General features: G+C 35.4%; 10 protein-coding genes and 1 non-coding gene across 18 annotated transcripts; 7 read left to right on the top strand and 4 right to left on the bottom strand.

Annotated features, from left to right (window-relative positions):
• Positions 1–2,474: 2,474 nt before the first annotated feature.
• Positions 2,475–2,670, top strand: LOC116014569. Its single transcript, XR_004097436.1, has one exon. It is a non-coding gene; the product is annotated as a U2 spliceosomal RNA (small nuclear RNA).
• A 10,684-nt stretch (positions 2,671–13,354) lies between these two features.
• Positions 13,355–22,056, top strand: LOC116013213 (pentatricopeptide repeat-containing protein At5g67570, chloroplastic). Its single transcript, XM_031252861.1, has 16 exons — positions 13,355–13,607; positions 14,836–14,917; positions 15,041–15,073; positions 15,186–15,307; positions 15,589–15,750; positions 15,861–15,951; positions 17,949–18,376; positions 18,459–18,650; positions 18,891–18,972; positions 19,067–19,255; positions 19,358–19,471; positions 19,745–19,838; positions 19,917–20,077; positions 20,246–20,662; positions 21,101–21,558; positions 21,622–22,056. Exons 1-16 carry the CDS (start codon positions 13,570–13,572, stop codon positions 21,872–21,874), a joined length of 2,916 nt encoding a protein of 971 aa, XP_031108721.1. The 5' UTR covers positions 13,355–13,569; the 3' UTR covers positions 21,875–22,056.
• A 927-nt stretch (positions 22,057–22,983) lies between these two features.
• LOC116013815 (50S ribosomal protein L7/L12) lies at positions 22,984–23,885 on the top strand. The gene has a single exon (XM_031253749.1). The coding sequence runs from the start codon at positions 23,116–23,118 to the stop codon at positions 23,620–23,622; it is 507 nt and encodes a 168-aa protein (XP_031109609.1). The 5' UTR covers positions 22,984–23,115; the 3' UTR covers positions 23,623–23,885.
• A 543-nt stretch (positions 23,886–24,428) lies between these two features.
• LOC116011977 (telomere repeat-binding factor 1-like) lies at positions 24,429–26,927 on the bottom strand. 3 transcript variants are annotated; one of them, XM_031251426.1, is made up of 6 exons: positions 26,722–26,927; positions 26,054–26,256; positions 25,678–25,895; positions 25,441–25,525; positions 25,254–25,337; positions 24,429–25,046 (listed from the first exon to the last, which is right to left on the bottom strand). In XM_031251426.1, the coding sequence occupies exons 2-6, from the start codon at positions 26,201–26,203 to the stop codon at positions 24,693–24,695; spliced, it is 891 nt and encodes a 296-aa protein (XP_031107286.1). In that variant the 5' UTR covers positions 26,204–26,256; positions 26,722–26,927; the 3' UTR covers positions 24,429–24,692. The 3 variants fall into 3 exon arrangements, with proteins under 3 accessions (XP_031107286.1, XP_031107287.1, XP_031107288.1); XM_031251427.1 differs by lacking the exon at positions 26,722–26,927 and adding an exon at positions 26,337–26,628; XM_031251428.1 differs by lacking the exon at positions 26,722–26,927 and having other exon boundaries at positions 25,678–25,927; positions 26,054–26,188.
• A 5,609-nt stretch (positions 26,928–32,536) lies between these two features.
• On the top strand, positions 32,537–34,730 carry LOC116011960 (NADH dehydrogenase [ubiquinone] iron-sulfur protein 4, mitochondrial-like). Its single transcript, XM_031251405.1, has 5 exons — positions 32,537–32,780; positions 33,461–33,549; positions 33,704–33,833; positions 34,343–34,372; positions 34,458–34,730. The coding sequence occupies exons 1-5, from the start codon at positions 32,613–32,615 to the stop codon at positions 34,512–34,514; spliced, it is 474 nt and encodes a 157-aa protein (XP_031107265.1). The 5' UTR covers positions 32,537–32,612; the 3' UTR covers positions 34,515–34,730.
• On the bottom strand, positions 34,723–41,265 carry LOC116011958 (probable amino-acid acetyltransferase NAGS1, chloroplastic). 2 transcript variants are annotated; one of them, XM_031251402.1, is made up of 11 exons: positions 40,784–40,899; positions 40,524–40,700; positions 39,085–39,172; positions 37,950–38,155; positions 37,616–37,767; positions 37,087–37,507; positions 36,628–36,725; positions 35,912–36,023; positions 35,489–35,648; positions 35,137–35,209; positions 34,723–35,072 (listed from the first exon to the last, which is right to left on the bottom strand). In XM_031251402.1, the coding sequence occupies exons 2-11, from the start codon at positions 40,524–40,526 to the stop codon at positions 34,922–34,924; spliced, it is 1,464 nt and encodes a 487-aa protein (XP_031107262.1). In that variant the 5' UTR covers positions 40,527–40,700; positions 40,784–40,899; the 3' UTR covers positions 34,723–34,921. The 2 variants fall into 2 exon arrangements, with proteins under 2 accessions (XP_031107262.1, XP_031107261.1); XM_031251401.1 differs by having other exon boundaries at positions 40,524–41,265.
• Positions 41,266–41,424: 159 nt separating this feature from the next.
• Positions 41,425–45,184, bottom strand: LOC116011959. Of its 2 annotated transcripts, none has more exons than XM_031251403.1 (10): positions 45,018–45,184; positions 44,561–44,777; positions 44,025–44,182; positions 43,798–43,943; positions 43,489–43,551; positions 43,304–43,396; positions 43,000–43,161; positions 42,780–42,886; positions 42,504–42,610; positions 41,425–41,920 (listed from the first exon to the last, which is right to left on the bottom strand). In XM_031251403.1, exons 1-10 carry the CDS (start codon positions 45,124–45,126, stop codon positions 41,661–41,663), a joined length of 1,422 nt encoding a protein of 473 aa, XP_031107263.1. In that variant the 5' UTR covers positions 45,127–45,184; the 3' UTR covers positions 41,425–41,660. The 2 variants fall into 2 exon arrangements, with proteins under 2 accessions (XP_031107263.1, XP_031107264.1); XM_031251404.1 differs by having other exon boundaries at positions 42,516–42,610.
• A 3,027-nt stretch (positions 45,185–48,211) lies between these two features.
• Positions 48,212–50,098, top strand: LOC116014323 (cyclin-D1-1-like). 2 transcript variants are annotated; one of them, XM_031254357.1, is made up of 5 exons: positions 48,212–48,734; positions 48,809–48,895; positions 49,008–49,308; positions 49,482–49,576; positions 49,683–50,098. In XM_031254357.1, exons 1-5 carry the CDS (start codon positions 48,477–48,479, stop codon positions 49,884–49,886), a joined length of 945 nt encoding a protein of 314 aa, XP_031110217.1. In that variant the 5' UTR covers positions 48,212–48,476; the 3' UTR covers positions 49,887–50,098. The 2 variants fall into 2 exon arrangements, with proteins under 2 accessions (XP_031110217.1, XP_031110216.1); XM_031254356.1 differs by having other exon boundaries at positions 49,005–49,308.
• Positions 50,099–53,437: 3,339 nt separating this feature from the next.
• On the top strand, positions 53,438–57,627 carry LOC116013568 (heptahelical transmembrane protein 4-like). Of its 2 annotated transcripts, XM_031253395.1 has the most exons (5): positions 53,438–53,535; positions 53,784–53,820; positions 53,964–54,233; positions 55,842–56,112; positions 56,648–57,627. In XM_031253395.1, exons 3-5 carry the CDS (start codon positions 53,974–53,976, stop codon positions 57,299–57,301), a joined length of 1,185 nt encoding a protein of 394 aa, XP_031109255.1. In that variant the 5' UTR covers positions 53,438–53,535; positions 53,784–53,820; positions 53,964–53,973; the 3' UTR covers positions 57,302–57,627. The 2 variants fall into 2 exon arrangements, with proteins under 2 accessions (XP_031109255.1, XP_031109254.1); XM_031253394.1 differs by lacking the exon at positions 53,438–53,535 and having other exon boundaries at positions 53,549–53,820.
• Positions 57,628–58,567: 940 nt separating this feature from the next.
• Positions 58,568–60,423, top strand: LOC116013459 (glycosyltransferase 6-like). Its single transcript, XM_031253231.1, has one exon. The coding sequence runs from the start codon at positions 58,923–58,925 to the stop codon at positions 60,279–60,281; it is 1,359 nt and encodes a 452-aa protein (XP_031109091.1). The 5' UTR covers positions 58,568–58,922; the 3' UTR covers positions 60,282–60,423.
• A 1,042-nt stretch (positions 60,424–61,465) lies between these two features.
• On the bottom strand, positions 61,466–64,132 carry LOC116013458 (ruvB-like 2). 2 transcript variants are annotated; one of them, XM_031253230.1, is made up of 3 exons: positions 63,309–64,132; positions 61,851–62,529; positions 61,466–61,723 (listed from the first exon to the last, which is right to left on the bottom strand). In XM_031253230.1, the coding sequence occupies exons 1-2, from the start codon at positions 64,055–64,057 to the stop codon at positions 61,875–61,877; spliced, it is 1,404 nt and encodes a 467-aa protein (XP_031109090.1). In that variant the 5' UTR covers positions 64,058–64,132; the 3' UTR covers positions 61,466–61,723; positions 61,851–61,874. The 2 variants fall into 2 exon arrangements, with proteins under 2 accessions (XP_031109090.1, XP_031109089.1); XM_031253229.1 differs by lacking the exon at positions 61,466–61,723 and having other exon boundaries at positions 61,758–62,529.
• Positions 64,133–68,627: the final 4,495 nt, after the last annotated feature.

The following is a 68,627-nucleotide window of genomic DNA, read 5'->3' as shown; positions in this document are numbered from 1 at the left end:
TAAGGAAGATAGGAGCAGCGGAACACGAACCGGGCAAGAAACAAACAAAGAATGAGTCACACGGCCACCCACACAGCCGTGTGAGTGGCCGTGAAGCCTCATTAAAGGACCGCCAGGCTGCGACCACCTCACGGCCTAGTACACGATCGTGAGGTAGGCTGTGAAGCCTGCGCTATTTGTCATTTAAGTAGCGTTTTTTCTACAATTTGGGGGATTCCGAACCCTAGCAAGTTTTAGTTTGTTTTTCCTCTTCTGTTTAGATTTCCCTAACATAGATTAGCATAGTTTTACATAGATTACTTTAAATTCAAGATTAGATTGCGGATTGGATTGGTTTTCTTCCAAGATTTCTTCTTCTTCAATAGTAAAGTTTCATTTATTCCTTATTTACTTTCTTCTTAGTTTTCTTGCAATGTTGATGGTGATTTACTTTAGCTTTGTGTGGTTTACCATTATGATGCGTGGGTAGTTAGCTTTTGGGTTTGGATTAGGATTCTATTGCTATTCTTGATGCCAGGTTTGTGATTATTGCATAAAGGGGATAAATTATTCCCTTAGGGTTCTTATGTTTGAATTGGATTATTAATTCTTCTTGTTAGTGATTGATGCGCATCAATTGTTAGCTTGTTTTGGAGAGGCTTTTATCTCAATGAAAATTGGATAAAAGACTCAAGTCTAACCAATTTCAAACCTAATTTTCCTTCTATGAAAATAGGGGTGAGTTGGGGCTTATAATGCTTTTGTGTTTCAAGGATTAGGATTGATACATCACAAAAGTGGGGCAATCCTACTCTAATTTTTGTTTATTGATTACTATCCTAGCTTAGACTTGAATTCTTAAGTGCATTGCCATATAATTCCCTTGGTGAATTGTTTTCCCCTAATTATGAGATTGTTAGAGCATCAAGAAAGCAATACCCCTAATCTGGATCCATTCTTTTATCATATAGCTAATCTATATTTAATTTGCATTCCTTTATATTAAAAACTCAAAAATATTAGTTTACTTTCCATACTCAGTCATAATTTCCTTGGATCCTTATGAATTCCAAAATATTAGTGTCTAGCAATTCATACAAGTACGTGCTATAGCCCCAATCCTTAGCGGAATGACATTTTCACCCTCTTTTCACTATCACCACTTTTACATCATCAGTAGGGAATATTAAAGGTCAAGATTGCTCGAGCCTAATGAGGGGGATTGGTAACAATGTAGCATCATGAGAGTGGTAAAACCCACGTATTTCGATTCGGCCTAACATTGGATCACGAGAGTAGCGTGTTAGTACATCGAGTTGGTGTTGACAATCTTGGAACCCAAGGTTGAGTTTGATTCCCTTTAATCCATAGGCTATTGTAGCATCTAGAAGGTGATGTTCCCTAACATGAACCCTATCTTTTCCTTATTGCATTTATTTCATATTTTTCTAAGTGTTTTTATTAGTGTTAATATATGTTTATCCATATTTGTGATTGTGCTTGGATTCTTATGGGTTCAAGACTTTAGTGTCTAGAAGTTTGATAGTTACACAAATACGTGCCATAGCGTTAACCCCTGCAGATTGACAACTCTTAACCATTAATACTTTATTACTATTTTTGACAGCGATCACCAAGTCGAACTCGACTCGGGCTAGACTGACCCCGAGGGCCCTAAGGCTGACCACGAGGTTAGGTCAGCAAGGTTGCCCTCCGTGGACTCGAGTGAGGCAGTTGAAGACATGGTCAAGAGGGACCATAACCGTTCGCTCGAGTAGGAGGCACCCAATTTGCTCAGGATAGTTACAAGGAAATGCCAAGTATAAAAGCAAACTCTTTGTTCTCATTTATGACACAACTTGTCTTATCATTACATTTTTTGTATTCTCCTTAAGTCATTGGTATGACCACTTTGTCTTTTTTGAGCATTATACATTGTCTTTACATTCTTTTATCCATTTAATCAATCGGACTAAGTTAATTTGGACTCCCGTGTTAATTAATTCCATCACCCATTAAGATGTAGATGAGATGACATAAGTCTCTAAATAAATAAAAACTCATGCGTCAAACTTACTTAATAGGGAAACAACCTTATTGATGGAGGAAACTTATGAGTGAGGTTGAGTTAATTGAGTCTAAAGGTGATATATATAAACTTTCAAACAAATTACACCCAAAAATTTGTTAGTTTTTCTTTTATGACACATTGCTTTCCCTATTATAATATCAAACTTTTTTCTAGGGTTTTTATATTATTTTAATGGGAATCTAACAAGTCAACAATTGCCATTATAAATCCTTCAATTTATCAACTCCTTAACATTGCTTTTTGACCATAACAATATATGCAAAAAAGTTTCTATGAGTTTGTTTCAATTAATGCATCAAAAGTTACGAATTGATGACGTTTGGTTGAATAGTTAGAAAAATGATTCTCGAATATAAATGTCATTGGTCGAGCAATGTTTATGCTATTAAAAAAAAACAACTATATACCTTTCTCGGCCTTTTGGCTAAGATCAAGTGTAGTATCTGTTCTTATCAGTTTAATATCTGATACGTGGGCCAATGGTCCACACGATATTAACTCAATTTTTTTAGGGGGAAAGCCCATTAAGGTAGCTTGCTACCTGGGCTTTCGAGCGTCGCCTTGGCGTTGCACTACTGCCTCGGCCCGGCGCACCCCACCTTTAAAAAAAAAAAAAAAAAACAACTATCTAACTGTAAAAACAGAAAATTTCATTTGGAAGAGGATTGTTTTGAATTTGGATGATAATATATTTGTATATTTTCAAATATATCTTGATGGCAATAATCTAGACATAAATAGGTCTTGATACATCTATCTATCTATATTATTAATAAAAACAAAACCCTCAATTTTAACCTCCCACCCAAAATACTCCTATATTATTAAGGTTTGTGTAATATTGTAAAGTATATAATAATACAATTCCTATTTGTACTGACAATTGTAATTAAAATACGGTAATACAATTCCTAATACAATATATTCTTTCATACTTTCTTATTCGTAATACAATTCTAGATTAAAATTAATAATCGTAATAATACAGTACATATATTTCACTGCAACGTAATTTATATTTATACTATTAACTAGTTATCACACGCGCGTTGCGCGATTAAACCAATGCCCAATGCGTATTTTTAAATTAGTGTTCCTTAATTGGTTAAAGTAGTCATATAATAATGAGAAAAAAATGCTAAATTAATAAAAATCAAAGAAATAGTCTCGATGCTTATATATTTTAATAAAACATAACGAAATTGTAAATAGCTAAATTGTTCAGCCCACAGTTTGTGTGTCAATATCAATTAACTTTATTGCATTTGTCATTACTAATATCCTTGTGTCATGGAAAATATGTTCATAAAGGATGTTATGAAATAATATAACGGAAACCACAACATAAATTCAAAAACCATAGATTAGGGAGTTAGGAGTAACTAAAATGTGTAGATTATAAAGGAATATAATGAGAACCACAACATTACATACAAGAATACAAGTATAAATGAACAGATTATACAATAGATATATTTACATAACGATATTGAAGTTATACTAATTAATGAGTATACCATCATTGATTTTTTTTTTAAAAAAAAACTGTAATCATTATGAGTACAATTACAAATAATAGAATTAGCATGATAATATTTTGACAATCATACCTATAGAATGTCAAGTAGATGGTGTGTTGTAGAATATGTTAGGCTTAGTTTTGGGTGAATAGCAGTGAGAAGGGGAGGGGTTTATATACTGTTGTTTTGGGTAGAATAATAGTTTAGTTAGAAATCTATACAAAATTGTATTATAGAATCTTATTAAGACTTCAATATTCTAATAATAAGTTAGGAATCTATACAAAATTGTATTATAGAATATTGCCAATTTGTTTGAAAACTGCAATAAAGAAACAAATTGCCTAAAGAATTTAATGTTAAACTTCCGTTATATTTAACGGAAAAATTTGGTAAAATTATAAAAGATTAGGATATATTAGGAATTTAATTGGAGGTTGCACAATTAGAAGAACTCAAAGTACAATATGTTATAGCAGACTATTACACCAACATTTTTTTAGTTCCAGTTAAGGGTCTAACATTATTGGCTCTTATTATAAGTGTAGATAGATTTTAAAAAAAAATCCTTCATTTTGACTCCCCGCCCAAAACACTTCTATACTATTAAGCTTGCATAATGTTGTAACATATGGTAATACAATCTTATTCGTACTACAATTGTACATTAAAATATGGTAATACAATTCTAATACCATATATTCTTTCCTAATTTCCTATTCATAATACAATTCTATATCAAAATTAATAATGGTAATAATACAGTATATATATTTTCCTGCAGCGTAATTTATATTTATACTAGTTTTATACGCGCATTGCGCGAATGGGTTAATGCCCAATGTTTATATTTAAATAAATATTTGAAAGTATATCAATGCAAGATTATATAGGAGAATTTTATACATGGGTAATTGAATGTCAAATTATTTTATTTAAATATCTAACTCAAAGTATATGAATCCAAGATAATATAGAAAATTCATTATAATTATTACTAAAATAAATGTTTGCAACCTTGTAAAATAGATAGTCTAAATATTTGGCCTAAAAATGATAGTCTAAATAAATACTACTTTTAATTTGAATTTTTCTAAGTGTTCTTAATAATTCTCTTTTGAGTAACATTGTCATTGTCTTCATCTTTACTATTTGTTCTCTTCCTTTTTGTTGGTAGTGTGTTATTTGCAATTCGGATATTGTTAGTAGCATAGATGACAACATCATGCAATGAGATTATGATATAGGAGCTATGGACTTTCCTTTAGATGTTCTGCTTGGGGTTCATTTGGTTCAACCATTATTGTTGAATGAGTTATTATGGATAAAGAAATCTCTAGTTTAAGAAAAAAGATTAAATTAATTAATAAAAATTTAAAAATTTAAAATATTATGTATTTCAAAGATATTAAAAGGTAGTTTCTCGCTTCAATTTGCTGGGTAATGGGTTATTTGAGTACTTTCATTGTCAACAAATCACCCAAGTAGTTAATATGATTGGTTTCAAACTATTCTTTTTTATTTTTTTCATGGTATTAAAGAAATACATATGTATCATTTTTTTGTGTAACTACTAATTTATTTAATTCAATAAGAGAAAATTAGAGTGATTCCGCTTCAATTTGTTGGGTTATTATTTGAGTACTCTCTTTGTCAACCAATTCTCAAGTAGTTAATATAATTAGCTTCAAATTATTTTTAAAAAAAAATTCATAGTATTAATAAAATACTTGGTAAACAAATATATAACATTATTTTGTACTATAACTTTGACATTTAATTACAAGATATTGTAAAAATAAGATAATGGACAATGTAATGAATATCAATTGATAAATTTGAATGTAAAGAATCTTTGCATGAGAGAAAATAAAGACAATATAACTAATGAAATTATTTCTCTTATTTAATTTAATTTTTTGATAATGCATAATTTTTTCAAATAAAGGTATTGTAGACACATAATTCTAAATTAAAGAAATAAATATGTATCATTTTTTTGTTGTAGCTATTAATTTATTTAATTTAATAAGAGTAAAATAGAGTGAGAAACTTAATTATGTCAAATTTGATTGAGATGAGGTTCGAATCTAAGATCTTTCTTATAGAAATTAATGGGTAAGTTAAAAGTTAACGGAATATTAACGGATGAGAGAATATTTAACGGAAAACTTAACGGTTAATCATAAAAGTAAGGTTAAATTAGGTAATCTCTATTAATAATATTAATCTGAATTATCTTAACCATCTTTTTGATTAAATAATTAATCTGAACCATCTATTTGATTAAATAATTTGACCGCCATTTTTTCTACCTATTTTAGGCCTAACTTTCTTTGGCTCTTATTAGTATAGTAGATTATTAATAAAAACAAAATCGTCCATTTTAACTTCCCGAATATTGTAAAATATGGTAATACAATCCCTATTTCAAAAAACAATCCCTATACGTACTACAATTGTACATTGAAATATTGTAATACAATTTCTAATACAATATATTCTTTCCTATTTTCCTATTCGTAATACAATTATAGATTAAAATTACTAATCGTAATAATACAGTACATATACTTATATGCAACGTCATCTATACTATTAATAAAAATAAAATCCTCAATTTTAACTTCACTTCCAAAACACTCCTATACTATTACAGGGCATTTGGTTAGAAGGAATTACAATTTCATTGCCACTTAATTCTCACCTAATTCCGAATGCAACTAAATTCCTTGGTTTTGAATTGCAATTCCCTTATTTTCATGGAATTAGAATCTCATGCCTCCCCCCCCCCCCCCCCCCCCCNCCCCCCCGGCTATAATTTTAATTCCATGGATTTTAGGAAGAAAAAAAAGATAATCTTGAGACAAAACTATCATCCCTTTTTTAACCTAAAATTGATGCCTGACATTTCCTTCTAAATCATAGCGTGTATAATTCTTTGACTTCCCTTTGTATATGTTCATTTAAATCTTTATATGCAACAACTATTCATAATTTGCATTCTTTATATGCATTATTTATATATAGCAACTTTCATGTATGTTCCTTTGAATTCTTTATATGCATAACTCTTCAAAATTTGTATTATTTATATGCAACAACTCTAACAATGTGTGAATTAATTAGTCAATTATAAATAATAATAGGAATAAGGGTCGAATTGGTCACGGAACGAAACGTGAAAGAGCAATTTGGCCATTGAACGAAAAAAATGCAATTAAGTCACTCAACACTCCAAATGTATGCAATTCCACCTGATAGCAGGTTAACACCTAATCTAGCAGGTTTCATGTTGACATGGAATATGACTTTGGATAATGACTTGCCATTTAAAAAAAAAATCATTTTCATTATTAGCAGGTTGCATGTTTACATGGAATATGACTTTGGATAATGACTTGCCATTAAAAAAAAATTCATTTTCATTTCTTCTTCTTCTTCTTAAACCCTTTTCTTGCATAAAATCTGTTGTAGTACGCACTTGGTCCTTTCATTTCTTTCTTCACTCTTTCTTCCACCATATACTAAGCAAATTAGGCAAACTAAGCTTCAATCATTCTTTCAAAAAAAAAAAAAAAAAAAAGGCTTCAATTAGAAATCCCCAAATCAAGTGTGAAATTCTCAAATCACGCTTGAAATCCTATTTGGTTCATTGTTGCTTCGGGGTTTCATCAAATTGAAGTTTATCAGTTTGTAGCTTCATCAATTTGCAGTTTCAATTTCTTACATCCCGTTTGATTCGCTAAAAAATATTTGAAGGGTGGATATGTTAATACAAAAGAACTAGGTATTGCAATAGATTTTTGCAAATTATAATGATAGGAAGTGCACAGTGAAGAGAGGTTTTAGCACCAAAGTAGTGTTTGGTCCACCTTTTGCTTAATTTAGCTCCAAAGTAGTGCACTACCAAGGGGACCCTGTTTCGTTCTATTTATTAGCATCTTAATTATTATATAAAATTATAAATTGAATATATAAATCTTTAAAAAAATTGAATATATATTGCATCAGATTTTATGCTAGAAAAGGGTTTTCAAAAATAAAAAGAAATGAAAAGGAAATTTAAAAAAAAAATGCCAACTCATCGTCCACGTCAACATGCAACCTGCTAGATGAGATGTTAACCTGTTATCAGGTGAAATTACATACATTTGGAGTGTTGAGTGACCAAATTGCACTTTCACGTTTCGTTCAATGGCCAATTTGAACCTTATTCCATAATAATAATAATAATAATAATAATAATAATAATAACAACAACAACAACAATCATTTTGGATTTTATATTACTTATTCCCTCTCAATTTCCATGTATATCAAACATTGGAATTGAAATTCCCAATAATTTTATTCATGCAAACCGAACACTGGAATTTAAACTCCCACTTTATTCCCACATTATTCTTTTCTCATGGAATTTCAATTCTTTTCCCACCTAATTCATTCCCTCTAACCAAATGCCCCGTTAAGGTTTGCATAATATTGTATAATAATAATAATAACAACAACAACAACAACAACAACAACAACAACAACAATAATAAGAATTCGGAATTCAAGCAGTTATAGTGTTCAGAAAAATTACTAATTAATGTAATGGATATAAATATAAGGAAGATTGTGAAAAATGGGGGACAAAGAATCGGTAATTCATAATTTTGAATAAAATACAGACTGTTATTTGACTATTAAAATTGCATTATAAATACTCTCAAAAGCAAAGAATAATTCTACTATTGAAATTTTCTATTCTTTTATGCTATTTCTCATATTTCTCCTTATTGTTTAGTAATAGTCTAATGGAGTCTGTTTTTTGTCTCTGCCTTCGACCTATCCCCAGGACAAGGAAAAGCTCTTTAAGTCTCTAGTTGATGCGTTGTTATTTGTCCAGAGAATATCAACGCTCTACGGTCAACCAACAAACACTCAAGTGCTTATTCCATTACTTCCAGGTGATTTTATCCCTAATATAGTTATACTTACTGCGAATTTTGATCGATCTTAGGACTTAAATCCATTTATTCATGCTCAAATTGAGATATTAAGTTGAAACTGACGAAAATACCCTTAACAATTTTACATTTTTGTACGTTTTAAACGGATGTGTGACCATCGCGATGACTTTTAGCACTAAAATAATAGTCATGGATGAAAATTGGTACTAAAAGAATAGTCGTGGGACCAAAGTTGGTAGAAATTAAACATGTGGACCAAATTAAAATTGTCATTTTGGTAATAGTCGTGGGATCAAAATTGGTATTTGCTCTAAAAGATCTTATTTCCAGAAAAAATTTCATGGAAATCTTTAAAGCTTATAAAGACGTAATAGAAAGCTTTGAAACTTATATATATATCAAAATAGAAGTGTCATTTTCCCGCCCATTCTAGACAAAAAATTTAATTTGGAATTTGAAATCAGTCAACATAATATTACAATACTTAACAAAACTAAATCATATTAGTACCTTTAATATTTTATTTCTATTTAAACAAAACTAAATCATATTACCGAATTACGACATGCGTTACCTTCCATATTGCAATTCACTTGATAGGATGTTTGGTTGGAGGGAATTACAATTCTATTCCTACTTAACCTAATTCTAAATGCAACAAAATTACTTTGTTTGGTTGGAGTGAATTGCAATTCCACGGAATTGCAATTCTCTCATTTTCATGGAATTAGAATCTCATGCCCCCCTCCCCCTCTCCGGATTTTAATTTCATGGAATCTAGGAAGGAAAAAGAAATATAGTCTTGAGACAAAATTACCCCTCCCTTTTAAATCTAAAATTGATACATGACCTTCCCTTATAAATTATAGTGTCATAGTGTGTATTATTCTTAGCTTCGACTTCCCTTTGTGTATGCTCATTTAATTTCAATCTTTATATGCAGTAACTATTCAAATTTTTTACATTCTTTATATGCGTTATTTATATACAACAACTTTCGTGTATATTCCTTTGAATTCTTTATATGCAGAATTCTTCAAAATTTGCATTCTTTATATGCAACAACTCGAACAAATTGTGAATTAATTTGTCAATTATAAATAATAATAATAATAATAATAATAATAATAATAATAATATTTTCAAAATAATAATAATAACAACAACAACAAATGTCATTTTGGACTTTATACTACTTATTCTCTCTCATTTCTCATGTATACCAAACATTGGAATTGAAATTCCCAATAATTTTATTCCTACAAACCAAACACTGTAATTTAAACTCCCACTTTATTCCCGCATCATTCTTTTCCCATAAAATTGCAATTCTTTTGCCACCTAATTCATTCTCTCTAACCAAAAGCCCCGTGAAAGTTGCAATTCAATTGAATACACAAGTCGTAACTCCGTATTATATAACATAAATTTATTTTATTATATAATATATTCAACTTAATTTTAGTATATATAATATTAGTACCTTTAATTTCATATTGTATTTCCATCTACGGAATACAACTTATATATTTATATATATAAGAATCAACTTAATTTTAGTATATAGAATATTAGTACCTTCCATACTTTATTTTCATTTAAATAAAGAATAAAAAGCAATTCGATTACGGAATTACGGCTTGCCTATTTGTTATATATATATATATATATATATATATATATATATATTAATTCTCATTCTTTGGAGTATGTGTTTCATGATTATGAGATATACGTGACTTTTAATCTTTTAGTATATAGATATGTATTATTTCATAATATATTCCAATGTTGAAAAACTCGTTAGGCGTCGAAAAATCAGCGCCTAGGCACCCGATTTAATTTAATTTAATTTAATTTTTTGTTTATGGTAATTACCATTATTAAGGCTATAAGCCAGATTTGCTTCACTAGAAAGTAGAAACCAGATCTGCTTCCTCCATCAGTCCATTGCCAATTTGCTTCCTCCATCACCAATCTGCTTCCTCCATCGCATCCAGCCATCGCCTCCATCGCATCCAACCATTTTCATCCATCGTCGACTGCCAATCTGAGTCCAAACTGGCGACCATCGTCATCCATCGCCTCTCTATCGTCCATCACCTCTGTGCCTTCGGATCTGAAATCCGTCGCCTCTCGATCATCCGACGACTATGGAAGACGCTGCCTTCATCTCTCTCGTCGTTGTTTTCTTCTTTTTGGTAAAAAAAAGGGGGGGGGGGGTTAAGACGCGGTAGCCAAGGCGACCGCGAAGGAGGCCAATTCCGGCCTTCCTCGCCGCGGCCGCTGGCCACCTAGGTGCGATTTTTGCAACACTGATATATTCATTCCCAATCACTGTTGTAAAAATCCCCTGACTAGGCGCTAAGCGCTACTAGACCGAGGCGAATTGCTCCCTAGGCGTTCGCCTAGGTGGCCGGCCGCCTAGGAGGCCGCCTAGCGCCTAACTCGGCCGAATGGGCCGAATTTGGCCGAGTTAACTCGTCCAGCTTGGCAGAGTTAGCCGAGTTAACTCGAGCGAGTCGGCCTTGTTAATTTTATTATTATATTTATATATAGTTAAATTTATTTATTTATATAAGTAAGAGAAGTGAGAGATATATATATAATATATATAATATAATATATGACATACACCTATACAAATGAATTAATTTATTATTTTTATAGGTTGCCGCCTAGGTATCGCCTAGGCGCCGCCTAGACCGCTTAGGCGCTTAGGCGCTAGGCGCTAATCTAACGCCCGACTAGCGCCTAGCACCTACTGCAACCATGTTCCCAATATATATATTTTATTTATATTAGTTTTATAATTCACATGCAATGCTAATATGTTAGTTATATATTAGCATATTCACGTGTGTGTGTGTGTGTGTGTGTGTGTGTGTGTGTGTGTGTGTGTGTGTGTGTGTGTGTGTGTGNGTGTGTGTGTGTGTGTGTGTGTGTGTGTGTGTGTGTGTGTGTGTGTGATCGCGTTCAAATGCGTAATGACCGCCCAGGAGAGAAATGCAGACGAATCACAGCGCGCCACGTGTCCGAAATGTAGTTGCACCTAACGTTATAACTAGGTGCACGTCATGTTATAACTAGGTGCATAAATGTTAACAAAGTAAATTACTTGCACCTGCAAGTGAAAATAGGTGCACACGTGCAAGTAAAATGTATTACAAGTGTAAGTAAATTGTACAATGAGCATCAATACTAAGTGCACCTAATGTTATAACTAGGTGCACCTAATGCTATAACTAGGTGCACATAGGTTGCAACAAGGTGCGTGAACGTTAACAAAGTAAATTACTTGCACAAGTGCAAGTAAAATGTATTGCAGATGCAAGTAAAATGTAGTACAGGTGCAAGTGATCGAATTGTACAGTGAGCATCAATACTAAGTACACCTAATGTTATAACTAGGTGCACCTAATGTTATAACTAGGCACCTAATGTTATAACTAGGTGCACCTAATGTTATAACTAGGTGCCTAATGTTATAACTAGGTGCACCTAATGTTATAACTAGGTGCAACCTATGTTATAACTAGGTGCACCTCGGTTGCACCCAGGTGCATGAATATTAATAAGGTAAATTACTTGCATTTGTAAGTCAAAGTATTTGCGAAAATAGGTGCATGAATATTAATAAGGTAAATTACTTGCACTTGTAAGTGAAAATAGGTGCACTTGTAAGTGAAACTAGGTGCACCAAAGTTCCAGTTATTTACGAAAATGCCACCGCGTCATTTTTTTAAATTGCATCTGATTCGTTGATCTGGACAAGTGGACGGCTGTACCTGGGCGGCAATTCGCATGGGAGTGCATCCCTATATCAAATTCTTACATTTTTTTGGTAATTTAGGGTACGCGTATACATGCAACCATAAAAAAGGGTCAAGTTGATGAATTTTTCATATGTATTCCATTAAAAATTGTGTTTTCCTAATGTGTTTAAGACTTATCAATATGTTATTTCCCTTTCCAGAGAGAGACGTTTATCTTGCATATTTTGGGAGCAATATGTTGATCAACTATTACAACATGTCAATTATGACAACACTAATCCGGTTGTTCTACTCATTCAACTTTGTCGTGCAAAAATGTACAACGGTAAGTTGCTATTTTAAAGCAATTCATATATTTTTTTTCTCACCTAAGTACTATTTTTGACATATTATGTGTTTCGTAGTGTTCATATTTGACAATCATTATTCTATTGCTTTAGGTGAGGTTTCACAATCTAACATATGGAATGCCACCAAAATTGTGATAGATGCAAATTGTCAAGAGATTTGTGATTTTAAAAAGCGGTAATAAATATAACTATTTCTAAATTTATATTTATATCTATTATTATGCCATATAATTTGTAATATCTTTTTGATGTTTGAAACTTTGAAAAAAATTCATAAGGTTAGGAGTTAACTCGATCCAAAATTATCTTTAATACATCGTCAAGAACTAGAACTAAACCTTTTCCAAAAAAAAAAAAAAAAAAACCTAGAACTAGACCTATTTGCCTTCGCCACGACGACATATCGCCACCGTCCAAATCATTACAGATCCTGCGCCAGCCACCAATTAAAATTCAAATCAAGACTAGGGTGTAATACACGCGCCATTCTTGGCGAGTGCGCGTCTAATACAGCAAAACAACACTCGATTATTGGTCCACGTTACTAATACGACAGCAAAATCTAGCTGCCAGCCTATCAAGAAGGGGTTATTCCATAAATAACAAACTTTTACGGGGTCAGTTCGCAATTTTATTTTAGTTTTTCACCTGCCATTAGAATCCTTCTTTGATTGGGATACAAACCGCGATGAATGATATATTTGCTATTTTTTGGCACACAGCATATGCTGATTTTTACGTACGATAATCATTAGCGGAGTTTCGATTCGGAGTTTAGGATCAGAAAGGGAGTGTCTCTCTCAGAGAGATCTCTCTGCTTTTCAAACTCGGATTTTTGCAGATCTCTCTCTCTCTCTCTCTTCGCGTTTCCGATTCCTCGCGTCCGTGTCAGCCATGGGTCTCTGGGAAGCTTTTCTGAATTGGCTAAGAAGGTGAACCTATCCCATCTCTCTCTCTCTCTCTATAAATGTTATCCACGGTTGGAAGATTTTGAATTTTGATGGGAATGCTTTTGTTTTCCAATTTTCTTTCGAATATGTTATACTGTTTTCATGCCGTGAATCCTTTGAGTATGGTTTGTTTTGTATTCTTCGTATTTGTTGTTGTTTTAAGGAGTTTTTGTTTTGGCCCCTGGTTTTAGGATCCGTTTTCTGCTTTATGTTTTTTTAATTTTTAATTGTTTGTTTTAAAATTCTGGTGTGAATTTGTGTTGTTCCAATGAGGTTTATTTGCTTTCTCTTATTCTATCAAAGTTAATTTTACAAGATTTTGATCAGTTTAGTTTGTTATCTGCTGTCTGGAATATGAATTTGGTGGTGTGAATCATTGATATGTGCTTACTGGGTGAATGACTGATATGCTGATACTATTCTTGTGAATTTTTTGTTTTTGTCACAATTGGCGAATTTGCTGTATTTCATATTCAATTTAGTGGCCTGGCCACCATGGACACACCTCTAAGAAGGGGAGGGGGGACAGGAAAATGTATTGAGAGGAGTGTTGTGTTTAAGATTTTTGCTTAAAAACTGTATTGGCTTTGTGCATATGTTTAAAGGATGAATCTTTTATTAGTCTGGACTCCAGGAAGGGTGTGCTGAATATTCGTGTTGGTGTTTACAACCAGAAGATTTTTCTTTTTGATCTTTTATCTTCTGTAGATTCCCTTAATGGCTTGATGACATTAATTAACTTGAAAAAATGTGCAATTTTGATGTTCCTGCATGCACTTTGAATGCGTTTTAGCTCAGTAATCTCTCAATTGCAATCCAGCATCTTCTTTTATGGCAAACTAAAGTTTTCTTCTCTGGATTGTGGTAAATTAGAACTTTCCTCTGAGTGTTGTTTTATAATTTTTTTCTACAAACCTTAAATGTTAGGCAAAGGGAAAGTTGAATTTCGGATTCTGGCTAAACGATATCATACCTTTGTTCTAGAATTTACAAAGTAGTTTGGCCTTGAGCAAAAGTGAGCTCTGTGGTAACGAATCATGGAACTGATTCTAGCATTAGTGTTAACTTGTGTCATATGACATACTGAATTTTAAATGCATCTTTCTTCTATTCTTCTTCTTGTTCAAATACTGTAGTAAAGTGCTGTTTCTATCTCAGACTGATGATTTCATGAATTACATGTGCTTACAAGTTTCAACTGTTATTTCAGCCTCTTTTTCAAGCAGGAAATGGAGCTTTCTTTGATAGGGCTGCAGAATGCTGGAAAAACTTCTCTTGTAAATGTTATCGCTGTAAGTATATATAATTGGAGATAAAGCCTAGGGTCTCTCTAGTTTTCATTTATATATTTCTGCCATACAATTTTGTTGGATCTAATGATTTATAAATGGTTTCTCACTTGTTTTCGTTCTTAGACTGGTGGATATAGCGAAGACATGATACCAACGGTAAGTTCATTTGATGGGAACATTTAGATTCAATCAACCTTTTCCACTTTCAAATCTTGGCTGGTTACTTTTCGATTTTTTTATAATGAAAAGAGTTATTGTGTGTTATCAGGTGGGATTTAATATGCGGAAGGTGACTAAAGGCAATGTCACCATAAAGTTGTGGGATCTTGGAGGTCAACCAAGATTCCGTAGTATGTGGGAGAGATACTGTCGTGCAGTTTCTGCTATAGTGTACGTTTCTCTTTCTCTTTCCCGGTTTTGTTGTTGTTAACTTGTTATCATCATCGTCGTTATTAGTATTATGTATGGGTAGGTTGCATTACTTCATAGCATTACGTTAGAAGAGAATTCACTCACCAGTGTATCTAAACAATGATAATAACTAGATAATGTTTGGTCTGGTTGAGCTCCTTGAGTTCGGTTCCATCTTTTTTTATAAGGATTTATCATATATGATCACTTAAACGAGGACGAGATAATGCAAATGGATCTAACCTAGTTTTTTGCGACAGTTATGTTGTGGACGCTGCTGACGGTGATAACTTCAGCATTTCAAAGAGCGAACTCCATGACCTTCTGAGCAAGCCATCATTGAGCGGAATCCCATTGCTCGTATTGGGCAACAAGATTGACAAACCCGGAGCCTTATCCAAGCAAGCTTTGACTGATCAGATGTAAGTCATTCGAGATTTCACCATTTTCCTCTTCATTGCTTGTTTTCGTTTCTATATTGAACTCGAGATTTCACCATTGTTCAAGCTGTGTCTCTTTGTGGATTCTGCAGGGGACTGAAATCAATAACTGACCGAGAGGTTTGCTGCTTCATGATCTCTTGCAAAAACTCTACCAATATCGACTCTGTTATCGATTGGCTCGTTAAACACTCCAAGTCCAAGAGTTGAAGATGAGTTTGAAGCACTTCTAATTGCACCTTACATTCCTGAGAGATGGGCTGGTTGTTGTGCTCTGGTTTCTTCCCAGTTATGTCGCAATGTATATTAAATTATTATTTCGTTAATTCAGAGAGTTAACTATTTTTCTGTTTATGAGTGTGTATTTCTAGTTTTCTACCTGTTTTGAACACTAGTTTTCGAAATGAAAGAATGTTCTGTTTTACTACCATTCCTTATTTCCTTCAGAGTTCTTAATCCTTCATTGTTGAAGTTCAACAAATATGCTATCATTGTTGAAGTTTAACAGTTAACTTCAATTGGAAGGAATTATGAGAAATAAAAATGTCATCAGGAAAACTTGGAGGGTGTGTGATTGAGTGGAAGATACTCATTTTTGGTTAAGGGATCGATCCTTGGTGAGTATGCGCATTGTTATCCTAATTTACTCGCGAGTTGTTCCCGAACTAGCCGGCGGGGAACCTGACTCCCCGCCCAAAACGGGATGGGGATGGGAGGATNATTTTTGGTTAAGGGATCGATCCTTGGTGAGTATGCGCATTGTTATCCTAATTTACTCGCGAGTTGTTCCCGAACTAGCCGGCGGGGAACCTGACTCCCCGCCCAAAACGGGATGGGGATGGGAGGATCTGTCTGGGAGGCGGAGAGTAGCCTTCGAGTATATATATATATATATATATATATATTTATTTATTTATTTATTTATATATATATATATATATATATATTTATTTATTTATTTATTTATTTATGGATTATAGCCACACAACACACACATATATGTATTACTTTGTATATAATATATACGGAGTATATAATTTTAGAAGCAGTTTTTTCATGGTACGTCATACTTATGAAATACATCTTTAGATAAATGTTTAGTTGTAAAATACTTTGTATTTAATAGTACTTTAATTTGAAGATGAATATATATGAGTTATTTATTTAAATATTTTTAAAAATTGTAATATTCTATTATAAGTTATAAACGCTGTTGGGAATTCTCGGCCTCCCGATAATCCCTATGGGGATGGAGATGGAGATGGGAGGATTTTCGATTCCCGATAATCCCTATGGGGATGGAGATGGAGATGGGAGGATTTCCGATTTCCCGACGGAGATGGGGACGAGGGCAGAGAGTGTGGGAGAGAGTGTGGGAGAAAGTCACTGAAGTTTGTGAGTTTCCCGACGAAGTGAAGTTTGTGAGTTTCCCGGCGAAGATGGGGACGAGGGCAGAGAGTGTGGGAGAAAGTCACTGAAGTTTGTGAGTTTCTGTTTGCAAGTCACTAAAGTTTGTGCGGAGATGGGGACGAGGGCAGAGAGTGTGGGAGAAAGTCACTGAAGTTTGTGAGTTTCTGTTTGCAAGTAACTAAAGTTTGTGAGTTTATGTTTGCAAATCTTGGAGATATGGATGTCAATTATGTCTACAGGTCTGCCCGTGTTACAGGGGCGGGGAGAGCACAAATTTTAAATATGATAGAGTGTGGACAAGATATAAAAGTACACTTTTAATTTAGTAAAATAAAACACAAATCTCAATTGAGTACAATTTTGTCACCTCAAATTATCAAATTTGGATTAATTTCATAAATATTCTTTAATTTATGAGAAAACTTGTATTACTACTGCAGATTTTGGTGAAACTGAATGGATCTAAGAAATATTTGTATTAGTCTATATGTAAATATTTATTTATTTATTTTTAAAATCAACTTAGAAAAAAAAAAGTAATAATGTATCATGTTTGCTCAAAAAGAGAGATAATTCTTGCTCCAAAGACGGCAGTCCAGAAAAGGAACACGACAGCTCCCAGTTTCCCTCCCTCCATGGAAGTATCGGCGGGAGCTTCGCATTTGCCCAAACCGGTTGAGAAACCCGACGTCGAAAAGATAAAGCAAAAGCTTCTCCAAAGCGGCGTCGTTCCAACGCCCAAAATCATACACACTATCCGCAAAAAACAGCTCCAGAAACTCAACCGCCGTCTCGCCAAAAAGGCCGCCAAGGAGCCACCGCCGCTCACCGACGCCCAGAAACAAACTCTGGCCGAGGACTCCCACTTCCACGCCGTCAAATCCGAGTACAAAAGATTCAACAGAACTATAACCGCAAAAAATGAAGGGAAACTAATGGGACGGCCGTGGGAGCGACTTGAGAAGCTTCAATTGCAGGAATTTTCAAGTGAAAATAAGCAGTATTTTGGAGACAAGTTAAAGGACGAGCCTCTCAGGGAACTCGGCGATATTATCGAGTGCGAAAGAGATAAGTTCCGGTGGCTTCTGGATGCCGACGTTGAGATTGAAGAAGGATGGTTCGATAATCAGAGGTCTAATTGGGTCCCGCCAAAGCGCCGAGGAGGCGAAGCTGAGGCAATTCGATTTCTCATTAACAAGTATGTGTAATGTTTTCAGTGTTTCCATAAATTATGCATTGATTCTCCACGGCTGATTAGTGATAATTCGTTTTCGTTATAGATTGAGTGGTACTGAAATAGGTTTGAAGAATTATAAGTTTTCTCGGATGATGAAACATTCTGGACTGCAGTTTACAGAACGGCAAATGCTGAGATTAGTGGAAGGTCTCGGGGACAGAGGACAGTGGAGACATGCATTATCTGTTGTTGAATGGGTTTACAACATGAAGGAGTATAGACATTTCAAAAGCAGGTATATATACATTTTTTCTATCTAGTGGCCAATCAAATGAATTTGGAACTTCTAATTGTTGAGTAAATATTATATAAGTGCAATTCAACTTTGATGGAACACATGTTTCAATTTGCTATCTGAGCCGAGACTATAGTTCACGTGTTGCTTGGAGCTCGTGTTGCACATATATAATATATAAACGTAAATAAGCATAAAATATAATGATCTTTGTTAAATCAAACATGTTTCTTTAATTAGGTTTGTTTATACGAAGCTCTTGGCAGTTCTGGGAAAATCTAGGAGGCCTCATGAAGCTCTTCAAGTGTTCAGTTTGATGAGAGTAATTACAAAACTTTATAATCTTTATGGTTCTCTTAATTCTTAAATATGGATTGCGTGTATCACGGTAAAAGCTAACAGGTTTCGGTGTTTAGGGGGATGCCCAAATATATCCTGACATGGCTGCCTACCATAGTGTGAGTGTTACACTTGGCCAAGCTGGTCTTCTGAAAGAGTTGATCAAAATCATTGACTGCATGAAGGAAAAACCCAAGAAAATAAAAAATCTGCGGCGCAAGAACTGGGACCCTGTACTTCTACCAGATATTGTCGTATATAATGCTGTAGGTGACCAGTGCATACTAGTGTCAGAATATCTTCTGATATATATTCTACAATCTACTTATTGGTGTGATTGACCTGTTCACTACCTAATGGTCGGCTAGGTTTTAAATGCTTGTGTTCCATCCCGCCAATGGAGAGGAGTATTTTGGGTCTTTCAGCAGCTAAGGAAGAACAACTTGAAATCCACTGGAGCAACCTATGGACTTGCAATGGAGGTAATGCTTAACCTCGTTGTAAATAGGAGTATTTTGGAATATTTGTTAAAGTCTCGCTTTAATTGGACCTTTTTTAAAATTATTTTTTATGATTCATATGAAGCACTCTAAAACGAGAAGGATAAAAGATTTTTTATTTTTTTTTTAGAAAGAAGATATAAATTGCCGGATTGTTGTGTCCACCAAAAGAATGTTACATTTTTATCTAAGGCATTTCATTTATCATCAAGCTGCATTTGCAATTGAAAGCTTACAGCAAATTCTTGATAAAAGGTGATGTTGCAATCTGGGAAGTATGACCTTGTCCATGAGTTCTTTGAGAAAATGAAAAGAAGCGGGAATGCCGTGAAAGCTATTACTTATAAAGGTATTACTGTTTTCTAAACTGTCAGAATACTGTGTCTTTTGTCCTCTGGTAGCTCAGCATCTGCTCTCTTGAATGTAGTTCTCGTTAAAACCTTTTGGGAAGAAGGAAAAGTCAATGAAGCCATTCAAGCAGCAAGGGAAATGGAACAAAGGGGAGTTGTTGGAGGAACTGCTTGTGTGTATTACGAACTGGCTTGCTGCCTTTGCTATCATGGAAATTTGGAAGGTGCCTTCTTAGAGGTAAGTTGTTTTTTTCTAAAGTTTGTTATACGTGGCCTATTGTTTTGCATGGTATCACTGAAACTTAGATGGTACAATCTACAGTTCAATTCAGTCCCTTTAACAAAGATTGATCATGATGACAGACAAAAGACAAGCTATATCTATTCCTTTGAAACATTTTTGCAGATTGAAAAGCTGAGAAGCCTCCGCCGGATTAGACCTTTGGCAGTTACCTTCACTGGGATGATATTGTCTTCTATGGATGGTGGACACGTTGACAATTGTATCTCTATATATGAGCACAGTAAAAACTACTGTGAACCTGACATTGGAATCATAAATGCCATGCTGAAGGTTTATGGCCGTAATGATATGTTTCTTGAAGCCAAGGAATTGTATGAGTTGACGAAGAAAGTTGATGTTGATTCTCAAATTAGCCTTAGCCCAGATATTTACACATTCAGTTCAATGCTTGAAGCATCTGCTCGTGCTCTCCAGTGGGAGTATTTTGAGAGTGTCTACAAGGAGATGTCCCTAGTTGGATATCAGCTTGATCAAAAGAAACATGCATACCTGCTGGTGGATGCATCAAAAGCTGGGAAGGTAAAAAAAAAAAATACTGCAGTTGTGCGTTGCAGATTATTTTTAGCAGAAATCTTTCCAAAATTTCATCTCTTAGCAAAAATTTAAAGTGACAACTAAGTTCACTAGAATGCTTTGGCTCCTTGAACAAAGAGAAAAAGCAACATGGTATACATGTTTGGTTTATTATTAAGAGACCTAAAATGATTTTTTTTTTTTTTGAGTTCTACTGACTCTGTTACAATGTAGTATCCGTTCATAGTTACTTTCTGAACCTACTAAAAGAGTCAACAGATGCCTCCACTGAGGCTCGAACCCACTCCCTTCCACATGGGAGTGTACACCGGGTGCCGCTTGACCACAAGGCCTTTGGCAGAGACCTATGATATTTAAGGGTACTTTTCTTTCTATTTTTCTGCGTTGTTAATTAGGGTTACCTTACTTCCATTCTTGATGCAGGGACATTTACTAGATCATGCATTTGACACAATTTTAGAAGCTGGTGAGGTGCCTCATCAATCTTTCTTCACTGAGATTTTGTGTAATGCAACCTCACAGTGTGACTATGAAAGAGTTTTCACCATTATCAACATGCTGGCTATTGCACCATTCCAAATCAGCAAACAAGAGTGGGTTGAGCTCTTTGACAATAACAGAGACAGGATTATGAGTGCTGATTTGCAAGAATTGTTGGAAACACAATGCAAACAGGGTTCGAGAACAGAACCTACAATATTAAATCTGTATAGAGCGCTACAATCTCTCTGTAGAGTCTACGATTCAAGCCACACAAGTTCAAGGGGTGGTAGTGATTTGAAACCTAGTAATGATGGAAGTCCTGTGTTCATCACTTCTGCAAAAACAGCCACTCTCTACTCTTCCGAGAAAGCTCAACTTAGTATCAGTGGAACAATTGGCAGAGAGGATGATGAGGACAGCGAAAACGAAGGTGAGTGGGAGTCGGTTCAGAATTCATCTTACAGTAATGATCATGGTGATGAGAGTGTTTTTCCAAGCACAATTCTCGAGCATTTCGATGAAGATGATCCAATGTCTGATGATTGTTTCGATGAATTTGATGAGTTAAATGTGGAGTTACCTGGAAGTGAGGATGATGAAGAAGATTCACATGTAACAGAGGTGCCTTCAGCACATGAGATACTGGAGTCCTGGAAGGAAATGAAGAAAAAAACTGACTTCTTTTCCCTTTCAAATAAGCCACTAGTGAGATGAAACTCTTTTAAGCTTACTTTGAACATAGTTATAGGCTTCTTGTAGATTAAATAGTATCAACAGCATCAGAAGTTTCACATTTGGATAGTGGCAATGGACTCTCATAAATCAAAGGGATGTATCTATCTTGTAATACAATATTATTTTAATCTTTCTCTTAAAAAAAAAAAAAAAAAAAAAAAGGTGTTAAGTACATTTTTTTGTCATATGACTAAATTAGATGACAAAAAAGCTTCTTATTCATTGTCTATTAATAATCCAAAACATTTGACAAAAAATATTATTCTTTGACTCACTGATCAAGTTGCACTCTAAATGAAGAGCGCATTATGACCCATAGCTAATCGTGACTAACTTAGTTGGAGTAATAATATTATTTTGTACATATAGTATGTATTTAGTAAAGATTATTATGGAGGATGAGGTGATATCAAATATGGTTAAACTATATAAAAAAAATTCTATGTAATTGATTCAACTAAGAAGGTATTGATAAGAATCGAAAATAGAACTTGTAATCTTAAGACACAATAGTCATATTTCACGCACTTGAACACTCATTTATTCATATATTTATATGAGTCAATTTCATTTTTGTCCTATATTTATATGTGACAATCTACTTTTAGTCATTTTTATCATAATATTCACTTTTGGTCCTAATATTATTGTAACATGACTATTTTTTGTCCTTTATCAACAAAACAGTTTAAATATCGTTAAATACAATGGTATTTCGATCTTCACTTATGAATTTTTTCAAAAAATAAACATAAAAATTATAGCAATTCAACCTACTTTGTATATATTAAAAAAAATTAAAATATCTTTATATATTTAATAACATTTCTACGATACTTTCAAAAGAAATAACATTTCTACAATTTTGTTAATGAATGATTAAAAATAATCATGTCACCATAATTTTATGACCAAGTAAAATTGTTCTAATACAAAAGTACTAAAAAAAACTATCACAAATAAATTTAGGATAAAAAAATAGAATTAACTCAATCTATATACATGCCACACTTCTGAAAGTGATTGCGTTCTCACCTATATATAAACAGGATAACTGGGGAGGGGGCGAATTTGTAAATTAAGAAAAAATAGAAATTGACCCTGAGTCGTATCTTAGAACCCTAGTTGAAACCTCAGCAGTGTACTGCTCATTTTCACCTTTCATCTCCAGATGCTGTAGGAACAGATAGAAGAAAGATTAGGGTTTTAATCTCCTAAATATGGCTTCCACAATGTCGAGATTTCCCTCCAAATCTCTCGCCAGACTTCTCTCCCACAGCCGTACACCATTACTGTGTCGACCTCTCTGCACTGCCACGGAAACGCGAACCCAGAAACTTGAGCGCATCGCCGGCGAGCTTCTGGACCTCACCAAGCTGGAAAGGCACGACTATGCCATCCTCTTCCGGCACAAAATGGGCCTCAACCGGTACGGACCGGCAATCTCCGGCTTGGATTCATCGGGCTCTTCATCTTCCGGGCCTGCGGCCACTGAAACCAAGGCCGCAGAGAAGACCGTGTTTGATCTTAAGTTGGAGAAGTTCGATGCAGCAGCCAAGATCAAGGTCATTAAGGAGATTAGGGCTTTTACAGATTTGGGTTTGAAGGAAGCAAAGGATTTGGTTGAGAAAGTTCCGGTGGTGGTTAAGAAAGGGCTCAGCAAAGAAGAAGCTAATGCCCTCATTGAGAAGCTTAAGGGAGTGGGTGCTACTGCAGTCCTCGAGTAATCAAGTTTTGTTTTTTCATTGTAGAATAACACAACTGTCATTTAAAATGGAATTTCAGTTTTTTGTTTTTGATGAATTTTTTGTGCCCATTGTTCATATTGCTGCAATGCTCATTAGCTGATATACTCAGACTAGGGATTTTACGGTCTATGAATTGCTAAAGCATTTTTCTGGTCTGGTGTTTTTGAACTTGAACAATTGCTGCTCTTCATGTTGAGTTGATCCAAGTTATTGAATATAGTAGCCTATGAATGAATGGTCTACACAATTTTTTTGCAAACTATCTGCCTTGCTCTGTTCCACTTCATACTTCCCTTATGCATACATGGATTTTGGTGTTCATGTATGATATATCAAAACTCAAGCTTGGGGCAACCCCACCTAAGTTTTGTCAGTGAGCGGATCAGTTATGGATAATTTATATTAGTTGGTTTACCTCTTTGTGATTCTTTCCTAACTAGGATCACAAGATAAAATTTATCATATGCATACTCTGGATAGTGACTAGGGGTTCCCCTTGTCACCTAAGAAAAGCCGAAACAAGGTAGAAATTCGAGGTATACAATGAGATTGGTACGACTTAGGAAGGCACATTCTGAAGGGTTAAACTTGATTATCTTTGAGTTGTCTGGTCTCTTGTTAACTAGAACAAGAAAGGGTTTCCCGTGTATGGTTTGTGTCAGTGTGTGTGTACCGTGTAGTGCCATGAATAAGAACTTAATGTACAAAAAGGGAATTACATACCCTACCCCTGGCATGACAAAAAGGGACAATTTATTAGAGGCATGATTTAAAATGGGGGAGACTTACATTCAACATTGAAGCTGCAATTCACAAATCAAGCATTTCATTCCTTAATATCATACATGTATTGAAGTGCATTGCAAATATAACATTACTTGCATTTCACTGTCTTCAATTTACTTAACTATAGACATCAATGCTACACATTGCACTTCAGACTTTTGTATAGACAAAATTTTCCAGATTTACACTACTATCCACATAATTCTTCTTCTCTTTCTCTCATAGCACCTTTCATCACAAAATCAAAGGGGTAGCGAGAATTATCAGACATGAATTGTCTGATAGTTCAATGCCTTAGTTGCTGCTTCAGCAAAACACCGGGCCGCTTCTGCCTCTGCTTCTGCTTCCTCTGCTTCCCTTGCAGCCCATTCAGCCTCCGCAATAGCAGCTTCTGCTTCTGCAACTGCTTGTGCGGCAGCTGCAGCAGCCTCTTGTGCATTCATGTTCCTCATTTTCTCTAGCTCAGCATCAATCTGTGCTTTAGTCAGTATTCTTATTCCATTCTTTTCCGGCATTGGAGGATGTGTTTGCTTTCCCTCCAGAAGCAACAGAGAAGGATCACCCTTTACATCAATTGACGACATTCCACTCGGTGCAATCCTGTAATGATGCTTCACCTGTTAAACAAAAGCATATATCTCAATCCAAGATTGAAAACAAACAATGCCAGCTAGCAAGATGCAGGCCTACTATTCACTGCTTGTATCTGAATTTTATTGTTATACAAAGGAACATGTGATAATTTGATTATTTGACTTGGTAGATTAAATGGAGAGCCTAACTGCTGTTGTTCTAAACCTCTACCTGTATTTGACATTGATTACCTTTATGAGCCTTCCTCTTTCTGTCAAGTCCTTCAAATTTGCAGCTAACAGTCTTTCCAAGTTTGTTGGTGCCTTGTAGTGCTCCTATACACAGATTAACCATGCAGCAGTACTAATCCATGTAAATCAAGGTTACGCATTGATCTATAATATTTATTCCAATTAACCAGTTTATCAAAGAAAATACCTCAATGTACATGGAAATTGCATTTCGACTAGATCCACGAGGTTCCTTCAGCTTGGTTATAGCCTCCATTATCAGATCATCCAAGCTACATTGAAAAAAAAAAAAAGTACTATTGATGGAGAATTTATTGACAAGGTTCATGAAAAAAAAATGACACTTCATTATTGAATGCCTTGACTCTTCATGAGGATTTGAATATCAAACTGTATGTATTGAGTGAGTGGGAAGTATGGTAACCTTGTTATTGGCTTCTTAGAATCAACATCTGGCAGTGTTTCACTAACTGTTGCAAGGGGCTTAGCATCAGGGACTTCCATATCATTGTCAACCACAGTGGTAAGAGCCATAGAGTCATCATCACGTTTGGATATAGGCTGAGCACTTTTGCTAGCAATCTTACCCCGCTGCCGAGACCCCCACCCATTTGCCATGACATGGAGATTTCTCCATTTATCCTGCACAGTTAAGCTCATAAGCACACTTTCCGCTAGCAAACAAAGGAAAACAAATAAGTTAGACAGCACTGTCAGTTTTACTAGCTGCCACTCAAGAATAAAGAAACTAAACTCTCTTCAAATGCAACCCAGACATGCCAAAGGTTGGATGTTTATACCTTAAGGTCAACATTAGACCGAGCACGCAAGACCGGAGCAAACTCTGGATCTTTGAGTATGGTGCTCCATTTCCCCACCCCATACTTAGCTACACCAGCTTTAAGAGCAGCTTCTTCTTCTGATGTCCACTTCTGCTTTGGGGCACCCATTGATATGTTGAAGCTTCACTGGAAACTTTAAACTCTCCAACTTAAAGACGAACCTGCAACATACAAGAATCTAAATTAAGCAAAAAAAGGACCACAGAAATGCCATTCAAAATCACCATTCAGAATTCCCCACATCTTTATGCCTGATTACACAGACTAGGATAGGATGCATGTTGTGCCTTTGACTCCAGATTGCTCACAATCACTCAACAAACCTTACCCTCCACACTCTCTAAACTTATTCTATGTTCAATAACCCAAACAATTAGTTTCCAAAGCATATCAACATATAACGAAGTCTGCATTGCACTAATTTTTCGGAGCAGCGAAATTTAGGAAATTCACCAAGGAATCTAATGGTTTAGTTTGTAAATTTTGTGTGTAAACATGTTCATACATCAAATACAACATCATTAGCAGCACAATTTAGAGAGAGGGAAAAAAAAAAAGGAAAGGAACACCGACTCAAGCTAAATTAGTCGAATTTGTAGACAAAAATAACTTTGAAATTACTGTACCAAATAGAAGGGGCGGCGCAGAATCTCTGATGAGTCAAAGGTATGTCGGCGTCACGTTGAAGTTAGGCAATATCGTCTTGCACTCGGTAGTTGGGAGAACAGTGAGAATGAAAAACATCTGAAACCCTAAATGAGGTAGGAGCAATCCTTTGCTCATTTGCGGTACACAGTCATAGAATCTATATACTGCACCGAATATTTCTTCTTTCCCGGTTTTCAACATTATTATTATTGAAGTGCATTTTGTTGACCTTGTAAATATTGGTTTAGAAATTAAAATTCTTCTTGTTTCAAAAAAAAAAAAGAAATTAAAATTCTTCTTAGAAGGTTGTATTTTATTTTTGAGAATGAAAACAGGAAATTATATAATCCGCATATCAATACAATTAGTTGTTAAGAAATGTATTTCAAAAAAAAAAGTTGTTAAGAAATGTAAATATTATCATTATAACATTAAAGATATGGATATGGAATTTATCATTTTTGAAATAGTTCGTCTTGTTGGTTATAGATATCTTGACAAGGGTAGAGTGGACTATGGAGTTTTGTTTACTGGGAGATAGAGGGACGTTTCTAGATGTCTGGAGGCTGTTGTGGTGTCACTCAGAACCTTTGATGACAAAAGTGATTGCTTGTAGAGAAGTTTTGTCATGGATTAAGGAGAGCATTTTGGTCAATGTAATTGTGGAGCTAGACTGCTTGGGAGTCTTTGACGACATAGCACGCAAAATAAATAAATAAATAAATAAATAAAAAACATGCAAGGATGGGGACTGCAGCTACGTAGGGTTGGTGCTCAGTGACTGTCAGAGTCTGTACAAGGATATTACAATGCCTAAGTAATGTGGTCGTCCGTCATGTGAGGATGAATGTTAATTGGAGCGCACACGTTTTAGCTATAGCGTTATTTGTTCTTGGGATTATCCTCCTCTTCCGTGTATTGAAACTTTGGTTCTGCATTCTTAATATACAAGTTGTATTTTTACGTTTAAAAAAAGAAAAGATATTAGGAAATTTGAGTAGGAATCTCAATATCCTTCTCTTGCTCTCTCTTCTTTTTTTTTCTTTTTTTTTTAAAGAAAATACATCGATACCTAATTGCAATTACTACATATAACAATAAATTATATGGATGAGGGTTACAATACATCAATATAGTTATTTGCTAAAAGAGGGCCAATATCATCTCAATGGTATCAAAGACATAGTTCCCAAAGGCATGTGATTTTTTTTCTTTGACACGCTTATCATTTTATTAATTTTTCGGTTGAAAACAACCTAAGTCATGTTATATTTTTAGTTGACTTTAAAATATGGATTTTCTTCCTAAAAGTGTCAAGATTTATGACGCAAATTTAAAATATGATATATCTCAAATTTTGTCTCTTAGATTATCCTTATCCCAGCAAGTGAACCCCTTTCAAAATGATGTGGAAGGTAATGTGAATTTTTATTTTTATTTTTATTTTTCTTTTATTTTGTTAGCTTATGTGGCTTGCAAGATTGCTATAATAGCAAGTTTGCAATTGACTTTTATTTCTTTTTTTATTTTATTTTTTATTTGTTATTTTATTATTATATTTATAATATAAAAGGCAAGTGAGACTATTTTTGAAAGTAAGAGAGTATTGCATGGATGCAGAGAAAATAGTAGAGAATTTAAAAATGTGATGATGTGGAAGTAAGAGAGTATTGCAGGGATAATGATAATCTTAGAGATTTGGTAATAAAATAAACAAATGTGGTGAAAAATACAAATTGTATATCAAATATATATATAATATAATATATAAGGGTCAAATAGACCCTCCAACTATATATACCAAAGTGCAATTAGACAATCAAACTAAAAAATTTCAATTAGACAATTAAATTTGTAAAAATTGTGCATTAACCTATTTAACAGTGTTAATAAAAAAAATATTTTGAGAAAAATGATTACTTGAATAAAATCATTTTTCCTCTCTCACTATGTAGTGACTCTCCCATATGGGAGGTCACTGATGCGGTATTGACCCTTTGTGTTGTGCCTGAACAGATAAAAAAAAAAGTTTAAGTATGGTTTCTTTGTGTGTACCGTATTTGCTTCTAGTTCTTTGTCTGGCATCCCCATCGAATTATGGAGAGGAAGGTAATCTAACAAAAAAAGAGGAGGGATGAGAAATTACCTTGTTGGCCCTACTTTTAATAGCCAATAAATGAAATTGTTAACATACGACTAAATTGCGTAAAATCATCAAAGTCGATTACTAAATTAAGTACAAAAAATTACTTAAGAATAAATGGAGTAAACCCACTATATTCGAGAACTATATTGGGTATTAACTCAAATACAATTGAACCCTTTGAGTTATAAAAAAAAAAAAAAAAGATTCAATTAGCCCTTTAAACTTATAATAAAAGTGTTCCTAACCACTTTTATCATGTTACCATAAGGTAACCGGTTAAAAGCATCTAACTTCCCAAAGTTGATGTGTCATTGTTTCAATAATAATAATAATAATAATAATAATAATAATAATAGTAATGTTAAAATTTTAAAATTTACTTATTCTTCATTTCTTCACTTCGTGGATGTGCTAATTCTTTTTTTTTTTTCTTTTTTTTTGGTTAAATGTAAGATTATGGTTGCCATGGCAGGCGACAACCATTGTCGGTTACCATGGTATCACCTTTTTTCTTCTTCCAGTCTGGAAGAATACGGTGCACACGTCTCCTTCCAAATTTAAAAGAAGAAAAGGTCGTCGTACGCCTCCTTCTAGATTGTAGAAGGAGATGAGATTGCCGTGTCCTTCTAGAGCGTGGAAGGAGACGAAGCGACCATCTCCTTCTAGATTGTGGAAGGAGACGAAGCGATTGGCTATGCTTGGCAAACCTAGCTGAAAAGATAACTGAAACCTGAAAAGTTATAAGCTCGAAGCTGAAATCTAAAGAGTTGTTAAGCTAGCTGTTATGCTTAAAAGTGTTTGGTAAAATTAACTTTTTGATAAGCTTATAGATGTAAAAAGACTAAAAAGGACAACTTCATAAAAATTAAATAGTTTTAAATTTAAATATGTTTGTTTACATATTAAAATAGAAAATAATGAAACCAGTATATTTTAATAAAATATAAAGTAAGAACATATATTTGAAAATATATAAAGTAAAACAAAATGTTTATAATTCATAAAATTAGTTCATACAAAAATTATTATTCAAACACAAATGTCAAATTGAAATTACAACGAAAAATATTGAGTAGAAAATGCCAAAAGAGTTTTAATTGAGAGGGATAAAGAATGTCATTTATTTAAAATAATAAGGATAAAGATGGAAAAAAAATTATGAAGCTGCTAGCTTATTTTTTAAAAGATACCTAGGCTCTGTTTGGCAGAGCTTATTTAAGAACTTCTAGCTTATTTTAAGCTACTAATAAGCTATAAGCTCTGTTTGGTAATATTCCTAAAATAAGCTAGTAGCTTAAAATAAGAGTTTATTTTTGAACGCTACCTAAGGTAGCGTTTCAAAATAAGCTAGTAGCTTCCTAACTTTTTTTTTTCCATCTTTAACCTTATAATTTTAAAGAAATGACATCATTTACCCTTCCCAATTAAAACATTTTTTGGCTAAATCTTTTTGACTTTTTCTCTTTAATATGTTTGGTTGTAATTTCAATTTGACATTTGTGTTTGAACATTGATTTTTGTATGAACTAATCTTATGAATTATAAACATTTTGTTTTACTTTATATTTTTCAAATATATGTTCTTACTTTATATTTTATTAAAATATATTGATTTCACTATTTTATAGTATTTTAATATATAAACAAACCTATTTAAATTTAAAACTATTTAAATTGTATGAAGATGTCCTTTTTACTCTTTTTACATTTATCAGCTTATCAAAAAGCTAATTTTACCAAACACTTTTAAGCATAACAGTTAGCTTAACAACTCTTCAGATTGCAGCTTCAAGCTTATATCTTTTCAGTTTTCAGCTACTTTTCAGCTTTCAACTACATATTCAGCTAGGTTTGCCAAACATAGCTAAAAATACCTTTTTCAAAATAAGCTCTTATTTTAAGCTATTAGCTTATTTTGAAAACATTACCAAACAGAGTTTATAGAATATTAGTAGCTTAAAATAAGCTATAAGTTCATAAATAAGGTTTGTCATAGCTGCTATTATCTCCTAGATTGTGGTAGGAGATGAGACTGTTGTCTCCTTCTAGAACGTGGAAGGAGACGAAGCAACCATTTCCTTTTAAATTGTGGAAGGAGATGAAGCGATAGTCTCCTCTCATATTGTGAAATTATACCATAGTTGTTGTGAAGGAATTAACAGTTGTTTAGAGAAGAAGAATCTGAAAGAAAACAGATGCATTTGCTATGTCCAAATGCTATATTTTCACTTAAGGGTGTGTTTGGAAGCCCGGAAAATTATTTTTGTAAATCATTTTCCGGACTTTGGGTGTTTGGCAACCATTGGAAAACTCAGTCAACGGAAAATATTTTTCGTTGACTAGGGAAAACAAGGCCATTTTGGCGGAAAATGACTTTCGCCAAATTTGGGCGGAAGTCATTTTCCGCCACAAGGAAAATGGCGTTGTTCACTTGTTTGAGAGAGGGACGGCTCTTAGTCCGTCGGACTGATTTCCGGCGAAAACCAGTCCGCCGGCTCTGATTTCCGGCTGAAACCAAAGCAGATCTGCTCTGGTTTCTGTAGGAAACAAGAGCAAACCTCGCTCTGGTTTCCGGCGAAACTAGAGCAACGAAGATGCATGTTTTTTTTTTTAATTAATTAATTTATTTATTTATTTATTTTATTTATAATAAATATTATTAGTTTATATATTTTTATATTTTAAATAAAATAATAAAAATATATAGATATACATTTCTACTCATTTTCCGAAAAATAAACCAAACACATAAAAACAGTTTTCTAGAATTTTTTGCATTTTTAGTCCCACGACTATAGTGACACTTGTAAGATTGGTCCACACGACTTTCAAACTTTGCAATTTTGATCCATGACTATTTTTTTTTTTTTTTTTTGCAAAAATGGTACTTTCGGCGCTGGAAAACAAAAACCGGCGAATTTTCCGGCAATTTTTCGCCTGAAAAAAAAAATTGACATATTTTCCGTCAATTTTTCGCCGGAAAAAATTTCTCCTTTCAAGTAAGATTACAATTTACATTACTTTTTCGTTTTCAATTTTAATTTTACTTGAAAGGAGAATTTTTTTCCGGCGAGAAATTGACGAAAAATATGTCAATTTTTTTTCCCGGCGAAAAATTGCCGGAAAATTCGCCGGTTTTTTTTTCCGGTGCCGGAAGGACCATTTTTGCAACAAAAAAAAAACAATAGTCATGGATCAAAATTGCAAAGTTTGAAAGTCGTGGACCAATACTACAAGTGCCACTATAGTCGTGGGACTAAAAATGCAAAAAACTCCAGTTTTCTATAATGCAATCAAACATTGGAAATCAAACTATTTTTCGGAAAATGACTCATTTTTCAAAAGTTATTTTCCTGCTTTCCAAACACACCTTAAAAATAGAAAAATAACATGAAATGACATTTTTGCCTTTCATTTACTCGATGCTAATTGAGCAAACCACTGGTTGAACCACGATTAGTAACATTTTGAAACTCGAAAAACCATAATTGATAATATTTTGAAACTTGGGAACTACAGATGATCAAATTTAAAGTTTAGGACTATATGTGACAAAATAAACGTAATTGAAGGACTACTTGTGGTATTAACTCTATACCTTTCATACTGTTGCCTTAAAAAAAATTTAAAAAAAAAAATAATTTCTATTACTGAGGAGTCGGGGGTTGCTTTCGTGTATACGCCCATTCTGCGCAAGGTTGGCGATCATCTCTGCTCCGGGAAATGGCGAGCTCCCTACGGCGAGTAGCGACGCATTCGCGTCAGCTCTATCGAGTCCCTCTGACTCCTTTATCGAGGTCTTTCTCTGCATCTTCGGACTCACTCGTGGAGATCCAACGGGGGGAGATCGGTATGGTCTCCGGTATACCCCAAGAACATCTTCGTAGGAAGGTACGTAATGCCATCTCCTTTGCTTTATATGCTTATTTTTCTAATCGAATGTGACCTGAATCGAATATCTAGGAGTAATCAGGTTCCCGTGTTGCCTAAAGATTACATTTGTATCGTTTCATTTTAGGGCTTTTCTCCCGCGTATTTGCTTCAGCGGTTCGCTATTGGTTTCTTATCTGCGTATTAACTGGCATCTCATCTAAGTATCAGTGATATCACTACTTCATGTATTACTATTTTTTATTTTGTGTGAATTTTTACGAAACTGGACTGCTGAGATTTTCCCTGTAATTTCATTATTTCATAGAAAATCTTTTTCTCAGGCAATTATTGTATTATGAACTCTTCCTGCAGCCCAACATTTAAGTCTGGGCACAAAATAGGGTTCAATATGCTAAATAATGAGCAATTGTAAAGTTGTTTACTTTCCTGGCTGTTAATTGTCTATACTCTATTGTGTTGATATTCATGTTGTAAATTGCTTCTTTTTTCTTTTTTTCTTTTCTTTTCTTTTTAAAAAAAAAATAATAATTTCAGTTCCGGTGAAAACAGTGATGCCATTGTTCTTTTGAATACTATTGACTCTGTTACAATGTAGTATCTGTTCATACATACTTTCTTTGTTAGTTTGCATGGATATGGGACCTCATTTGCTTTTATTCATCAATGGTACTTATCAGGTTGTTATTTTCTCTCCTGCGCGAACTGCTAGTCAGCAAGGATCTGGAAAAGTTGGGAGATGGAAAATCAACTTTTTATCGACTCAGAAGTATGCTTCATTTTTGCTTCTTTACTGTGGAGTATTGGACTTCATGATAAAACCGTTTCTGTTCTTTTTAAAGTTGAAAACTGCACATCTAAACAGTTTATATTGGTAAGATACACATTGAAGGATAACGATTTTCTTGGTTACATATATGTAGATGGGAAAACCCATTGATGGGTTGGACGTCCACAGGGGATGCATATGCCAATGTTGGTGATGCTGCGCTGAGTTTTGACAGTGAAGATGCTGCAAAAGCATTTGCTGAAAGACATGGATGGGAGTATTCGGTACTGAATTTCATCACTATTTGTTTCTCTTTATTTATTCTTTATTTGCTTGTGTTTTAAAGCTCCTTACAGTAATTCAATTATGCATGCTTGCATCCAAATATGATGTATCTTAAAAATTGTTTTGACCTCATTAGGAATGAATGCTTTATGAAATGACCAGTCTTGACAAAACATTCAGTTAGGGATACATATCTATCTTTGAAAAATACATTTCTTGCAACCTCTAAGCTATAGTGCTAGAACCTATAACATTTGAAAAATCAATAATACCATGTTTATATATGCACAACCATTTGGTGCAGTGTAAATTTATGCCTTGCTATTTGAGACAGTAGGATTTGAATGCTTGTCAATTGGTGTTATGATTGAAACCGATAGCACTCTATATAAATGAACAAGACTACTGGAGTCATTACACTTGTTTAGTTCATTGGTGTGTGAGTAAATGTGTATTATATCATCAATGTGTAGTAATTATATTAATTAACCTATTTTTATATCTGCAGGTCAAGAAACACCAAACACCATTGTTAAAGGTTTGAAGGCTTCTCATTCCCCTATGCACTTTTCAGTAAATTGACACATTATTATCAACAATTCTTTTTGTGAATCTGTTTGCAGATTAAGGCCTATGCTGACAATTTCAAGTGGAGAGGCCCTCCCAAGATGGAGGGATGAGTTGGAATTCTCTCTCAGGCTATCAATAGTGTCTCTTTCATCTTGCTTAACTTTTAAAGTTTGGGTATCTTCAGGAATGAGCCCAAGCCAAGTTTCTTGAAATTAATAAAGCTAACTTTACCGAACCTTTGTATGGGAAATTAATTTTTTATTCAATAAGAAATTCTGCATTTGTAATAGAGTCAGCGGTACTTAAAAAAATTCTGCATTTAGACATGTCTCAATTCTCAACCATATGTTATAGGCTGCAAAAGGACAACATCCAGTGTATGAAATGGATTCTATGATACTAATACTCGTGTTCTCTCCACATTCTTATAAAAGCATTGCTAGCAGCAAAAGTCAGATATGGTTCTTACCACATTCTTATAAAAAGCATTGCTAGCAGCAAAAGTCAGATATGGTTCTTACGTGAAAGCATTGTCAAGGCGAATACCACTCCTATCAGGTAGCAGCTTCTTCATGTAATATTTTGATCTACGCGAGAGGTTGATCTTCTTCCTTCTTTCCTCTGGTATATTGTCAATGGAGCATTCTGAGAACCCACGCCTTATAAACCTGTTAAGCATAGCGAATTGTCAACAAGAATACCATTTCTGAATATAATGTAGGAAACCCATACCAGTCAGCTGTGCGAGTAGTGAGGAGGAAGAGCATTTCCAGTCCAAGAGAACATGCTTTCTTCTCAACGTAATCTGTAAATATAGCAGTTAGCTGTCAATCTTTCTGTGACAAGAACTCATGCTAACATTGCTTTGGAACATTGGTCACTACAACACAGGATAACAGCAAAGAGCCAAAGATCCTAGGAGTTTATTTTGTTATTTTTAATTTTTCAAAATCTGTTTCTAGTAATTGAAACTGCAAATCTGCAATGAGTTATTGGATAAATAAATACTTTCTGAGCCATGGTTTCTGTGCAAATGAAGTCCGAAGGGTAGAATGGTTTTGCCATTAGAGTTTTGTTGTCATACCAAGTAATTTATCTCCCTTTCCTTGGCCACGGCAATCTGGAGAAACAGCAATAGCAGCAACCTCTCCACATTTCTCTTTGTAGTGTGGAATGAGAGCGGTGCATGCTATAATTTGACCCTCCCTCTCCACAACAATGAATGAATCCAACATGTCGAGTAGCTAGAATAAAATAACACACAATAAGAATGGGGATAACTTATGGATGACGAGGGAACCGCAACGACTACTACCCAAGGATGTGCATTGGGTAAATGTTGCTAACTACTACCCAAGGATGTGCATTGGGTAAATGCTGCCTTGTGACCCTACCCAGCAAAGGATTCCAAGTGGGAGCGACCTATTATCTTTCTTAGTTTGAACAGGTCAATTATGGATTAAGAGTCGGAATTGATAAATAAGAAAGCACAAGGACCAAATTATACCTCTTCCTCTGTCCTCCTTATCAAAGTCCCAGACTCTTCTAGAGGCTGCAATAACTGTTTTATTCCAGGAATATCATCTGCTCTTGCCATTCTTGTTCCTTCATAAAGGTCACTGATACATATTCATTGCAAAAATTAGAGGTAGGAAACATACTAACAACAGAAAAACATTCCCTACCCTACTGTAACAATATAATCAAGTTCCCTACTCATCAATCTAGCTATAATATAATACTCCGAAGTTAATATCCCACTTCACCATGAGTACAAGTAACAAAATCTGAAGAAAAGAGATTATTCCAGATTAATCTCCCGTAGTCCCATTAGCTGATAATATTAGAATAGTGATATAGAAGTGCTAGGTTAGGTTATTAGGTATACAGGCATTGATGAAGGCATACTAAAACAAATCAAAATTTTTGGCCATCTAAGTATGTTAAGAACACAAACTGAGATGGCCAATACTTAGATGGCCAAGGAATTGACTAGTCATCCACAAGTGAGATCCAGAAGACTTAGATGACAAAACTTTGAATATATGACTATATGAGACTTAAATAACATAACATTGGCAAATGAAAGCTAAGTGGGCATCTGTTATTCAAGCAAGCTCATACATAGAGTTTCCAGATCTGGAAAAAGAAAAACAAAAAAAACCCCATTTGACAAATGAAATTTCAGCATATGACTCATATACTGATTCCATATATCCATACCTAGCCACCATTGTACCAACTCCATCTCTTTGAAACAATTCCTTAAGTAAAACTCCACCAATAGTGCCATCCAACAGATGAACTCTTTGAACCCCACCCTGAGGGGAAAAATTAGTAACATGATTACACAGGGTTTACACTAAACTATCAATACACTCAAGCTGCACAGGCCATATGGATGTAGTTTGCATCTAAAACTTTTGACTAGTTTTTGGCATTTGGGGTCAAGTTTGTGATGTAATAGTTAATGCATTTGGCTTTTAGAATAAATCAAACTTCTCTGATCAACATTTAATATATGTTAGGATTCAATGTGTATATTTCAAGAGAGTTCAAACTCATAGGGTTCAAAAAAATTTCTTTTTAAAAGGAGTAATAGAGTATAAGATCATATTATTTATTTGTCTTGTTGAGGGAGAGGTGGTTTGGCATGGGGAAATGGGAGAGGAAGTGACTTACTCTGCAAACAAAAGCTGCAGCTGCTAATTCTGAAAGGTAGCCATATAATCGGCTTAGCCTCTCTTGTCCTCCAATAGCGAAACCTTGTTCACTAGACCAAAGTCCATTCCCATTGTCAAAACCAACACCGTTCTGAAATGTGGCATTATATCTATGGCTTAAACCATTCCCATTTTCAGAATGAACAGACCCATTTGAACCTTTATAGCCTGATTGAGCAAGTTCATCCTGACCAACAGCTTTCACATAATTAGCTGCTGTTTCACTTTGCTCAGCTCTTTTACGGACCAGTAAGTCTGCATCCTGAAGAGTTAAGAAACGAATAAGACGCCCAGATTGATCCAGAATAGGACCATCTATAATGCAAATTAGTTTCTCTGCACCAAGGGCCAAAGCACAAGCTGTAGCAACTTCATATGTGCTGCAACATATGTAGCACATATATATATCAGTCCACTAGAACCAACAGCAACTATCCAAAAGGGAAAAAATATACATTATAGTTGCTGAGATATCAAATATAGCATACTTGCAATTTAATACTTGTCCAGAGCTAGAATAACCAAGATTGCTTATTAACACAATGCAGTCCCGATCAAGCCTTGTACGAATTCGAGATACATCTATCTTCTTCACTTCACCAGTTGATCCATAATCAACTCCCTCCACAACTCCTCTTCTCTATGAAAGAGTATAGTAAAAGATATATGTTAGCCTGTATGATTAAATGGTACCTAACATACTGAAAGAAATAAAAATAAAAATAAACTTGAGAAATGATTAATTTGCAGTTGACAGTATAAAATTAAAAAGGGATATAGAAAAGTAGGCCGAAACACATGTGCTGAACATGAAACACCCACCTTAGCAGCTAGATAATTACCACTGGCAACACTGACACCATCATGCCAACGGTTATTGTCTCCATGCCTGCGGACACCACTCAAAGAAGGTCCAGGTGACAACTTTGCCTCTAACATAATACGAATTCTTCCAGCTGCACTCATTGCAGCCTCAAGAGAATAAGAGTCTGTCACTCTGTAGCGACCTACATACTTGGGCTCACTACCTGCCAGAAGAAATACGGAGTAATAAGTTCATTGTCTCATTAGAATACCATTTAAATTGCTACTAGTTAATAAACTGTGCTGCGTTCACTGATTCGAAGTCCCTTCATGGCTTTGTGCATCATCTCCTTAAAGTCTTACAAAAGATTAGAAGGGCTATTTTCAGTGGAAAAAGAATAAAGCTAGACTTCCCCACAATAACACATCCAATTGCCACTGCCACTCCAAGGAGAAATCATGCAGGCACTGAGACACACACTAGATGGCCTTGCAGATAACATCAGTGTCATGGAAAATACGTAGTACTAATTCATATGAGCATACAAAAAGATTTCAACCAAAAAAAAAAAAAAAAACTTCTTAGCTACCAGATCAGGATACCATTGAAGAAACAATGTAAGTGGCTATACTTTAGATATATGCAAGCCAAAACATAGAAAGAGAAGAAATATGCAGCATTTAAAACTCACCCTGCTCAGCCAAAAGCCTGTCAATCTGCACATGAGTCCCCGGCACAAGAACAAACTTGATTCCCAGACCATGAAGGAGAGAGATATCCTGTGTAAAACATTCACTCAAAGTGGGCAAGCACTAGTGAAAATCCAATGTAAAACTAAAGAAGGTTCAACCTAATAACAAAACAATTCCTGCAGAAAAAAAAAAAAAAAAAAAAAAAAAAAAAACTCCAAGGAGAAATCATGCAGGCACTGAGACACACACTAGATGGCCTTGCAGATAACATCAGTGTCATGGAAAATACGTAGTACTAATTCATATGAGCATACAAAAAGATTTCAACCAAAAAAAAAAAAAAAAACTTCTTAGCTACCAGATCAGGATACCATTGAAGAAACAATGTAAGTGGCTATACTTTAGATATATGCAAGCCAAAACATAGAAAGAGAAGAAATATGCAGCATTTAAAACTCACCCTGCTCAGCCAAAAGCCTGTCAATCTGCACATGAGTCCCCGGCACAAGAACAAACTTGATTCCCAGACCATGAAGGAGAGAGATATCCTGTGTAAAACATTCACTCAAAGTGGGCAAGCACTAGTGAAAATCCAATGTAAAACTAAAGAAGGTTCAACCTAATAACAAAACAATTCCTGCAGAAAAAAAAAAAAAAAAAAAAAAAAAAAAANACAACTCCTCTTCTCTATGAAAGAGTATAGTAAAAGATATATGTTAGCCTGTATGATTAAATGGTACCTAACATACTGAAAGAAATAAAAATAAAAATAAACTTGAGAAATGATTAATTTGCAGTTGACAGTATAAAATTAAAAAGGGATATAGAAAAGTAGGCCGAAACACATGTGCTGAACATGAAACACCCACCTTAGCAGCTAGATAATTACCACTGGCAACACTGACACCATCATGCCAACGGTTATTGTCTCCATGCCTGCGGACACCACTCAAAGAAGGTCCAGGTGACAACTTTGCCTCTAACATAATACGAATTCTTCCAGCTGCACTCATTGCAGCCTCAAGAGAATAAGAGTCTGTCACTCTGTAGCGACCTACATACTTGGGCTCACTACCTGCCAGAAGAAATACGGAGTAATAAGTTCATTGTCTCATTAGAATACCATTTAAATTGCTACTAGTTAATAAACTGTGCTGCGTTCACTGATTCGAAGTCCCTTCATGGCTTTGTGCATCATCTCCTTAAAGTCTTACAAAAGATTAGAAGGGCTATTTTCAGTGGAAAAAGAATAAAGCTAGACTTCCCCACAATAACACATCCAATTGCCACTGCCACTCCAAGGAGAAATCATGCAGGCACTGAGACACACACTAGATGGCCTTGCAGATAACATCAGTGTCATGGAAAATACGTAGTACTAATTCATATGAGCATACAAAAAGATTTCAACCAAAAAAAAAAAAAAACTTCTTAGCTACCAGATCAGGATACCATTGAAGAAACAATGTAAGTGGCTATACTTTAGATATATGCAAGCCAAAACATAGAAAGAGAGAAATATGCAGCATTTAAAACTCACCCTGCTCAGCCAAAAGCCTGTCAATCTGCACATGAGTCCCGGCACAAGAACAAACTTGATTCCCAGACCATGAAGGAGAGAGATATCCTGTGTAAAACATTCACTCAAAGTGGGCAAGCACTAGTGAAAATCCAATGTAAAACTAAAGAAGGTTCAACCTAATAACAAAACAATTCCTGCAGAAAAAAAAAAAAAAAAAAAAAAGCAAAAAGAGAAGTAGGAACAGGTGGAAAGTGCAATCAAAATTTATTCAACTTGCATCTACTCTAACTAAACCTTCGGTTGCCCGTTGGAATCAATCAATTATGTGAAGAACGTAGAGTAAGTCTTAAAATGCAAAAAGAACATTGAAGACTTGCCATAAGAAGCGGATCCAAATGAGGGCTATCAACGATTTCAGCAGAGATTAGCACAACAAATGTACTGCCTCTGTGTGCAAGAAAATACGGCCAAGCCTCCCTGAAAAATCTAACGAATAGCTCATCCTTTACGGCGCTGCTGGCGTCAATCCCGGCGCCTTCCGTCTCCCCATAAACCTTGCAACGAGACAACAATCTCATGGCCCGATCACAACTGAAAGACGAAAGACTTACGGAATGAACACCAACCGATCGCTCACCGAAATGAAAGCTGTTTCGAGCTCCAGCAGTAGAGGAGAAACTCCTCCGTGGCCGCTGGCTTTGAATAGAAATGCATGGTCTAGAAAGCGCAGACGGCATGGACATTAGGGTTCGCAGAAAGCACAGCAAAATCAATGTGCTGTCCAGTATTGGCTTGGCGGCAACGGTAGAAGAAGGTAAAACAGGTGGTTGAAGTTCAGAGGAGAGGGATTTAGTCATTTAGATTTGAATGGACCCCACCTTCGTCGCGCGAGATTTCTACCGTCTGTCATTTGGCCGGCGGTGAATCTTATTTACAGATACAAAATAGCAGCTCTCCAGTACTCAATCCTTATTTTCCTAATTCAAGCTTAAACATAAATTATGGAAGACAAAAAAGCAGTATCGATGATTTCGGCGGATCCCGCTGCGCCGCCGCGTACGGCTGAGCTTCTTTCATAAATTGTTAACCTTCATCGCATCTCTCCGACGACGAGCAACTCAAATTGTTACAAATTCCATTGCCATTGCAGCATCCAAGTTTCAAGGAGCCATTTCATGCACATCTTCATTTCTCATCTTCATCCTGCACCATAACGATGCAGCGATTCATGGCGTTTCAACGATGACAAGAGAGTAGCAATGAGTCTATTTGAAGGACTTTGGGCAAAAAGTTTCCATGTTTCCATGGCATATCACGCATATTTATAATTTATGAAGCTAATAGTTGATATAATCGTCGCCACAGTTACAATCTACTACGTTAATGATACTATCCTAGTTAGATTTCAGTCAAAGACAGTTGTACATTATACAACATTGTTGGCATAGAAATGCAGAAGGCTCCAACATTGTTTACAACAAATCTGATGGCAATACGAATTCGACATTAATTGCTTAAGACCAATGGTACCACCTTCGCTGCCTATCAGGTGTAGTAGCTTTTTTGGGTGCCAAAGTAATCCTGTCTGCATGGGCAACAGCCCATCTGCTGAAATCTGGGGAAGCAACCAGCTCTTCCATGGCCCTCTTTGTGGTCTGTTGTGTGAGTTTTTCCAAATCCTCCTTTGAGATTTTTCTTCGTTCTGGAGTTTTGTGGTATGAAGAGTAGAATGTATCTGAATCTGACAAAGGTTTTGGTGACCCGCTGGTTGAACCTGTTGGAATGGTAACATTTAAGAGCAATCAATTTGGGTCCAGCAAGTAATTTCAAGTTAGTAGAATTCGGAAACATATAGCCAGTAAAGAGCAGCATGAGTACTAACAAATAAAATTTATATCTCATTTAATTACACGAGAGGAAACAGTGTGGCAACGCGGAACAACAAAGCCCAGAAAAAGAAACGAGCACAATAGAAAGCCAAATTCACAGGTACTGGAAGAACATTGAGATGGAGAAGGAAACAATTAAAAGAAATGGAAGTTCAGCAAAGTTGAGTGCTATACTAATCCAGCCAGCAATGTATTCACAACCTATCTCATAAAGTAAAAAATAAGAAAAAGAAAGATCCAAATGCTTGCAAATATTCAAGCTTTGAAACATGCTTGTAAAAATGAAAATTATCCATGATATGAATACACAATCTTACTGGTGGAACAAAATCAGTAAGGTTCAAGTTATAGCTTGGTTAAGGAAAAACAGAATGAATAATGTACAGTGGAGGGAACTTTAGTCTGCGTATCCAATTAGTTTTTAACATACAGCATTGAGTATTCACACAAAAATAAAAGCAAGCAAACCTTGGTAAGTACCATTGCTTGGAGGTCTAGGATATGACTCCTTGTATGTTGGTGTAAACAGATCCAATAATATTTCACAGATGTTCCCAATCATTCTTGATGATTTCCTAGATGTGTTACACAAGAAGTTACGGGATAGCGTAAGAAACTAGAAATTAATGGAGAAAAATACCACAGGGGAGTGCCAGTATCCCATTCCCCAGATAAAATCCAGAGACAATGAGGCACACACATAGAATGAAAGATAAGTTTGCTCAAGAAAAGCAAGCAACTCACTTGTATATCAAGCGTATAAATTTGAGATGAAAGAGTCTTCTCAATATTGATGAGACCAAAATTCCACATACCAATGCCTCTGCAGCCAATAAAATGTCTACGGTACTCTGAAGAATTAGAAAAAAAATTACTTTTTCAGTGTACATTTAAAAACTTCAACTCTTAAGGTGATTAGAAGTAAGAATGTGCCTGCAGGATAACATTAAAAATAACAAAAAACCTGAAGAATCATAGTTGAGGCAACAATTCGTATTGCCCAAGCAATAAAATGAGATACGCCTATATCAATTGATCCATCATCTGTGAGTACAAGTTTGCGAACCACCCAAAATCCCAACCAAGCTCCAGCAATTACAAGGAAAAGGAGCAAAAAAATTGCCAGCTGCGAAACATGATTGTACCATCAGGGGTCAATGAGGTCACATCACTGAATGGAAGAAACACAGCCCATGGCATAATGTTTCTTTCACTCCTGTAAAAACATTGGGTGAGTGAGTACAACTAATAATTAGAAACTTACATACAGGGTTGTACATGTCTTCACCAATACCAATCTCTGTAAGTATCATGCGCAACACTGTTGGCACATAGCGAAGTAAGAAAGACCCCAAACCAACCTGAATAGAAATTAAAGCAGATTGCTTAATTATTTAGAAAAACAACATTTTGCATGACAATGGAAAAGTCTGACAAAAAGATAGATACCCACAAGGGATGAGTAAATGAATATTGCTAGTGAGTTCTTTCTACCAGTTGGAAGAAGTTTCATCCCCTGCCATTACATTTGACAAAATGTCAGTTCAAAGTTTAAAACAAGTTTAGCATCAAGGGGGAAAAGAAAATTTGTCAGTCGTCAATACTGTTTATTTGCATCAAAAAGCATATTAACATGAAGTTAAAAACTTCAATTCTTCAAGTATAATTTTTAAATTGAAATAAATCAGCTTCTTTGCAGACATATCAATGACAATTGTATGAGCATCAACATAATGCCTATATTTTTGTAGTTGAATTTCACCTGGAATAGGACCATTAATATCACAAGGAAAATCCCAACAACCATAGCACCACTGTAGTAGAATACTAGAGACTTGCTAAGAGAGGATGCCACCGCCATCAACAGTATCCCAAGTACCAAAAAAACAATCCGGTACAAGTAAAATTCTGTAATAGAGATCTTGAGATTATACAACAAGTTAAAATGTGAAACCAAAGGGAAATTAATTTCATGATTACAGAACTAACCTTCATGTAGGGACACCTGAAGGGTTTGTTTAGAAGAGCCCAAAATCCGGAAATCCAAAAACTTGTGATCAAAAGGTGACATTGATCTAATCAATGACCCCTTTGTTATTCTTGTCCATTGGCTTTGGGGGCACATCCCTATACCACGGGATTGGTTCCTGCAATGTATCAAGTTCCAGTTCATTTCTGTCTACTAATTACTCCAAAAAAAAATCCTTATTATATGTAATCAACATGCTGCCACTGATGGCTTTGGCCCAATAGTTGAGCTTGAGGCCCCCCTAGAATGAGGTCGGGGTCAATCCCCACCTGGAGCAATCCCATGTGAGGTGTCTAAGTACCATTATTTGCAGGAAACTTGGTCCCTGTTATTTAGAGGTTGATATAGTTATTTGTTATTTTTAAAGATCTTCACTGTTGAGTATGTAATTTGGGTGTATACATTGGTCTTTCAATGTTGTAATCATCATACTGAGAAAACTAACTGACACACTATATGCAAGAGCAGAGGATTCAATTGTTCTGATATGCCTCACCTATGGAAACAGACCTCAACATTAGGCAGACGGCCACCTGTAGTTACATGTGAAATGTTGACTATCACTGAATTGGCATATTTGTTAAGATTTTTAAGCCTGGGCAAGCCACGAATTTGAACTCTTTCACAGAGTACTTTAGCTCCAGGCCTAGAACCTGGAGAATTTTCCACTGGTAAAGCAGGAGAAAGCTCCAAACTGGTAAGCTGAGATACAGCTGCAGGAAACAGGAAAGCATAAATATATGTGAGACAGAAAGTGGCAGAGATCAGATATGTTCCATGATATGAATTTTATATAATATTACTCATTCCACAATGCTAATACGCAGCTCGTGTTACCTTTATGAAGCAACTATAATCTAGAAAGCAGCATTTCTTAACTTCGAAGGCAGAAAAAAAAACTGAAAGCAAAATGAAAAATTTTCAAACCCTAGAAATGCAGAGGGCGTTCTTACCTAAGGAAAGTTCGTCGCCGGAAACGAGATAGCGTGAAGTGAAGAGCGATAATACAAAAATGAGCGCCGGAAACGGTAGAGAACGTCCAGTAGCATGGCCAGTTGCCATTGTTCCTGCAATCCGAGTCGGGAAGTAGCGATGGAACCTATCGAGTATACGGACAGTTTGAATGTTCTTCTTTATCTTTTTCCCGAATTCAAAGTTTTGGATTGGGCTTTTAAGCGGGCAGCCCAATTTATTTTCCCTCAGCTTTTTCATTAATTCTTACCCGAAAGACTCGAAATATTAAGATTTGTTATACCATTCCACCTTACTACAAGGTATACCTTACTATATATTTTTAGTATTATAATTGTGAGCTTCTAAAATATAAATTGTGTTTCTAAGTTAAAATATATAAATTGTGTATGTAAATATTATGTACTCGTAATATATAAATTATGAATTTGTAAAAGGTAAATTGTGAACTTTTACATTGTGTATTCGCAGTATACGAATTGTAAATTTTTAAAAGGTAAATTGTGAACATTCAAATCTCGAGTCCATCTTGTAATGTAGACCCCGGTCCACAAAATAAATTGCCAAAGATTTATTACCATACACTAAAATCAATCATTATTTCATAGATTATGAACTATATATATATATGTGTGTGTGTGTGTGGATCAGGAAATAAAAACATTTTAAATGTACTAAATGTATATTATTTGTGTATTGAATATACATTATTTGATAGTATACAAAATAATGCATTTTTAATACTCAAATAATGTGCATTTAATATATTAAAAATGTATTTTTTATTCAGAGTTAATTCCAAAAATGGTCATTCGACTATTGACTTTTACCAATTTTTGTTATCGACTTTTAATTTGACCAAAGTTGATCCCTTAACTATTGATTTTGTACCAATTTTGATCCTTCTGTTAAATCTAGGTTAAATAGGTGTTAAAATTGAGGACAAAAATGTAAAATCAAATATTTGAGCCTTTAATATATTACTGCAATGTAATATATACTCTGTAATTTTTTTTTTGTAAATTCTCTAACTGGATGTGGAGTGTTATTGTATATTTTATTGTTGTATTAGGTGCTTTTTTCTTTATTTGATAGCAAAAATGGTAGAAAAGGACACTAGTATGATTTTTGTTGTTGTTTTATTCTATGTTAATTTTTTACTGTTCTAATTTGCCTTTTTTCTAGTTGAAATTTTGGTAATCAAAGTGATAGGATGAGTTGTACCATAAAGCCCAAAAAAAAAAAACCTAATACAATAATAAAATATATAATTAAAATTATTACGGAGTATATATTACATTGCAGTAATATATAAAAGCATCAAATATTTAGTTTTACATTTTTGCCATCAATTTTAACATCTATTTAACATAGATTTAACATAAGGACTAAAATTGGTACAAAATTAATAGTTAAAGGACCAACCATGATCAAATTAAAAGTCAATAACAAAAATTGGTAAAAGTCAATAGTCGAAGGACCTTTTATGAAATTAACTCTTTTATTCATAGTCCATACAGTTATATGGCCTGTAGTCCATATAAAAATTTGCCCACAAAAATGATCCCTTCACAAATAACGAAATAACAAATTAGGGTTGCATATTATGGAATGAAATAGGATTAAGAGTGTGTTTGGTTCATGGGTTTAGTTATTAAAAATGTGAATTAAAGTAATTGTTATTGTTTAGTTGACATGTTTCAATAACACTACTATGAGATTCAATTACCCCATTAATTAGAAAACTCATTCCATAATAAAATAAGGGTTTCATTCCATTATCCCCTCCTAATTAGTAATTTGGTTTTTAAGTTTGGATTGTTGCTTTTATATTTTTGTTTTTATTTTTTTTTATGTGCTTTGAATGTATTTATATTAGAATAAATTTTTTGTTCTTGTATTTTTAAAATATTTATTCTCATTATAAGATAATACATAACTAACGACAATATTGGTAATCATACAATTACTAAGTATTTGATTCCCATTCCGATTCCGATTCTCATGTGTGAACCATTTGGTTCATGATTTTTAGAACACTACTATTAGATTTGATTACCTCTTAATTATAAAAATCATTTCCTAATAAAATAAAGATTTCATTCCATTATTCACCCTCCTACTTGGTAATTTGATTTTTAAGTTTGAATTAGTGCTTTTATATATATATATATATATATATATATATATATATATATATATATATATTTGTTCATATTGATGTTTTGGATGTATTTATTAGAATAAATTGTCTTGATTGTTTGTTCTTGTATTTTTTTAAAACCCTTATTCACATTGTAGGATCATACATAACCAAACAATAATATTTGTAATTTTTCCTAAGTCAACCCTACTACCAAATATGCAAAATACTTTCATCAAAATTTATTATCATTATCAAGTATTTGATTCCTATTCCAGTTCCGATTCCATGTGCAAACCAAACACACCCTAAATTATACTCCTGATGTAGCGAACACGGATAAGCTATTTTTTCATGTGGCCTCATTACAAGTGTCTACATCAATATTTTGAGTGTGAGACTAGAAAAATTTAGTATACATATAATATTTTCCATCAAGTTTATATAAAGTGGTTAAAAAATTACTTTGCAAACGGTCAAAAGACAAAAAAGTGATGAGGATATAATTGAGGAGCTAATAAAGTTAGTTATAACTGAACTACAAACTTAGTTATTTAATTGTCTAATATTACACAAAGAGTCAACACCCCCCCAATTGAAACTCCCATTTGAGCAAACCATTTCGTGCCACTAGAAAGTCATTGACACAAATTTAGCTCTTTGAATTTAATACTAATTAAAAAATTAAATCTAAACTATAGTTAGTTATAAATAAGAGATTAAAACTTTCATTTTCACATAAAATAATTTTCTTATAATTCAGTAACAATTTGTCATTTCTCCTAAAATTATATACAATCAGAGAACAGATATTGAAACCTCTTGTAAAAAGTTTCAGATCGAGACTAGATTACGTAGTCCTTTGCAAACAGTATTTTGCAATATAATGTTAGCGCAGTTAGATCAAACTTCTGTGCTGAGAATATTTTTTTCGACATTTTGTCCCCATTTATTTTGGATGCTCCTGTGCGAAGGTTCACCGGGAGTACTCATCGTGGTCCACCAGGCTTAATCCATTGAAATGAAGCATCAAAAAAGGAAGATTTGGGTCCCATGAAGAATTTCTTCATGAAATTAATTATTGATCCAACATTCAGCTAGAATCTCGACTCGTGATTCATCTTTTGCTTCAAATAAGTGTTCTTATGGTCCCTAATTCAGTCATTTCAACCAGCAACCAAATATGTGTATCTTCAAATAAGTGTCTTAGATCGAACTGAATTGACGATCACAATAACAGCATGATATGCTACTGCACTAGCTAGACACGCCTGTTAGCAGTACTCTGAAACCTTCAATGCCGGCGTCACTGAACGACGACTCCGCGATCCGTTCTCCTGATCTGTACTGCAATGAAGCAGCTCTTTCCGATAATTCTTCTAGTTTGGACTTCGAATTTCCCGGCGATTGCGACGATCACGACGGCGATAGCTCCATTGATAACATGTTTCGGATGGAACTGGAACAGATGCAGCGTCTGGACGTGGACAGAGAGTTGCCGCGGGACGAGGAATTTGAATCTGCTAGACGCAATGCCGTCCGATGGATGCTCCAGGTGAATCCACCGTTGAATTTTACTGGTAAATGTATGGTGTATTAGGTACTGAAATCGCTAGAATTTGGCTGCAGGTGCATCGTTACTACAATTTCAGAGGCGAAACCGGATATCTCGCGCTGAATTATCTCAACCGCTTTCTGTCGTCTCACCATTTTCCAGTAAGTTCATCGAATTGTCCGCTAGCTAGATACGATCCGCCTAGCGTAATACTTGATAGACGTATACGTTATTCGATGATCGATTGATCGGAATGTCTGTTTGCTGCAGAAGGAGTGGGAAGGGTGGGCGTGGCAGCTGGCATCGGTTGCTTGCCTGTCGTTGGCGGCCAAGATGGAGGAAACCGCGGTGCCATCTCTGATGGATTTACAAATCTGGAAACCGGAATTCGTGTTCATGCCCAAAACCATTCAGAGGATGGAGCTCTTGATCATGGCGGGACTCAAATGGCGACTGCGCATCATCACGCCGTTCGATTTCCTCCATCATTACGCTGCAAAAGCACCAATTCCAAACACACATTCCACTCAACTCATCTCTAACACTTCAGATGTTATTCTCAGGGCCTGCCAAGGTAATACATAATACTATCCTCACTGGTCTGGCTCATACCAAATTGAATGATATGTTCTTTTTCAACTGAAAAAATCAAACTGATAGTGATATTACGAATTTGTATTTTACGCATCATCGTCAATGGAAGGTTGCAGACAATAATGATACGTTCCTGTTCAATTTCATATACAGATCCAGAGTTCCGGCAATATTCTCCATCAACGATAGCAGTAGCAGCTTTGTTGTTTACGACGGGACAGAACGCGGACGACGAAAGATTGAGCAAGGTGAGTGATGTGTATATATTCTCGAACTGTTTCGAAGACGATGAACACATCGAACAAATTGATCCAATTATTGTTGTCGGTGAAGTAATGTATGCTTGTGTTGCAGGAGATGGTAAAGAGATGCTACAGCTTTCTGCAAAAGCATTTTGAAAAGATCAGTGATAGCTCTGAGAGCAATGTGAGAGACGACAAGGGCAGTGATGATAGTGATGAGTGTTGTGGGGGAAAGTTCCAATGTCTAGTCCGACATGACAAGGAATTCCAGCGGAAGAAACGTGCGTGTACTCCGTATAGACCGAATAATGATTGATGTATCTGTGTTATTCCGTTCTGGTTGGAATGTTAGAAAACGGAAGGTTTATTATTATTATTTTTTTTAGTTGAGTGACGAGAGAGTGGTACCCGTACATGAGAATGCGCATGGGGTAACTCTAATTTGGTGATCTTGATAAGTGTTTATTTTTGGAGAGTAAAATTCTTCGTCATGTTTAGATATTATTTGAAGAAACTTTTTTTTTTTTTTTAATTTACATTCGAGTCTATCTCACAAGATTTTATTAATGTTATTTACATCTCCTAATTTGTGGAATCATAAGAGGTGCCTAGTACATACCATTAGATAGTGACTTCAAATTTTCATTGTCAATGGACTATTTTTTTTATGGAAGGTAAAAAAATTACTAGGTGTAATCTCATTTTACTTATCATATTTACTACTTATGGCTTTATGAGTCAAATTAACTTATTCTTGTTCACTTATTTTCTTACATGGGTGTTTACCGACTGATCAACCACAAATTAGTTGATTTGACCAAGTTTTACTATTTGACTCATCAATAATATGTTTTGGAGTGTTTGGTAAATGCCTGATTGACATTTGCTGATTAAGCTAATCAACTAAAAGCTGAAACAACGGTGAATGTAGTGTTTCTTCTTCAACTACTTGAAATTAAGGGTGTGTTTGGTAACCTGTAAAATGACTTCCGGAAAATGTTTTCCAAGTTTTCTGTGTTTGGCAACGTCTGGAAAATATGGTCAACGGAAAATGTTTTCCGTTGACCAAGGAAAATCAATTCATTTTTCCGGAAAATGACTTACGAAAATTTTTTCCGTAAGTCATTTTACGGAATCGCCAGAATAGCTGTTTTGCATGTTTTTGACCAAAACCAAGCCATATCACCCATGACCATGGACCAAGGAGGTGGAAAAACCGCCGGAAATCTTTGCTACATTATTTATTTATTTATTTTTATTTTTTTATTTTTTATAAATTCTATTTTTTTTATTAAATACCATTATTTTAATAACTATTATAATTTTTTATATTTTAAATAAAACAATTACAATGTTTAATTATACAATTCTATCCATTTTTCAGAAAATGAACCAAACACACAAAGACAGTTTTCCATAATACATCCAAACACTGAAAATGAAACTGTTTTCCGGAAAATGACTCATTTTCCAGAAAACATGTTCCAGAAGTCATTTTCCTGCTTTCCAAACGGACCCTAATTATAAATTGACTAGTTTATTCTTTGTAATCCATCATCCCTAACATCAAACTCTCTTCTTCATCTAACATCAAACACTTTTTCATCTTACTCATATGTCTATGTTCATCTCTGTTTTCCCACGCTTTCTCAACCCACCATCAACTATCGCAGTAACATAGCAGCAGAAAAAGGTTGCAAATCAATAGATTTAATGTGAAAAACTTACACAAACCTTGATGGAATGAGTGGTGAGGATGTCAGTGACAGAGAGCGAGGGAGAGGGTCGTGGTGGTAACATGCATGGCACTTCTTGAAGTGGCAATGAAGAAGGTGATGAAGCACGGTGAAGACGAGATTTGATGATGATGATGGCGTGGGAGAGGATGGTGACCGGTGACCAAGTTTTCCAGCTTGGCCTCGTCTCTTGTCTGCATGTGGAAGAAGTTGGGGAATGCTCATCTGCCAAAGAAGCTAGGCTTACAAGTAAATGAAACCAGTGATGATGATGGGCGTTTAGGTAAGTGGAAGTCCAGTTATGACTCTAATTTGTAAGGTTCGTGGCACAAAACTTGAAGGATAAACTCGGGAAAGCGATTGAATTGAAATAGAGAACATGACTTTCTTGTTCAGTCCCTACAGACGGTGCCATTTGATGGAACAAATTGTTCAATGTGTTTTGAATGTGTATAATGTATGAAGAATTGAGAGAGGAAAAATCTGGAAATTTGGCTTAAGGGAGCCTTTTTATTAAATGTTTAAAGTGAGAGAGAGTAGAGAAGAGGGATAGAAAAATGGAACCCATTTATTTGAGAGTTTAATGGCCTTTTTTTTTTTGAAAACCAACCAAAAAGCAATATATTATATCAAAGAAGCAATAGAGTCGGGTGGGATAGAATCCCAGAACAAAGAGTTAGCCTGAGTGAGGGCCAACGAAGCAGGCGAGTGAGCGGCTAGATTCGCAGACCTAGGAACCGTACTCACCGAACAATGTTCAAAAGTTGAAATTATTGCCTTAGAGGCACTAACAGAGAACGCTACATAAGAATAAAGAGATGTATGATCCGTTGAGAGTAGACGTTGCAGGCTGACACAATCCGTGTAAAGGGCGACCGACATCAAACCCCGATCCTTAATCCAAGAAAGCACCTCTTTACATGCCACTGATTCGGCCATTAATGGGGAGAAACAGTCCTGTAATGGACCATTGAAGGCCGCCACAAAATCACCTCCAGGAGAAAATAGCACAGCGCCCACCGTGGCCTTCCTAATGGCCTTTATATAGGCCTAAAATATTAACTGACTATATGACCTTTGACCCAAACCGTTTAACACCGACCCGTCGGTTAAGGACTGTAAAAGGAGGTCAAATTCGGGAAATATTTCCTATCAGGAGCCTTATTTTAATTATATATGTTAGATAATCTCATGTATCAACTAAAAGTTTAAATCAATAATTTAATTGAATTACACATTATATATATATATATATATATATATATATATATATATATATATATATATTGCTAAACGCCTTTAGTTTTGGTACATTTAGATAAAACTCGAATCAAATTGACTCCATTAGTTTGTACTCTCTCTGTCCCATTTTACCTGTTCTATTTACTATTCATTGGTTTTAAATTTAATTTTTTGTGTTTAATAGTACTTTTAATGTAGTTTCTAAATATATAAATTTTATATATTAATACTAAACTTAATAATATGAAAAATTGGATTAAAAATTATTTCAGTCAAGCCTCGTTAAACGAACCAGCCTCTATTTATAACTACTTTCTCAATATCAACCTATTGAAGCAAGCACAAGAGTCAAAATTGACTCCACTGAAGCTCGAACCCACCACCTTCCGTCTAAAGGGAAGGGTTTGATGCCACTAAACCACAAGGTCCTTGGCAATCTTAATAATTATTGTATTGGAGTTTCATCATCTTGTAGAACTTATAGGGAGGATACTCTACACTCGTACTCACATATAAAAGATATTTGAGTCATCCTAATGTTAACTTTTCCAAAATCTTTGTATGACCAAGTGTGACCCAGGGCAAGGAATTATACTTTTGCACCCAAGGAATTAGTAATTTGTCTTATTAAACTGGGTGATACTTTTATGAGGGATCATAAATTATTCGCATATGCCAACATGTTACATGCCTATAAATAAATTAGAGTGTATTCAAAAAAAAAAGAAAATCACAACAATTAATAATTAATTATCATTTATCAAGTCAATAAAAAATATAATTTATTTTATAAGAGATTATCGAGTAAATAAAGATGACTTTTGATTATAAATTTAATTCTTATTAATATTTAATTGATCGAACTTATATATGATCTTTATAATGTGATGATGCATCTTCACCCAAACATAAATGAAAATTAGATGGAGTATTAAATATCTTCATCGGTGGCAATTCATTTACCGGTGGTTTATGAATTGAATACTGGTAAGTCAATATTGTAGCGTTGTCTCTAAAATGATTCTAAGATCCCCTCTACGATTTTCTCTGTCTTCTCCTGTAAATTCATGAATCGTGTCAATCCCGTAACCCTCAATTACAAATTTAGAAGCAAGAAATCGGTTTGTAATATCATACAATCTCTATGACTAAATGAGGGATGAGTGATTAGGATCTTTTGCCATTGTTTTCCCCGTCTTTCTTGGCTCATTTCCTCCATTTCCTTGCGCTCGCAGAATCCCTCACGTCATTCCGTCCTCTCTTGTTTTCCAGGTGCATATGTTTTATCAACCAATTTTGCGTGAATTTTCGTCTTCGTATCGAATTTGAATTCCTGATCGGCTTATTTAATTTGCTTGTATGTGAAATTTGTTTGTATTTTGTTTTTCTTTGTTTTTTTGGATGAATTTTGGCAGTGGAGATAGGATGGAGAAAGGTCAAGGGAATTTTGAGGTGATGAGCGACGATTGTAGGTCAAATGACGGCAAATACGGGCGTGATTCGCGGGGAGGAAAAGGGAAGAGGTTGTGGAAGAAGGTGAAGTATCAGTTGGTGGAGTATCACTCATTGCCTGGATATTTGAAGGACAACGAGTTTATTCTTGGCCATTACCGATCCGAATGGCCCTTGAAGCAGGCCTTGCTCAGCGTCTTCACCATTCACAACGAGACCCTCAATGTTTGGACGTAAGAATTCATTTCCCTTTCCCCTTTCTGTCTTCAGTTTTAATGTGAATCTCAGACTTGTAGTGTTAAATTTGTGGTTGATGGTTCGGAGCTACGAAGTTTCTGTTGTCTGCTGGGGAGTTTCGTGTTGTGGACATTTTGAATGAGTATTCAGAAGTTATGATCTGTTACAATTCATGTTTGCACCACATAAGAAAACCCAATCTGACAAGGAAAGCATTTGTTATATCGAGTGTTCATCAATAAGGATAAGATAGGTGCTATTTGGTTCTGCTGCACCTTATCAGTGAATTGGTGAAGTTGTGAAGTTTCCAGATGAGATTGTGGAAGTCTTTAGTTTCCTGAAGATGTAATGTTATCTGCAAGTTGCTGTGCATACACAACTTTCAAAATGTAGTGGCTTGTGCATTTCATACAACAGCTCCCACGATCTCTGGTTTTTGGCATGAATTGCATGATGCTTTCCTACCTAGTTTTGGGAACTAAAACTGCTTTGATTACTTTGATTAGAATAAGGGATTGTTACACACTCTTTGAATCTTGATTGTTGAAAATTGTACTGTTGAGCATTGTTTAGCTGGAAAAATCTTCTCACATTCAGTGCCAACTAACTCCCATTTGATCTGCTGTTACATTTAGCTGCTTAAACATATTCTATTAAGGAGTATATTACATTTCTTTTAAACTTTACCCGTGTATTAGAAACTAACCATCTGTGTTCCATATTTTTAGTTCTGGTATTGATATAAAGTCATGGCGGTATACAAGATAAACTCTTTTACCTTGTGCCATCAGCTGCACATGCATGACAAAATCCTTATCTGGAGACATTTTCTTTCTGCAAATTCTGCTTGGTTATGATGAGTACTTCTATAATCTGCCAATCAAAATCAAACCTTGGTTCAGAACGATACCTATCATAAGTAGCTTCAATTGGATTAACCTCTTACTTGGCATTTTTCATGGAAAAGCTCTTTGTTGCATACATTGTTTTTAACATTTACCTTACTGCTATGCTTTAACTTGGGTGACAAGGGAAACCCACAGCCACTACCCGAGGGTGTGCACTGGGTAAACCTCGCATTGTGACCCTAACCAATAAAGGACCACAAGGAGGTAAACCAGCCTAGGTTGCCCATAGCGGACCAGCTCAAACCAAGGAGGTTGGGATTTGAACTTGTGACCTTGTGGTTACAAGTTTGTATCCTTAGCCAACTTGGCTGGAGTTACCCCCATCTTACTGCTATGCTTGAATGAGTAGAACGTGGGGAAAGTAAATGAGAGAGAAAATATGAGGGAAAAGAAAACAGAGAAGAAAATTTGTGTTTGGCTGAGGATTAAAAAAATGAGAAGAAGGAGAAGTGGAGTTTTTTCTCCTCTATTTTCTTTCTCATCAAAATAAAAGAAGCTAAAATTTTATTCCCATTTTCTTTTCTCCCATCCATACATATGATTAATCTTTTGTTGATTGCTGATATTGGTTTGCTGCTGTAACTGAAATGAGTGATAACCTCATTCTTATTTGCTGTCTTGGATTTGTAAATATCTAGATGCTCCATTACTAACACAGTATTTGGAGTCCAAACATGATTTTTTGGCTTTTTGCAGGCATTTGGTGGGGTTCTTTCTCTTCCTTTCATTGACTATATATACTGCAATGAAGATTCCAGAGGTTGTAGACTTTCCAACTTTACAAAATCTTCCTGATGTGCTTAGAAAAGCTGATCTGCACTCTTGTCTACCATCCCTGCTGCACAGGCTTCAGGGAGAACTGAAGACTACATTTCCATCACTTTCTAATTGGCATATTGTACAACTTCTCACTAACTGCCTACCCGAGTGTTTTTCTAACAGCAACCATACCAATGTTTGTGTTCTGGTAATCCTCACTCATTTCTTGAGTGCCTCTAACTAGTTTTTTAAAAGCTCCATGTATTTGATAGAACTTATGCATATATTCCTTCTTCATTTCATCTCCAGTAAATGAATATTTTTGGATGGGGTTAACTTACCCTTGTATGCCATGCTACATAGTAATTGTGTTATTTTGCACCCAAACACTGCTTTGCTCCGTTTAGGGTATGCATAATTATTCTCTAGGCAGCTCTGCTCGTCTGCTGGATGAGCTAAATAGGCTATAAAGAAGAGTTCCAACCTGGGAGCACTTGTATGATAGAAGAATTTAATATGGCAAAACATAGTTTACGGTTCTGTGGAAATAGTTAATTCTTTATTTTACTTCATTTTATCTGTCCTGTGAGTTTTCCTTCCCCCTATCTTATTGATTAGTTTTGTAAATGGAAATGCTTTCATATTACACAAATTATTTATGTGCACTCCTGAGGACTTAAGATCCATCTGACCTCTCTAGTTGCGGTGGCTGATATTTCTTTTATTAACTTGATTGAATGCAGAGTAGCATGAAGGAAGATCTGGTGAGCATAATAGCGCCATTGACGGCCAGACCAATCACACGGTGGCCATTCTTTGCATTCTTGGGCGGGGCAATGTTTTGCTTGCTAGCGAGCAGCACATGCCACTTACTATCCTGCCATTCAGAACGCCTATCGTACATAATGCTAAGGCTCGACTATGCTGGCATTGCTGCGCTGATATCAACTTCGTTTTACCCTCCTGTCTACTATTCCTTCATGTGCTACCCCTTCTTCTGCAACCTCTATCTGGGATTCATCACCCTCCTAGGAATCGGCACAATCCTGGTTTCCCTTCTCCCAGTCTTCCAGAACCCAGAATACCGCACCTTCCGTGCTGCATTGTTCTTCACCATGGGCGTATCAGGTGTAGCACCAATCCTACACAAGCTCGTTTTATACTGGAACCAGCCTGAGGCACTTCACACAACAGGATACGAAGTCCTGATGGGAGCATTTTATGGGATAGGAGCCTTGGTCTATGCCATGCGCATCCCAGAGCGATGGATGCCCGGGAAGTTTGACATCGCCGGGCACAGCCACCAGCTCTTCCACGTACTGGTGGTGGCAGGGGCTTACACCCATTACCGTGCAGGGTTAGTTTACCTCAAATGGCGGGACCTGCAAGGATGCTGATGTTAACTGGGCAAGAAAAGGTAAGAAATGGCCATGATTTCTTTATCTAAATGCTGCAAGGATGACTGTATATGGTCCCATTCCCATTGAATAATTTGAGTTAGATGATGATGGTGGGTGTAAGGTGTAAAGACTTACACTGTCTCACTGTCTTGATACCCGTTGTAAAGTAAAACATTGTGCATTTTCTTTTAGACCTTCATTAGGTAAATAAAACAGAAAATGCAAGTATTTTAATAGGTACTTCTATTTATAAGGCATTGCCTAAAATGTGTAAAAATGAATACTTCAATAATAATAAATTGTTAATATTTAAATTGTAATGATATTTTTGTTTTATTTTTAAATATTAGTTTTGATTAAAATGGTAAAATGTAAACAATCGGTCCTGTCATCCTGTGTAAGATAGTGTAGAAGCATTACCTTTGGTTCATTTTTTTTGGACTTTTTCGCAGGTTTTTAAAACGTTGGTGTGTTAGTGTGTATATCTAGTGAGCATTGGGAGCGAGTTGACAACCACCCTACTTGTTTTCTTCTTCCTCCTTTTTAGTTTTTTTTTTTTAATTATGTTTTTTTTGAAAGCAATTAATTATGTTTTTATTAATACTCGTACTTTCTAGTTAAAAATTAATTGTACGCACGTTTTTGTGAAACATAGAATACTACGAGACTTAATGGATTCATGTGCTATGTTTATTTGGGTTCTCATTTAGCCCACATGGTTGGCCTAGAAGTGCCCAGTAGGAAGATTATTAGTTCATCATACAAAGTTGTACAACCACATAAAATAGTAGAGTGTAGATTTGTAGATTAAGTGATCTTTTGTATCAAGAGAAGAATAAATGTTGACAGCATTTAACATCGTACCATTCAAATAACATAGATGACTGTGCTTAGTACAAAAAATACTATTTCTAGATTCATTCAAAATACTTTACTACGGAGTATCATATTGCATGTGAAAAAAAAATATTTGAAGTAGTTATCCATAGCTAAACATTAAAAAGAAAAAGTATTATAGTAAAAACTGAATGTTGCATTTTTATTATTTATATTTAAGAATTGTGTATTATGTATGATAGGAGCGATAATTGTATTATTTAGCTCTAATCCCGAACCCGAAGACAAGATACAGAGTGTTTGAAGAAGAGAATGTCAGAAATTAGAATCTTTAGAAAGGAGCTGTGATTAAGGTTGTTACTAATTCTTTCATTATTTAATAAAATGATTTGTTTTTATGAGTGGAGCGGTACAAAGCCGACAGCTTAAATGCCTAATCTCTCCAAAGTGACAGAGAGAAATCAACGGCGAAAAGTGTCGGTACGATAACACGCGTCCCTCGCCGGAGATTTTGGGGCCCAACGCCCCACCGTACTTTGGGAAAACCCATTGATTAAGGCTCTGCTCACGTTAAAAGCCACGCCCCCATTCACCTAAAAATAGCATCCCACCCACCGCCGGTGATGGAAGGATAGCTCATTATCTATCTTTCTTCTCTTCCTCACTGCCATCTGCTATCTGCCCCATTTGTCTTCTTTCTCGCTATCAGCCAAAATCGGTTTTAATATTTACAGCGGTGAGGTCATGACAGTTTCGGGTTTTCTTGGGAGGATATAATATAATGTACTCGGAGCTAGGGCGGACGACGCAAATGGCTTCTTCGAGTTCGATGTCAAAGAGCAGAGGCAAAACGGCGGTTTTCTCCGATGCTTTTCTGTGCACCGGCGGGACTCTTGTGGCGTTTCTTTTGCTCTGGGGGGTTTGGGCTTTTGTTGCCCCAAATCCCAATTTTAACGGAGGATTTCCAGGGAAAATGTCTGCGGTTCCCGGCGCCGGCGATTGCTCTTACGCGCAGGGGTTTAACCTGCGCGACGACCCGCCGGAGAACAATTTCTACGACGACCCGGATTTGAAGTACACCATCGAGAAGCCGGTGAAGAATTGGGACGAAAAGAGGAAAGCGTGGCTAGAGCAACACCCCTCGTTCATCCCCGGGTCGGCGAACCGGGTTCTAGTGGTGACCGGTTCACAACCCTCGCCCTGCAAGAACCCGGTCGGCGACAATTTGCTCCTCCGCCTCTTCAAGAACAAGGTCGACTACTGCCGCCTCCACGGCTACGATATCTTCTACAACACCGTCCTTCTCCACCCCAAAATGTTCTCTTACTGGGCCAAAGTCCCAACGGTCCGGGCCGCCATGCTGGCCCACCCGGAAGCCGAGTGGATCTGGTGGGTCGACTCCGACGCCGCCTTCACCGACATGGACTTCAAGCTCCCTCTCCACCGCTACAAAAACCACAACCTCGTCGTCCACGGCTGGCTCAACATGATCTTCGAGAAGAAGAGCTGGACCAGCGTTAACGCCGGCGTCTTTCTCATCCGGAATTGCCAGTGGGCCATGGATTTCATGGACGTGTGGGCCAGCATGGGCCCACACTCCCCACAATACGATCACTGGGGAAACACTCTCCGGAAAACCTTCACGGACAAGATATTCCCCGAATCGGACGACCAATCCGGCCTCATTTACCTAATTTTAAAGGAACAAGAAAAATGGGGGAACAAAATCTACGTGGAGAGCGATTACTACTTCGAGGGGTACTGGGTGGAAATCGTGGGGAAATTGGATAACATCACCGACATGTATTTAGGGATCGAGAAGACGGCGGCGGGGAAGAAGCTGCGGCGCCGCCACGCCGAGAAGGTCAGCGAGAGTTTCGCCGATAAGTGGGAGGAGCATCTCAAAAACGCCGGCCAAGGGAGGAGTGGTTGGAGACGGCCGTTTATCACGCACTTCACCGGCTGCCAGCCCTGCAGCGGCGACCACAACGAGATGTATTCCGCCGAGACCTGCGCCGACGCTATGCACAAAGCTTTGAACTTCGCCGATAACCAGGTGCTTCGGAACTATGGCTTCATGCACAGGGATCTACTGGACACCGCCTCCGTCGTGCCATTGCCGTATGATTTCCCCAAGTAATTAAACTTCTCCGGCAGGATTTGTACTTTGTTAGCATAAAATTATGAATCATTAATCAAATATTATATAGATGCTAGGGTATTGTATTTGCTGTTCTTCCTTAATCCCATTTTCTGTTCAGTGAAAACTCCATTTTGGCACATGTTTCCCTGAGAATTTGGAAGTGAGAATCTGTTAATCCAATCATCCAGATGCAATTAAAAGACACAAATCACAGGATTAATTGTCGGGGGAGAGGGGGCAGATGATTGGGAGAAGAAGCGAAGGTACCTAGGGTTTATGAACATGTGTATTCATAAAGTCGCTTCTTGTTGACAAGAATTATTGGTGGTATGATGTGTCAGTTGGCCGGAAGTGTGACCACTCTGGGACTACTGTCAGAGTGTCAGTGACCAGTACCATCGAGCTTCAATGGCAGAATTGATTCTTTCTTTTGGGCCCAACTTGTAGTGGCCATTTGGGCTGGGCCCATATAACAACTTACTCTTCTCCACGAAAGGCCAATTTCTCTCATTTATAAGAGGGTCAAAAGGATAGTGAAAGAGTAAATCACGATAATTTAATATCACATTAGGTGAGAAGATCTGATAATATAAATTCCTATGTGTTCGTAACTTGAACATGAATATAATCTAGGAAGCAATGGGCTTCAATCTCTCTCCTTTTTTCACAAGGTGCATTTAATGACCGTTTTATAGAGGAGGTCAAAGGGCAAGATGCATTTAATGAGACCGGAAGGTAAGAACACATGTTGAGGCCCTGGCATGACTTACACCTATTATTTGTAGATCCAACAGCTAAATCAATATTGTAGTGTCATCACAATCCTAACTATGTAATTTGACTCTTGACAAGATTTTGGAGTGATTTGTAATAAGACGCAACACCGATCAATTGTGATCAGTGTAGGTCGGTAACCGCTCGTCAAATCCCCACTAAGGCAAGCGATTTCTCAAAGCCATATCGGTCAATATCGAGAAGCAAATGACCAAGGTCAATCCTTTTAAGAAATGTGCCAACTCCTCTATATAGTTCACATCAAGACCTATGTCTGGTACCCACAAGAAACCACAATATTGGTCCAAACTCTCATTGTACCTAGTCTTTTATGGCTTGATTCTATATCTTTGTCCACAATTCACCTAGAAAACAAGAAATTACCATATTGGGCCCAACTCCCATTGTACGAATACTAATTTGATATGACTCGATTCTATATCATTGTCCATAATTCACCCCAAAATAAGAAATCACCTATTCGGCCAAACTCCCACTGTATAACTGCTAGTTTGCTATGGCTCAATTCTATATCCCTGTCCACAATTCACCCAAAGAACAAGAAATCACCATATTGGGGCAAACTCCCATTATATGACTGCTAGTCTGCTATGGCTTGATATTATAGCATTGTCCACAATTCATCCAGAAAACAATTGAGTCGCCTGTGCAAACATATAACAAGTTACTCTTTCTTGCTTTGGTCAATAAGACTTAAATTAGAATATAAAATTTAAATTTAAAAATTATAAATAATGTTAAAGAAAATACTTAAAGAAAAGTTAAATCGACCAATGAATAGGAAATGGTGATTTGTTATGAAACCATTGGGGTGGCTCCATCTTCATCAAGCTCTGCAGAAGGAACATCATTGAACATGTATTGGCTTTGATACTCCATTAGGTATTGTGTTGATCTTTTCACGTCATAGAAGAGCTCATAAACTCGACTAACATCTTCCATGTCAACAACCTTTCCCTTCCGTTTCTGGCAAGCTAGAGCAGCAGCAGTGATGAGGTGGATGGCATACCTCAGAGAGGTGTCAACCCCAATCTTTGTCAACAGTAACTTTGCATCATCAGACATTTCTACATCCTCTTCTTGGCATCTGATATCCAGAATCTTGCGAATCTCTTCTTCCGAGTAAGGTTGTGTGGAGATGATGAGCAGGCGATCCAGGAAATCAATGGGAATCCCGTGTGGGGATTTGTAGTTTGTGCCTCGGATTGCAGTAATGCCACGGTTGGTAGCAACAACCAATATAGGCGCCATTTCATTCTCCAGAGCTCGGTTAAGGAAGGAGAAGCATTCAATGTCTAACATATGCACTTCATCTATAAACAGAACGCCTGGCAAAATCTCTGCCTTACCTTCCTCCCTCCACTCTGCAACCTTCGTATCAATCTGGTCCCTGACCTCAGTTCGAATTTCTCCAGTATCACCAGTGAAAAGAGCTAAAAATCCCTGAGTTCTGGAATTGAGAGAGAGCAATTAAATGACACCATTTGGGGGTATTGGGACAACACATTCAGTATAAAAACAACTACTCTAAAGCTTGGTTGTCATTATGCAAACGCAGGTGAATCATCCATTCATCCTAGAGACGTTCGTTACAAATTCTATATGGATGATTGTATTAATACAATAAAGCTATAGAACGATACTCTTGAAATAGAATGCGCACAGCCATTAAAGTCCTTGAGCACAATGGATTGGCAAGATACCGAATTCATATATCCTAGACTCCTAGTAGAACCAGAAGCATCAAGAAGGCCAATAAGCCGTTCTTGCTTAGAACCGAATTAGTAAACTTGTGATTACCAAGTTTAACCAACTTGGCTGGGTTGCCCCGTTTAGCCATGAATTTTGTACTGAGAACATGATGATCAACAACTTGAGGATATAAAATACCAAGTCTTCTAAATTGTTTATACATATACGAGACAAAAACAAAAACCTTATGGAAGACAAAATTCACAGGAAAAAAACACATTTATCCACAAATTAGCTAAAAGAATACCAAAAGCAAGCCAATTCAGTTTATAACAATCTTCATGTATACAGTCAAGCCAATAAGAGAGTTCTCAGTTATCAACATAAAAGGCAAAATAAGCATGATGACCAAGTTTTGAAAGCATGAAGAGATGATCGGAAAATCAAGAATAGGTTTAATCAACTAATAGAAAAAACTAAAAGGAAGTATATTCATAAAGTTGAGGAAGTCTATTTCAGAGGCAAAGAAATATTAACCTGCTATTGATAACATCAATTTCATGGAGTGTAACGCAATGCACCACCTCCTTTCTCTTCTGCAGCTCCCCATCGGGGCATTGCACGAACTTGGTCTGTGGTCCCATGGCGTCATAGTCTCTAGACCTGGAAAATGACCTCCCCAGCTTCGTTATCTTCCCGGAGGCCTTGTCAATGGCGATAACATCCCCGCTCTGCACCTTCCCCTTACTCAAAGCCTCAATCATCTTCGTCCCCAGATCATACACTGTCTCCATATCCGTTGTCTTCAGAGTCATCTTCCCTGTCTTCGACGCTGCTCCCGCCACCGCCGGGCGGTCAATTTGGATTTCCACAACCTCACCTTCAATAACCTCCGCCTCCTCTTTGATTCTAACTCCAATTGCTTTCCGAAATGCTTGCATTAGGGCTTCGGTCTTCGACATTTCGAGAGAGAAAAGTTCGCTCCCTGCGAGGCTCGCGAACGGCGTTTCCTGGCCCAGGGACTTGGCCATGCCCATAGCAATGGCAGTCTTGCCTGTTCCCGGTTGGCCGGCGAGTAACACGGCCCGCCCCGCGATTTTCCCTTCTTGGACCATCTTAACAATGACGCCGGCAGCTTTACGGGCCGACGTCTGGCCTACCATTCCCTCCGAAGCGGCTCGAGGTTCCAGTGCAGAATCGAGGCCTAAACCTCGAATATGCGAGTGAGCGCCAATGCGCTCTATTCGGGTTAGGTCCCGCGTCTCGGAGATTTTCAGCTCCGCCATGGCTGAGAAGGTGACGAGGGTTTAGGGTTTAGTGTTTAATTTCAATGGCGGTAACGGAAGTACGCAACAAGAAGGTGAAGCTGACTTTCAGACCAGTGTAAAGAACGTTTTGGGCCATATAACTACCCAGTGGACCGTATTATAAATTCAAACTCCGGCTAACAAAAGGCGAAAATGCAAAATTCTCTAACCCTATGACTTATACACTTCAGTCCCTAATAAAATAGTAAAAAGAAATAAATCAAGATAACTTAACGATCTATTAGGTGGGAGAACCAAGTGAGACTCATCGATTTATTATGCAAGAGGACTAGTGTTTGTTACTCACAATGAGCTGGTACATTTGGTGAAACTCTCACATTGCAATTTTCATGACTCGATTCTATGTCACTATTCATAATTTATCACCCAAGAACAATTTGAGCTATTTGGGCTAATAAATAAACTAATTACCATGTATCCCTTGTCGTTAAAATTTCGATATGCGTTTCATAATCCAATGCTATAAAAGTTAATTTACTCCTCAAGAAAAAGCTATTTACCTTGCTAGACGCCTAGACCTACTTGACAATGAAATCTACTAACTTTTTTTTTTTTTTTTGTGTGTGTGTACTAAGACTAACCCTAACCCGGCAATTCACACATTGGCAAGCCCATGCGGCATGCTATTAACACAATTTTTTTTAGTTGATGACCTGGAATGCAAATTTGCATGCGTACAAAAATTTGTTGCAGCGGCAGCTTTTTGTACTTTTTTTATTTTTTATTTATTTCTTTTGTTTTTTTTTCTTTTTTTTTGTTTATTTTATTTAAAGTGATGTGAAATTGGGATCCACTTTTAAAAGTTGATTGGATTGTATGAATGTAGTGTGAATAGTAAATGAATTGCAAATGAGGTGATGTGGAAATTTTGCAAATTGAGAGACTTGCAAGGATAAAGTCGACCTAAGAATCACTCACGTATAAAATGTACTTTCTTCCTCAATAACACATCTACTTTACACACTTGACAGTGCAAATTCCCAAATATGCAACTGATACGGTCAGGAAGTACACATGTAACTGGAATTCTTTGAGTTTTCTCTCTCCCTCTTTGGAGTGAAGCATGGGGTATTTATAAGAGTTTAATGGACCCGTGTCAGTATTTCAACATAGCCTATAGTGTCCATTGCGAGTTGGTAATTCAGATCGGTATTGCAAAGTGTATGGAGCGTCATGTCAACTTCGAAAAGACAAGTTCATTGGACATAAAGCCCTCGTAATATACTCACAAGTCGTTTCCATTGCAATGAGGTCAAAAAGTCTGCGTGGGTTACTTGCTACTCCAGGAACAACACTAAGTGTAAGCAAAGTGATCGACCTTACTGTATATAGTCGAGTCTAGTCAACTCCACAACATAAGCATTACGCTTATTAACACCAATATAATATATGATTACCGTATAATAAACATTATGATTCATATTATATTGACTTTAAATTAAACTATTCAATATTCTATATCACTAATTCGCTATACTACAAAATCCTGAATGTGTAAGCATGTTGGCTTCAAATTTATGGAAAAATAAGCTTTTTTCTTCTGTTCTTCATATAAATGTTCACCTACTAAAATACACATAAATAGATATGTAGTTATTGAGCTAATATACTTTATATTTTTTTAGTTTTATATTAAAAAAAAACAGTATGTAGTATGAAGTCGGTTTGTTTCTTTGAGAGATTTGGACATTTCCTCAACCACCTATACTTTCACAGTTAAAGAAATTGACATTGATTCCTACGTGTCTGGGAATATTAATTATGCTTTAAATGTGAGGTGGCAAAAAAAAAAACATATAGCTTAATATCTATCTATCTACTATACTAATAAGAGCAAAAGAAAGTTATGCGTATAATTGGTAGAAAAAATAGCAGTCAAATTATTAAATCAAATGGATGGGTCAGATTGTTTAGATTTATATTTTTTTCTTGAGATTTCCTAATTTATTCTTAATTATATGATTATATGTTAAATTTTCCGTTAACTTTTAACTTACCCATTAATTTCTATAAAAAAAGGTTTGAGGTTCTAACTTCATTCCAATCAAAGTTGGCATATTGTTGAACATATACTACGAATATGTTAGAGTATATTATTCAAAAGTAAGTACCACACTTTATTACGCTTATTAAATTAAATAAATTAATAGCTACAACAAAAAAATACATATGCATTTCTTTAATTTATAATTCAATGTCAACAATACCTTTATTCAAAAAAAAAAATTATTCATTATCAAAAAATTTTAAAAGAGAATTTCATTAGTTATATTATCTATATTTTCTACAATGCAAAGATTCTTTAAATTTATTAATTAATTATATTCACTACATTGTTCATTGTTTTCTTTTTACACTATCTTATAATTAAGTATCAAAGTTATACTACAAAATAATGTTATATATTTATTTACCAAGTATTATTTTAATAACAAGGAAATTTAAATAAAAAAAATAGTTTGGAACCAATCATATTAACTACTTAGGGAGGATTCGTTGACAAACAAACATTCAAATAACCCACTAAATTGATTTAAAACTTATTATTAAAAATGTCAATGTAGGGCAATAGAACATTGTGACACACTTGATGCATTGAAAATATGCTGAGACTACAACATTGTTGGAATCAATCTTTCAAATTCGGAAAATGAAGAAATTTCAAAAATAGCTATCATTGCAACATTCATTAATCTTGTATGTAAAATATAATACTTATTGTGCATTCTTTAAATTTATTAGAACTAATATAAATTTACAATTCATTTCATTTTCTACAATCAACCTGCTTGGATTAAAGACAAAATCATCACCAATATTGACAACAAAAATAATTGGTATATAGGATTCGATATAGCCACTGTTTAAAAATGTTTATGTACAAAGTGGCAAACTATTTAACGGCATGCATTGTGATGAAATGTCAGCAGTGAGTAATCTAAGATTTGTATCAAATCAAAAAAATTAATAAAAAAAAAAACCGCACACACATGCACACACAAAATCAAATACTACAGTAATTCATACTAATTACAAACTATGAATTTCAAAATAAACATGTGCAAAATAGATGTACAAACTGTTGATGAAACCAGGCATATTGCAACATCAGTATTCAAACTACCTGCAAAATTATTGTTGTTATTATCAAGTAAACAAGTTATGAAACTAGAACAAAATATACTACTCATTAACCTTCTACAAATGTAATAAATATTACTCCCCCTGTCCCATTTTACATGTCCTATTTACTATTCATTGGTCAAACCAACTTTTTTTTCATTACTTATTTTCTTTAGTAATTTTTTATTATTTTTAAATTTAATTTTTTGTGTTTAATAGTACTTTTAATGTAATTTCTAAATATATAAATTTTATATATTAATGCTAAAATTAATATTATTAAAAATTGGATTAAAAATAACTTCAGTCAATCCTCGTTAAATGAATCAGACAACCATTTTGGGACGGAGGTAGTAATATTTTGTTCAATGCTTTTACATGAGAATGTACGACATACATCTCACAGCATATGAAACATATAGGGGAAAAACTATCACTGCCAAATATCAATAAGTGCTTGTAAGATCAAGAGTTCATAGTACAACTAAGATCTCAGTCATATATATAAACACAACGTGACAAATCCACAACTTCCTACATCATAATTTCATTGCATGATGTTTCTCTCTATACTACCACAATAACTCAATTGCACATGGCACATTACCAAATGCCAATAAATAAATTTAAAAAAAAAAACATGCAAGTACTGAAGATAAAAACAATGACAATGCTACCTGAAAGAGAATTAAAAAGATTTAGAGAAATTCAAACAAAAAAGTAGTATTTATTTATACTATCATTTTTAGACTAAGTATTTAGATTAGCGTTTTTACAAAATCGCAAGCATTTATTTTAGTGACAATTATAACCAATCTCTAATATATTATCTTGCATTCATAAACTTTAAATTACCGATTTAAATAAACAAATTCAACATTCAACTTCTTATGAACATCTCCTATATAATCTTGCATTGATATACTTTGAAATACTTATTTAAAAATAAACATTAGGCATTATCTCATTCGCCCTATGCGCGTGAAAACTAGTGTTGTTTATAAAAGGCGTAACTCAAATTTCTTTGTAAAATAATTATTATATGAAAAATGACATTTTTAATCTATAATTTATTTATTTATTTTTTATTTTTTTGGAAATCTGAGACATTCTTTGTAGAACAGTAATATAATTAAACTACCATGCATCAGCCTATAAATTATATAGTGGTATACAATCAATTCTTAAGTTATGGAATATGTAAAATTAACCACTCATTTTTTACAATAAAATGATCACAAATTATATACTCTCAGTGTTACAAAAATCCCGCATAGGCGCCGATTAGCCTAGGCGCTAGGCGTCGGTCAGCCACCTAGCGTATCATAATAAATGGTGGTCTGGCGGTCAGCCGGTTAGGCGGCCGACTATGCTGCTTAAGCGCCCTAGTCAACCGCGATTAGCT

This window comes from Ipomoea triloba, chromosome 3 (genome assembly GCF_003576645.1).
Source record: "Ipomoea triloba cultivar NCNSP0323 chromosome 3, ASM357664v1".
In the NCBI taxonomy this organism is placed as follows: Eukaryota; Viridiplantae; Streptophyta; class Magnoliopsida; order Solanales; family Convolvulaceae; genus Ipomoea; species Ipomoea triloba.
Note: the sequence above shows the minus strand (reverse complement) of the source record. Positions and strands in the feature narration are given on the sequence as shown.

Bases quoted from the DNA above. Each gene is read 5' to 3' on its own strand.
- LOC116013458 (XM_031253230.1), bottom strand. From the start codon at position 64,057: ATGGCGGAGCTGAAAATCTCCGAGACGCGGGACCTAACCCGAATAGAG. The intron at 62,530-63,308 runs GTTAATATTTCT...TCTCAATTCCAG, and splicing joins ATTGATGTTATCAATAGCAG to AACTCAGGGATTTTTAGCTC.
- LOC116014323 (XM_031254356.1), top strand. From the start codon at position 48,477: ATGCCGGCGTCACTGAACGACGACTCCGCGATCCGTTCTCCTGATCTG. The intron at 48,735-48,808 runs GTGAATCCACCG...ATTTGGCTGCAG, and splicing joins CCGTCCGATGGATGCTCCAG to GTGCATCGTTACTACAATTT. The intron at 48,896-49,004 runs GTAAGTTCATCG...TGTTTGCTGCAG, and splicing joins TGTCGTCTCACCATTTTCCA to AAGGAGTGGGAAGGGTGGGC.
- LOC116013568 (XM_031253395.1), top strand. From the start codon at position 53,974: ATGGAGAAAGGTCAAGGGAATTTTGAGGTGATGAGCGACGATTGTAGG. The intron at 54,234-55,841 runs GTAAGAATTCAT...GGCTTTTTGCAG, and splicing joins GAGACCCTCAATGTTTGGAC to GCATTTGGTGGGGTTCTTTC. The intron at 56,113-56,647 runs GTAATCCTCACT...GATTGAATGCAG, and splicing joins ATACCAATGTTTGTGTTCTG to AGTAGCATGAAGGAAGATCT.
- LOC116013459 (XM_031253231.1), top strand. From the start codon at position 58,923: ATGTACTCGGAGCTAGGGCGGACGACGCAAATGGCTTCTTCGAGTTCG.
- LOC116011960 (XM_031251405.1), top strand. From the start codon at position 32,613: ATGGCGAGCTCCCTACGGCGAGTAGCGACGCATTCGCGTCAGCTCTAT. The intron at 32,781-33,460 runs GTACGTAATGCC...GGTACTTATCAG, and splicing joins AAGAACATCTTCGTAGGAAG to GTTGTTATTTTCTCTCCTGC. The intron at 34,373-34,457 runs GTTTGAAGGCTT...ATCTGTTTGCAG, and splicing joins ACCAAACACCATTGTTAAAG to ATTAAGGCCTATGCTGACAA.
- LOC116013213 (XM_031252861.1), top strand. From the start codon at position 13,570: ATGGGTCTCTGGGAAGCTTTTCTGAATTGGCTAAGAAG. The intron at 18,377-18,458 runs GTATGTGTAATG...TTTTCGTTATAG, and splicing joins ATTCGATTTCTCATTAACAA to ATTGAGTGGTACTGAAATAG. The intron at 20,078-20,245 runs GTAAGTTGTTTT...ACATTTTTGCAG, and splicing joins TGGAAGGTGCCTTCTTAGAG to ATTGAAAAGCTGAGAAGCCT.
- LOC116011959 (XM_031251403.1), bottom strand. From the start codon at position 45,126: ATGGCAACTGGCCATGCTACTGGACGTTCTCTACCGTTTCCGGCGCTC. The intron at 43,397-43,488 runs GTGGGTATCTAT...ATTTCTATTCAG, and splicing joins TATTCATTTACTCATCCCTT to GTTGGTTTGGGGTCTTTCTT. The intron at 41,921-42,503 runs GTTTGCTTGCTT...CCATTCCAACAG, and splicing joins AAGCAATGGTACTTACCAAG to GTTCAACCAGCGGGTCACCA.
- LOC116011958 (XM_031251401.1), bottom strand. From the start codon at position 41,003: ATGACTAAATCCCTCTCCTCTGAACTTCAACCACCTGTTTTACCTTCT. The intron at 39,173-40,523 runs GCAAGTCTTCAA...TGTTTTACACAG, and splicing joins ATTTGGATCCGCTTCTTATG to GATATCTCTCTCCTTCATGG. The intron at 38,156-39,084 runs GTGAGTTTTAAA...TTCTTCTGGCAG, and splicing joins CAGGCTTTTGGCTGAGCAGG to GTAGTGAGCCCAAGTATGTA.
- LOC116011977 (XM_031251426.1), bottom strand. From the start codon at position 26,203: ATGGGTGCCCCAAAGCAGAAGTGGACATCAGAAGAAGAAGCTGCTCTT. The intron at 25,526-25,677 runs GTTACCATACTT...TTTTCAATGTAG, and splicing joins TCTAAGAAGCCAATAACAAG to CTTGGATGATCTGATAATGG. The intron at 25,047-25,253 runs GTAATCAATGTC...TTTGTTTAACAG, and splicing joins AAAGAGGAAGGCTCATAAAG to GTGAAGCATCATTACAGGAT.
- LOC116013815 (XM_031253749.1), top strand. From the start codon at position 23,116: ATGGCTTCCACAATGTCGAGATTTCCCTCCAAATCTCTCGCCAGACTT.